At 35.3% G+C, this 72,089-nt stretch overlaps 4 protein-coding genes across 8 annotated transcripts in view; 3 read left to right on the top strand and 1 right to left on the bottom strand.

Annotated features, from left to right (window-relative positions):
• Positions 1-2,133, top strand: part of LOC135717704 (programmed cell death 1 ligand 1-like) — a 3,204-nt gene extending 1,071 nt beyond the window's left edge. The window contains exons 3-4 of the mRNA XM_065239895.1: positions 24-299; positions 1,286-2,133. Coding sequence (XP_065095967.1) covers positions 24-299; positions 1,286-1,398 — 389 coding nt within the window. The 3' untranslated portion in view covers positions 1,399-2,133. The remainder of the gene's footprint in view (positions 1-23; positions 300-1,285) is intronic.
• A 10,798-nt stretch (positions 2,134-12,931) lies between these two features.
• cd22 (cd22 molecule) lies at positions 12,932-51,612 on the top strand. Of its 4 annotated transcripts, none has more exons than XM_065298775.2 (8): positions 12,932-12,996; positions 13,655-14,026; positions 14,118-14,384; positions 14,597-14,866; positions 49,075-49,165; positions 50,304-50,343; positions 50,447-50,568; positions 51,445-51,612. In XM_065298775.2, exons 1-8 carry the CDS (start codon positions 12,957-12,959, stop codon positions 51,530-51,532), a joined length of 1,290 nt encoding a protein of 429 aa, XP_065154847.1. In that variant the 5' UTR covers positions 12,932-12,956; the 3' UTR covers positions 51,533-51,612. The 4 variants fall into 4 exon arrangements, with proteins under 4 accessions (XP_065154847.1, XP_065154848.1, XP_065154846.1 ...); XM_065298776.2 differs by lacking the exons at positions 12,932-12,996; positions 13,655-14,026; positions 14,118-14,384; positions 14,597-14,866 and adding exons at positions 26,471-26,542; positions 26,838-27,209; positions 27,303-27,569; positions 27,758-28,027; XM_065298774.2 differs by lacking the exons at positions 12,932-12,996; positions 13,655-14,026; positions 14,118-14,384; positions 14,597-14,866 and adding exons at positions 39,845-39,958; positions 40,317-40,688; positions 40,782-41,048; positions 48,604-48,873.
• LOC135717705 (junctional adhesion molecule A-like) lies at positions 32,566-37,374 on the top strand. Its single transcript, XM_065239897.1, has 5 exons — positions 32,566-32,698; positions 33,057-33,428; positions 33,522-33,788; positions 36,294-36,368; positions 37,058-37,374. Exons 1-4 carry the CDS (start codon positions 32,659-32,661, stop codon positions 36,338-36,340), a joined length of 726 nt encoding a protein of 241 aa, XP_065095969.1. The 5' UTR covers positions 32,566-32,658; the 3' UTR covers positions 36,341-36,368; positions 37,058-37,374.
• A 123-nt stretch (positions 51,613-51,735) lies between the features above and the next one.
• Positions 51,736-63,525, bottom strand: ncam3 (neural cell adhesion molecule 3). 2 transcript variants are annotated; one of them, XM_065298772.2, is made up of 16 exons: positions 63,368-63,525; positions 61,695-61,766; positions 61,246-61,443; positions 60,713-60,856; positions 59,982-60,119; positions 59,750-59,867; positions 59,502-59,656; positions 58,339-58,472; positions 57,880-57,997; positions 57,626-57,793; positions 57,422-57,541; positions 56,046-56,170; positions 55,522-55,687; positions 54,095-54,290; positions 53,488-53,601; positions 51,736-52,566 (listed from the first exon to the last, which is right to left on the bottom strand). In XM_065298772.2, exons 1-16 carry the CDS (start codon positions 63,417-63,419, stop codon positions 52,527-52,529), a joined length of 2,058 nt encoding a protein of 685 aa, XP_065154844.1. In that variant the 5' UTR covers positions 63,420-63,525; the 3' UTR covers positions 51,736-52,526. The 2 variants fall into 2 exon arrangements, with proteins under 2 accessions (XP_065154844.1, XP_065154843.1); XM_065298771.2 differs by having other exon boundaries at positions 59,982-60,125; positions 60,719-60,856.
• Positions 63,526-72,089: the final 8,564 nt, after the last annotated feature.

The following is a 72,089-nucleotide window of genomic DNA, read 5'->3' as shown; positions in this document are numbered from 1 at the left end:
TCTTTTATCACCTCTCCCCCAAGCTCCATATGATGAACCAGAAATTGCTGTCCAATATTTTTGTAAAACCATCACCGTCAGTCTTTCATCTTCGCATGGCTTCCCTGAACCTGATGTGACTTGGTTTACACCTATTGGAGATGAAGTTAAAACACTAACACTTGACAGCAGGGGTCGCTATAGACTGCAGAGTAACATAACCTTGAGTCTGAACTCTACAGTGACTGTGAGAGTAGAGATGAGTCTGGATGTACTGTCACAAAAGTTCAGCAGGGCACTTACACTTCATCCTCAACCAGGTAGTTAACAACAATATTAAGTAAAGCTGCATTACTATGTTTAGTGGCCATGCTGCAGTATTTAAACATGGATTACAATGTACAGGGTTTTCTAGTTTCTAGTAAAATAATTATTTTTAATTGAAAAAAGCAAATATATTTTTGGGTGCTATATCAATTTATAAAATGTTTTTCAGTCATCTCTTGTATGATTCATTCAATAACTATATTTATATTTAGCAGACACTTTCATCTTAAAGGAACAGTATGTAGGATTGTGGCCAGAACTGGTATTGCAATAACAAAACTTGTGGCTAAAACTGGTACTGCAATCACCCAACTGGTGGCCAATACACAACATGACAACATAAACATCAGTTGAGGGCTGCAACTCCACTTTTTAAATGACAATATCCTGGCCAGACCACTGTTGTGAGTGATATACGTATTTGAAATGAAAATGATTTCTTAATGTCTAGTGACATATCAGGGCCATTTTATGATTGATTGATATATATTTCTTACATACTGTTCCTTTAAGTGACTTGTGAATAAATGGCATAGTGATTAAAGCATAAAATTATTAATTACATTAAATCTGTTTAAATTAAATAACATTATTTTTCAACATTAGTTTATGCAATAGCTAACATAAAGTAACAAACAGTATTTTTGTAGCATTTATTAATCTGGTTAATGCTATTTTTTACATATATTAACAGATTTGTAATAGGTTATTTTTAAATAATTTTTATCAATTAGTGCTATTTTTCAATATGTTATTTTAAGAGCTGTTCTTTGCTCTAAATGCTATTGTTCAAGTTTCTATTATTTCACTGTAAATAAAAATTTACCCATATTAATAAAATGTGTGAAAATGTAATCACCCCTCATCTTTAAGGAAGTTACAGAATTAATTTTTTTGAAATGTTTGAGCTCTACTGATTATTCCAATAAATAACACTGCCAAACATGAAGCCTAATTTAACATTTGTATTTTTCTACAGAATGCTGTAAAGAAGAATCTCCCCGCTGCATGATTGGGTTTTGTATATCTTTAGTCTTGTTTATTTCTGTAGTCATAATCTTTTTGTTTACACCTTTATCTCAAGAATCATAGATAATTACATTATACAGATAAAAGATTGGTCTAACAAATATCTAACTTAACTGTGCATTAGGGCGCACTCACACTATCCAAACCAAACCGCGCTCGGGCGCGTTTGACCCCCAAAGCCTGGTTTGTTTGACTAGTGTGATCGCTCTGTTCCGTGCCCGGGCGCGGATTGGTTAATTGCGCCGCGGCCGGGTTGCAGAGGTGGGCCGGAGCGCGGTTCACTTGGGCTCAGCGCGATTCAAAAGGTGAAGAAGTCAGTTGCGCGACCAGTCACCTTCATCTGCCTCCGTAAAAACCTTTTGATGCGCGCAGCGGGGTTACGTGAATGTCCGAGCTGCACACGTGACAGATCAAAGAAGCAATATGATGACATGTGAGAGGGCTGTCTGTAATCGCGCACCAAACGACTCCGAATAAAAAACACAGACTTAACATTACGATGGGTTCCAGTGTTAAGAGAGCGCTTAACTTCATGCTTTTTCAAAACAATCGCATCTTAAAGGAATAGTCTACTCATTTTCAATATTAAAATATGTTATTACCTTAACTAAGAAGAGTTGATACATCCCTCTATCATCTGTGTGCGTGCACGTAAGCGCTGGGACACTTCGATAGCATTTAGCTTAGCCCCATTCATTCAATGGTACCACTCAGAGATAAAGTTAGAAGTGACCAAACACATCAATGTTTTTCCTATTTAAGACGAGTAGTTATACGAGCAAGTTTGGTGGTACAAAATAAAACGTAGGGCTTTTCTAAGCGAATTTAATAGAGGAACTATATTGTATGGCGGAACAGCACTTTTGGGAGTACTTCAACTCGCCTGAAAAATCCGCTCCCCTTCTCCCTCTCATAATGGGAGAGGGAGGGTGTTACTGCGCCGATTCGAAGTACTCCCAAAAGTGCTGTTCCGCCATACAATATAGATGAAACTTACAGTAGATTAGTGTCTCTTCATGGCTGGATGTCAAAGTGGTGCCCTCAGCATAACGTAGGGTTTATAGACAATTGGAAGCATTTCCGGGGAAGACCTGACCTGCTAAAGAGAGATGGCATCCATCCGTCTCCGGAAGGAAGTGCTATACTCTCTAGAAATCTGACTAATAGTCTTACTTTTGATATTGTCTGACTATCCAGGGCTCAAGTCAGGAAACAGACAGATCGGCTTACCCGTCAGTCTCTTAGCTGCCTTGACATGTCAATATCACATATATCCCAGCACATAGAGCCTTTTTTACCAGAGTACCAACACATCTCGACTGTGTCTGTTCCTCGAACAAATAAATACAGAGCACCGTTTACCTCGTCTCGTACAAATCTTATTAACATAAAATTAAAACACAATACATTAGCAGATGAAACTCAAATGTTAAAATTCGGCCTTCTTAACATTAGATCGCTTGCCAATAAAGAACCTATTATCAATGAAATAATTACTGACCAAAACTTAGATGCACTCTGTTTAACAGAGACCTGGCTTAAAGCAGACGATTACATCAGTTTAAACGAATCCACACCAGAAGACTATTATTATAAACGCATTCCTCGTCTAAAAGGGAGAGGGGGTGGTGTAGCTACAATATACAACAAAATGTTCAAAGTAAACCATAAATCAGAACTAAAATTTAATTCGTTTGAAATAATACTGTTAAACATGGAAATAACTGATCATAACAACAAACAGCTTTTGTTCATTTTAGCTACCATATATAGGCCTCCGGGCCACCACACAGATTTTCTTAAAGAAATAGCAGACTTCCTATCGGAGCTTACAGTCACTGTAGATAAAGCTCTTATCATTGGTGATTTTAATATCCATGTGGATAACTCAAAAGATGCATTAGGACGTGCGTTTATGGATGTTCTAAATTCTCTCGGTATTAAACAAAACGTGTCAGGGCCAACTCATAATCGTAAGCACACATTAGACTTAATTCTGTCACTCGGACAGTGTTAATTTCGTTGACGAAGACTATGACGAAAAATATTCGTCAACGAACCTTTTTCACGGACGAAAACTAAATAAAAACTAAATAAAATCATATATGATGACGAAGACTGTAACGAAATATAACTGACACTTTAGTCAGCGAATAAAAATAAGACGAAAATGTTAGGGAGGGACGAATGGAGAAGAGATCCAATCAGAGCTACTCATTTTGTGGGACAGTTGGGAAGAAATCCAATCAGAGCGAATCTTTGAGGGTAGGTTGATCTACACAGGCAGCAGTCGGCAGAGTCATTTTGAAAACCCGCGGCAAAGTTTGTTTTCACAACAGGTTGTTTACATTATATTTAGTTGTACAGTCTTAGTTCCCAGCTTTGGCTGATTTCAGTTGACTTCGCTCGTTAGCAACACGCTAACGTTTTGCGGTGCACCCGGTCCGAAGACATGTCTCATTAACAACAACAATGTCAGAGCTAAGTTAGCGTCTAATCTGGTCACACTACAAATATGACAAGACGACAGCCTGTAAAGACGACTCATCCAGAAATACATGCGAAGGTAAGCATACACGCTAAGGTTATTTTATAAGATAAACCACAGTGTTTTCGCTAAACTTGGTATAACATAGAAACGAAAGGAATACACATCTGAACTGTATTGATTGTATTGGGTTGTCTGAATTAATGCTGAGTATAAATATTCAGTGTCCTCAAATTGAATGAAATGTGTAACGTTACTATTATAGTAGATGTTGTGGTTTTACATGACTGGACAAAGTGCGTGCGTAAGTGCGTGCGTAAGTGCGTGTGTGTGTCTCTGTCTGTGCATAGACATCATATAGGTAGACGCCCTATCGACCGCTACTGCCTACTGGCGCGGCGAGACATGGGGCCGCCATCTTAGATCGGTCACCCGCTCCACTCAGTGGAATCTGTATGACTGGTGGATTGAGCTATCAGCGCATTTAATTAATCATATCTCAGTGAATACCGAACAGATTTTCACGCGGGTTTTTTTGCTGCAAAGGTCATTCATGGAGCTATGATACAGGACACATGGTTCGGCGTATTTTAACCCCTTATGTGCCGCAAATCCCGTTTGAGTGGAGGGTGACAATGTGATGTACATCTTTAAATGAATATTTCTCTGGGATTCTTTGGGCTAGAAACCTAATCTTGGTCTTGTTTTAAAGAAGACAATTTAGGGTTTTTCACAAATGAGTTAGAAAGTAAAAAATATTAAATATAAATATTTTTATAGCCGTTTACCTTTATTTTAATATATAAAATAATGCAGTAACATATTAATTTATAAATAAAATTACATTAAAGTTAATGTTTCACACAATAAATAATGTTAACATTAAGCAATATGTCTCAAGTAGTTGTGATCCAAATTTCAAGTTAAAATCACAAAAAATTATGTTTGTGTCACAATTTTAATGGTTTTACAAACAACTGCCACTAGATTTTGCCACATACTCTTGTACTCTTGTATACTCACAAACTAATAAATTACTGTCACCGCATTATTATTCATGCAAAAAGGTTTTGAAATATTAAAACTACATTCTGAGAGCTTTCAGATGATATATAGCTTGTCATGATTTTTTAGGTTTAGATTAGGGTTTTAGTGTTATATGCAAAAACAAATTTGGCCTACCTGTGGGCCCGTAACATTTTGGAAACTGACTCTCACTGTGTCATAATTTTCCCCAAATGGTAATGAAATATGAAAATTATACTCTTTGAGCTTTCCAACAATATATAGTTTGTCAAGATTTAGGTTTAGAATATTAGTGTTACAAACACTAATGTGGACAGGGCCACTTAATGTTCATAGTAGGAATTAATGAATATTCACTAAACAGTAATAAAATATTCTGATATAAGATATAAAGTGAGCAGACGTGAAAATATGTGATGTAGGATATAAGATATTTTATAAATCACACACTATAAATATGACAAAGATGCAGAAACAGTTAGTTGCAGTACAATAAGACTTTTTAATAAGGTGAAGAAACAATTTAAAATGATTTGTAACCCCCCCTCCCTCTCCCCCCCACTACCTCTCCCCCCACACACACGCACATACACACACACACCCCTGAAAGAGGACTGTTTTGCAGAGCTTCTTTCCCGTGCTCCCTTTCTGCAGTTCAAGAGAGGTGAGTTTGGCAACATGGTGGAGCCTTATCTTTAAAAACACAGACACAACCAATGACAACGAGTCAGACTGATAGTTGTCGATTCCAAACCGAGTCTACTCAATGTCCTCCCTACTACGAAGGAAAACATCCTCTGTTCCAGATCCTCCCGCACAATGTGCATGTCTGTTGACATCTTAGCTTTTTAAAGCTTGGCGGATCACGCAGCTCACAGCACCTTATAATAATAATACACATGTATATAGCGCCTTACTCAATACTCACAAAAAAGAAACTCTTGTAATTATTACTTTACTTTACCCCACCTCTCCTTGCAGGGTGAACAACGGCTGGTGCAGTAAACATAGCCTAGCGAACGTTAGCTGGCTGCGATTTCAGTACAGTAAAATCAATAATCTTTGCTCTTTCTCAATTTTCTGTTAATATTCTATTCACAAAATACAACCAGTAGTACCGCAATGTTAAAAAGTACTTGTGAAAATAATCCTCCGGGCTCTATTTGCGATGGTCTGCCGATTAGAACAGGAAAATGCTCCACGGTGCTCTGGCATCTTATCTGCTGCCATGCAACGAAACTAGGAGTACGACCCGTTTAAGATGGCGGCCGTATTTCTCAGTCCCCAGCAGCCAATAGGGCATCTAGTCTTCTATATGATATCTATGTGTCTGTGTGTCTGCGTGCGTCTGTGTGTGCATGTCATTTAGGGACAATGCATATCTTTTTCAGGGACCATGTATATTTTTAGGTAGAGCGGGCCTTATGCTTATTTTATGTGATATTTCTTTTGGTGAAAAAGCCACGGTCAGTTTTTTTGACATTAAGAATAAAATAAAATACGTGTTTTCTAACAACCATTAAATCTGTGTCTGTATTGCATATTCAAACAGACTAAAAAACTTAAGACTAGACTAAAACTCTTATGATATTTCGTCGACTAAAACTAGACTAAAACTAAAAGATTTCAGATGACTAAAATAAGACTAAAACTAAATGGTGTGTTATTCAAAAGACTAAGACTAAATCAGAATTTGCTGCTAAAATTAACACTGCACTCGGACTCAATATTAATGACATCGAAATATCACCCCAGAGCGATGCCGTTTCAGACCATTGCCTTGTGTCATACACAATACTTCTAGATAGGACCGCCCAGTCTACAACATGCTACAGATTAGCCAGAACAATAATTTCCACCACTAAAGATAGCTTTACTAGCACTCTTCCAGACCTGTCTCGAATGAAACATGTAGCAGATAACCATGAAGATCTGGATATTATAATAGACAACCTGAACAAAGTTTGCTCTAGCACGATGGATGCCGTTGCTCCCATTCGAAAAAAGAGAATCAAAGAAAAAACGCCAGCTCCATGGTATGACCATCATACTGCAGCCCTTAAAAAAGTAGCTAGAAAAATGGAAAGAAACTACCGAAACACAAAGTTAGAAGTATGGCGTTCAGCATGGAAAGCGAGTGTTCAAGACTACAGACAGGCTATTAAAACCGCCAGATCTCCCCATCTCAGTACGCTTATTAAAGAAAATCATAACAACCCTCGTTTCCTCTTTAGCACAGTTGCGAAACTGACTAGAAACAAAGAACAAACAGAAACCAATAGTAAACTCCAACACAATAGTAAAGACTTCATGAACTTCTTTTCTAACAAAATAATGTTTATTAGGGAAAACATAGAAACTACGCAAGCAGCCACCACTATACCCAATAGTACATTTACCACTAGTTTACCATACGAACATCTTGAGTCATTTAAACCTACTACAATAGAAGAGCTCTCTAAATTAGTAACATCATCTAAATCATCTTCCTGTATATTAGACCCCGTTCCCACAAAATTACTAAAAGAGGTATTTCATGTAGTGTCCGACACGGTACTAAATATCTAAATACCACCACGTAAACATGCGATCACAAAATTCTGGTTACTTAATTATCCCTATAATATCAAAAGTGTCTAAAGGTGGTAGATCCTTTTCCTACTTGGCCCCTAAGCTCTGGAATGACTTACCAAAAAATGTTCGAGCATCAGACACAGTCGAGCAATTTAAATCGAAACTTAAGACATTCTTCTTTAACAAAGCATTCACATAGAATGTCCAGTAAATGTACTTTTCCCGCAGTAGTTATTTTGTCTAGAACAAAGCACTCACATACCTCATATGGGTAATTTACTCTTGCCGCAATAGTTAGCCTGTCTGGAACGGAGCTGAATTAAACCACTATAATGTATGACACTTGCATTACATGCGAACGGCCCCTACGCTAATAGAATTCTGCTTTTATCTCCCCGTCTCGTCCTCAACCCCGAGGACAATGAGACAAACAGACCCAGTTCCTGTTGCTGTGAAGGTCATCGCACCACTGATCTACTGGCTGTCCTTCAACGTGATGCCCAGCCGATGCGCGACCAACGACCACCGGCTGAACCAGTTTAATCCGCTTACCCGCTTCCTATCCCTACCGTGTCTATATATATCTATATATATATATATCTATATATATCTATATATATATTTAATATATATCTCTATATATATATATATCTCTATATCTATATCTATATCTATTAATATTAATCTCTCCCTAGGGTTTTTTGTCCTTCTAAGATTTTTTCCCAGTGGGTTTTCTCCTAGGGGGTTTTTTAGTCCCAGGGAGAGTCAGCCAACTTTGGCTTAACTTAGCACTTTAATGTATACGTGACATTATTAATACGCTCGCTTACACTGTTTATCCATAGCTGCTTTATTCTACTTTCTTATACTATGTATTGATTTTCAGTGTTCTCCTCTACATCTACTCATGTAAAGCTGCTTTGCAACAATTAACAATTGTGAAAAGCGCTATATAAATAAAATTGAATTGAAAAGACAAATGCACTTGACTGCCTTTCCAGAAAGTCACAACATTTGAATTAAGTAACAAATGTTGTAATCAATAATTAATCTGTATTAAATGCCCCCACTAATTATTCTATAAACATTAAACATGTTTTGACCAATGGCGAATCTCATTTATCAAGTTTTGTATGTGGCTTGTGTGCCTTATTATTATTACAATATGCAACCAAAGATTTTACTAAAAGGGCACAAATTTGTTTACAAGAACATAAAAATCCTCATAGATGTAGTCACTTATTTGTTCTCTCAAAATGCACCACATTGATGTATTTTATGGAAAGTTTTTGCGGACAATATTAAAAAGGAATTGCAAATGGTATTTGCAATTGCGTTTCCTACTTGTGGGTGTAAAAACTGTGACTTAATTCAAACGCAAATGCAAACTGTTTGCATTTCCGTTTATGCAAATGTACAATATATGCCAACTTTCAAATGTAAAATCAAAGTCCATTTGCAATTGAATTTCCTATGTCTTTCGAGTTATGAGCCTGCCATATTTCAATATCAATTGTAATTCATAATTTGCTGTTTCACTTCCTCTAGCGTCGCGTACGGATCTTGCCAAAACTCAAATGAAATTGCAATCCTCTTTGCTTTTGCGTTTCCAATGCCTGTACTTAAACTTGTCAATGAGTGCGTTTACATGCACAGTCTTACGCCGATTATGCTGCTTAAACTGATAACACGTGGGATCATGTAAACGCGTAAAACTGTTTTCTTTAATCAGGGAAAGCCCATAAACGGCGTAAGCAAAAACCGATCGGCACAGGTAGTTTTTTGCTCATTACGCCGATTTCGCATGGCATGTAAACACCTTAACCCGCTTTCTCACGGTTTTGTCCATGTGCGCATGTCTCCACGTATGAAGATAAACGTCACACCCGGAAGTAAGTGCAAAGTAATGCATAAAAGTCTCCGCTCGATTAAAGCAGTTGGCAGAGAAACTGTTAAAATAGAAGCTTATGTTACATTAACAGGTTCTGCACACACGTGAAGAGATACAACAATATAGCTTAAGACAGATATGCCGTCGGCTTTTTGATCGACTATTGTGTACTATAGGTGGTGACGTCACTGCCTGTGAGAAAACTGATAATTCTCCAAGTCCTATGTAAACGCAGTTGACTGCATAGCCGGCTTATTGATTTGCATGTAAACGCATGAAAACAGTTTTCTATAATAAGCAGATTTTTTATAGTTATCCGCTTATTCTGAGCATGTAAACGCACTCAATCACAGTGTTGGGGGTGGGGTTATATTGTAATTTTTGTTTTATTTTTTATTGGAATGTCATATGTACATACAAAAATCTGGCCTGCAATAGAAAGAAAAAATTACAATTGTCAAAGGCAGACACATTGCACCATAAACAGTTACAGTTCAAATATGAAAATACAAAGAAGTGAAAGGAATTAAATAAATATAAATAATGAAAAAAATTGAATTAAAGAAGGTTAAATAAATAAGTAATGGTAAAAAGAAATAATACTTTTTATTAATGTTGAAGACGTTGACAATCGACTATTTTATTTATTTATTGGAATGTCAAATGTACATACAAAAACAGGCCTGCAATAAGAAAAAAACAAACTACAATTCTCAAAGGCAGACACATTGCACCATAACCAGTTACAGTTCAAATATGAAAATAAGAAAATCAATTAAATAATATAAATAATGAAAAAAAAAGAACAGAATTAAAAAACGGAAAATAATTAATGGTAAAAATAAATAAATAATACTTTTTAACAATGTTGACAAAACAAGGGGTTACAAATAATTATTGGGTACAAAGATCTTTGAAAAAATTGGCAATAACATTAGATTTTTCATTTGAAAGGGTATGCAGAGAGTTTGCAAGCATTTCGAGTTCTCTGATGAATTGAGGAAAGGATGGAGGAGTTTTAAGAATTCTACACTTGTGAATGAAAAATTTAGCAAAGTCAAAGAGGTTATTAATTAGTGTTGTGGACAAGTTTTTAGTACACCAAATTTAATTTGTTTGTATTCAAGGGAATTCATACATGCAATAATACTTGACATTTTGCTATACAAATGAGACCAGAATTCCTTTGTGTAGTTACAATAAAAAAATACATGTTGTTTCACAAAATTGACAAGTGTTTTCTTCAATATTAAAATGTGAGTGAAGGAAATCTTTAGATGGGTATATGTCATTTATTATTTTAAAGTGGAGTTCTTTCACTTTGGGAAAACTTGGAAAGATAATTCATTCTCAGCTCTTTAATTTCATTTGGGTTGAAGTCTTTAAAAATATAATGACGTCTAATTCTATTTGGATGTAGTCTCTCGATGAAAATAGTTCTAATATATTTGTTGTTGCATTTACAATCTTTTATAGAGAGTTCACCAAGACAGAGGGTTGGGAGAGTGAAAGTTACGGAGTAATGTGAAAGAATTCCTTTCATCAACAAAATCATTATAACTGTAAAAAACTCTTTAGGTTGACATACAAACTGGCACGAGTGAGAACTGGTTCCATACCTCCGACTTTCCTCCAAACTTGCTTAAAGTTAATTCTCCTGTTTTTCTTTTTTTCTTTACATCTTCAAACTCCATGTTGCACTTAAGCTACACCATACAGAATAGCAGACCCGGTGCGTGATGGGTGCCAGAGGAGACTCCGCACATGACTCGCGTTGCATTTTGTAACTTTTACAAATCATTTTGTAATTTGTGTAACTTTTTGGACACATTTGTTACTTTGGCCTAAATATAGTCTATATATAATATTTCTGATTATATGGCATAGTTTTCTCCCCACCCAATGAGGATAAGAAAGTAATGATAAAAAAATATGCTTAATCAACGGTCCGGCCCGGCCAGAGGATAGTAGCAGAAAATAACGACCCTGGCAGAGAATCTAAACTCTATGTTGCAATAGGCTATATAGTTTGTATGCACCGTCAGCTCAGCTGTACATTATGGATGGGAGGTGCGAGTGAGTTTTTAAAAGAAAACATAGGTAGAGTGGTCTGCAGAATAAAAAGCTTGTGAACAACTTTAGAATTCTATAACCCTATACATCCCCCCCCCACACACACACACCGCCGCATCCGCACCCCAGCACCCCCTACCGAAAATATCTTCCCGCGCCTCTGCGAACTTATGTTTAAGACAAAAGTCATTATAACTGAGTATATTCCCAGAGGTATCCATTACGTCCAGTATGGAAAGAATATTGTATTGAAACCAGTTCCTATAGAATAAAGATTTGTTATGGTGTATAATAAAACGATTGTTCCAAATACAAGTTTTGTGTGGGCTGATGTTGTGGGAGAATGCTAATTTCCAACACAGGAGAACTTGCTGATGGAATGCAGATAACTTAAGAGGTAATTTGGACAACTCAAAATCACATCTATCAAAAACTCTAAGCCACCTATTTTCTCAAAAATGGAAGAAGAAACAACAAACCACAAGCTGTTTGTATTACGAAGGAATGATCTTAACCATTGGGTTTTTAAAACACTATTCATTATTTCTAAATCAATAACATTTAAACCTCCTTCTTCATAACTATGAACCAAATCATTTTTGTTAATATAGTGATGTCTATTTTTCCATATAAAGTTGAAAATTGCAGTGTTATCCTGTTTCCCCACGACGTGGTTTACTGGCTCGTAATCAGAGAGGGGAACAACTTTACATTAGAAGCACCAGGGCTCATTGTATACCTAAAACTGTCAGCAGGTTAAATTTACCCACACAACTACTGTTTTAATATTTTTATAAACATTTTTCAGTGTAATATATAGTACCACTATATTCATGTAATGTGTGTAAAGTCATGAAATGAGTATGTTATTAACTATGTTTTTGTTCTGTTTTATATTGAAAGCAGGCCAGACTAATCACTTTTCTCAACAGTAAATATGGGCTAAAGTGTGAATACTAAAATACCATAAATGGACAATAAGGAACAGTAATAATTAACGTAGTGTGTGATGCAACAACAAATTCTTGCAAACAGTTTCACCTATTTAATTACTAATTGGTTTAGTTATATTATTCCTAATTTAAATAAGATAACAATAAAATAAAACATAAAAAATACCAATGTGAAAATGCCCAAGCAAGTATATACGCATTAGGTAAATTTGACTCAGCTGGCACTTGGGTATAAATGCCCTGATTTTTAATCTGGTTTTATATGAACAAATTTAAACAACATGGGATTGTAAATTATACAATTTGAGAAAGTCAACAATGGGGAGACTTGGAAACTTTATTGAAAATTATTTTTAAGTTGATCCAACTTTTTACAGTAAGCTGTAATGAGAGAGTGACTGGGTTTTCTTGTGTTTCTGATATTGAAAGGAAGTCATTATTTTCATTCTTATTCCGTTTTGTCTTTAAAATACACAGATAAGGAAGTAAATGTTAAGAGAGGTTCTGAGCATGTCACAGGATTGCCTGTTATTGTGTAATACTCAAGCATAAAAACTTGTGATGTTAAAAAACAAGTGTGCATTCTTGTAAGACAAAACTTGTGGAGTGACAGACTATGTTTTATATCAGCATATTAATGCAGCTGTCTGTGTCAGGTGAGTTTGGGTCTAATTCAAGATGTTTTTTTTTTGAATGTTTATGAATTTAAAGCAGTTGGATTATGTACTGTAGGTACTGTATCGGTCACAGCCACTGCCTTGACATTGTATCCAGTTTTTACAGTTGTATTATGTTATGTAACAATTCCAGCGTTATTGATGAGACATTTGCAGTCAAAACTTGAAATATAATTTCTCAGAATGCGTTTATTACCAATATATTGAGTCATCTGTTTATATTTTCCTAAACCCCATGATAGAGTGCAGACATAACACAGTTTTCTGTTTTAGATAAAGGGAAACTTACATGAGTTATGCATGTGACAAATTAAAGACAAAAGTTTGGAGAAGGTTCTTCAAAGAACAGTTAAAATGTATTTTAATTTTAGTATGCAAATTTACGAGGAAGAAACAACGTTATGGATGTGACATTTCTAAATTTGCACTAAATTAATTTGAAACATAATAAAAATGCTTACAAAACTTTATTAAAGACTTTGCATGAATTTTTAAAACATCTGAGATATGGTTGAAAACTTTAGTAAAAAAACTTTACTTTTCATAAGGTTGACATTTGCATGGAGTTAACCTTATGATATGCAGTTGGTATTCATCTAAACATTTAATACTAACAAAACCTGTGTGTGTTCTATAGCTGCCGTGTCTTCATTGTCAGTTTCATACAGTCCTAAATCCATATGTACATTTGAAAACTCATCTGTGGATTTCAGCTGCACCTTTGATTTTCCATATGGTCACACGCTTGTAGTTTCAAAATGGTTTAAGCCGAGAAAAGATCAAAAACAAGACGGATCACAGGAGGGAATGTTTGTCTATCACACCGATGCTGCAGAGATCCACGAGCTTTACATGAACAGAGCAACGTATGCAAACCAAGACAAAAACTGCAGCTTAAAGTTACACAATGTCTCCAGAAAAGACATCGGAAAATACTTTTTTCGTTTTGAAACAAACTATTGGTGGTTGAAATACACCGGACCTGGTGGCATTGATCTCATTGTAGCAGGTACATCTGTTCAATGACTTTCTGCAGTCTACTATAACTTTAATGAAGCCATGTTTGCATTTGATTAATCTACTGTATATCAATTTAACAGTTCTGCCTTTTAGAGTAACAGTGAATACACAAAAGACAAAGAGAGAAATTCATGAAGGAGACTCTGTGACACTGACATGCAATACCGAAAACTGCACCCCAACACAAGAGGCGTTCATCTGGTTTAAAAATGGACTTCTGCTACCAAAGGCAACCAAACAAATGCTGCGATTCTCATCCGTCTCTCATGAGGATTTTGGTAACTACTCCTGCGGTCTGAAGAACAGCGACACAACCTCAACAATTAAAACATTGCTTGATGTCAGATGTAAGTTTACTTGAAACTGGTTTGAAGTACCTACTGCTTTATCATTATAATCATTAAACTATAGTTTTTAAAGAGTGATTGTACCTCTCTTACCATTATTTGAGACATTGTTTCAAAGGAACTTACTGTCAATTCAGTCATTGTAACTGGACATGCAATGATCTCTTGCAATAAAGATCCTGTGCCTTTACAAACATTTGTTCTCCCCACAGACAGACCACAGAACGTTCAAATCATCGTCTTCCCGTCTAAAGAGATTGAGGAAGGAGATTCATTGACTCTTACCTGTAAGAGCAATGCCAACCCTGCAGTGACAAACTACACCTGGTTTAAGATCAGCGATACAAACACCTCTTATATAGGATATGGTAGTAAATACTCCCTCACAATTGTGAGTCAAAAAGATGCTGGACGATACCTCTGTGTTGCTGTGAATGATGTGGGTTCTCAAAACTCTACAGTCATTGAACTGAAAGTTAAAGGTAAATTAAATGTAGGTTATATCAGATGGCTATTTGTTACCTGCCTGTGAAAACAAAGCTAAAGTTACTTAATTTTTCTACATAAAAAAATCATAACAGGAACATTCTGTGAAAATATAAACTTATAATTTTTGATATTGACTGTAAGACTATTTTAAAGATTCAAATCAAATTTGGATGCTTCTCATCTCATTATTAGATTAAAGGGGACATATCTTGAAAATCTGACTTTTTTCATGTTTAAGTGCTATAATTGGGTCCCCAGTGCTTCTATCAACCCAGAAAATGTGAAAAATATTAACCCAGTAATTTAGTTTTCTGTGCAAGCAGAAAAAGTAGGCCATTGAAATTTGACTCCCCTTGTGATGTCAGATGGGGATAATACCGCCCCTTAATCGGCACTATCCAACCACGGCACTGCCATTTAGTGCAGAGATCCGTTCATTTGCATGTTAAAGGACACACCCCAAAACAGCACATATGTTCTTTGGGGACACCAAAGATTTATTTCACATCTGAAAAAAGTCTTGTGAAATGTCCCCTTTAAGAGACTTTAGCCTGGATTTCACAGAGAGGGACACATTTAGTGATTATTCCACAATAAATGTTTCAAACAGTATTTTTGTTGCACATTATAGTATGTGGTACAGATACCGCATAGTATTGATAGTGTGCTGTTTCAAACCACAATTGTAACAAATTTCACTGTTTTTCTCTATAGCGAATAGTGATCCCCAGTTTTTACATTTTTGTTTGGCATTGCCGTGACGCTGATCAACTTCTGTCTCATAAAAAGGTGAGTATATTAGTGGATGTGGTGATTTGAGTTACTATACTGATGAAATACAAAAGAACACAATATTGGTTTGTTCCTGAATCTGAGCTTCTTATGTAAGTTTGTACTTTCATTTAAATTAAACACATTACATAAGCCCCTAAGATTGCATCTCATGTCGACATTAAACATCTTAAGTTTTGCACTGATTCAAAGTTGAATATTTTCTTCTATTTGCCAATTATGAGGATCATAAACACGCATTTTAAATCTATTGTGCTTGTTTAAAATTAACAGTAACTTTTTACAAATCATCAATAACATTTTTCAATGCATATACGGCTTGAACATGAAATAGCAATAAGTAATACTTTTGCAACATTTATTGATATGGGTATGGCTAATTTTTAACAATACTATAATATATTTTTTACCTTTGAGTTATCTTATTATTTAACAACTCTGCAGTGGGCTATATAACATACAACATAACATTATGATATATACTAGAAGAACACAAATGTTATATTCATAAATTAACATAAACCCAGATTAATTTTTGTTTTATGCTGTAAAAATGTCATGACATCTAATGCATTGTTTAATTTTTTTAAGACTAGCTAATGTAAATTGTTTATAATGAATTTTCCTTTAACAATAAGAAACATTTAGACTTTGCATTGCACTGTGAAAAGGTAATTTAACATTTGCTTCTTATTTTCTAGCATTCTGTGAAGAACAAACTCATTGATGTATATGATTGGGTTTGATATTCGCTTTAGTGGTCCTGCACTTATGTTCCTGCTATTACAGTGAAAGCAAATAAACACATCTGCAATTTGAAACAATCTGATTACTTCTGTGTTTACAGCTGGTATTTACATGAACAGTTTGTTATAAGCCCCTCTATACAATAGTGATTCTCATTTGGTGGGTTGTGAACCACAAATGTTTTGCAGTGAAAATGTAATCTGTTTGCAAATAATCCAAAATAATAACAACTCCCTGAAACTGATAACACAGCCTCATCCAGGTACTGCTGTTTATCTTGACAGGATACTTACTTACATACACACACACACACACACACACACACACACACACACACACACACACACACACACACACACACACACACACACACACACACACACACACACACACACACACACACACACACACACACACACACACACAGTAAAGAATAAGCTGTGTTTTTGTTAAATCAACATTTATTTTTGTTACTTTAACTTAAAAAAATTAGGTTCAACTTGATTTTATAAGTTATGTCAACTTTTCACAAGCCAAAACTTAAAATAATAGGTTAAATTGACTTGCAAAACCAAATTTTTTTAACTTCATGCTGCATTTTTTTCAGTGTAAATATATATGAGATTTTGGTGGCGTAAAGTACTTGAGTAATTTTTAGGGATGCACCGATACCACTTTTTTGGAATACGAGTATGAGTACGAGTACTTGCATTTCAGTACTTGCCGATACCGATACCGAGTACTTAATAAAAAAACATGATTTAAATTTACAGGTAACAGCTTTAGTCATATAATTTAACAAAAAAAAAAACAAAGGACTAGTTTTCCAGTTTGTTGTAAACTCTGCCTCTTTGGACAACACAAGAGGCATTAACCCCTTTCACGGCGCTCAAACATAGACATTTCTCAGACCGTGGTATCGATTCCAGGTATCGGGTACTTTTAACGAGTACGAGTACTTTAGAAAATGTGGTATCGAGGCCGATACCCGATACCAGTATCGGTATCGGTGCATCCCTAGTAATTTTACTTAATTTCACTGTACTTAAAGGACAAGTTCGGTATTTTACACTTAAAGCCCTGTTTTCAGATTGTTTATGGTGAAATAGAACGGTTTTGACAGAAATTTCAACATATGCGGCTGCCCTGAGTATTTTCGGGTGTTTGTGTTTCGCCTCACACCTCTACAATGGGTTAAATGGTGCACTGGAACAATCCTTCCTAAAATGCATTAAACTTTCGTTTACAAAGACGTGAAACTCACCGAGTGGTCAGGGGTGTTCACTGATATGCTCACGCAAAAATCGCTGCAAAAGATGCTTTCCAACAGGTGTTTTAGCATTCGTTGTTAACTTGTGGACCTATTTTTCCAAACGCCTCACACCCGTACATTCTTCCGCTGAGAGCTTGAATAATAGACACTCCAGCCCAGGTGGTGGCGCTAACAGGGGCGTTGCACAAGATCTCGGGCCCCATGCATAGGCAGTCCTGATGGCCCCCCATGCCCCATCCCCATAATATATTCCAGACTTTACAAGGGCCCTCTCTTCCTTTGGGGCCCTGGTAATCAGTACTGGTTTTACCCCCAGTCCGACGCCCCTGGGCGCTAATCCGCCTTTGCCAATTGCAAGAATAGAAACAAAGTTCCCGGCGCGGAGTAATACTGTACCTCACAGGCACAGCACATATAATACAAGTCAATGGAGTTGGACAAAACTACGATAAATCCTGTTGGAATGCGTATTTTGCAGCGATTTTTGTGTGAGCATATCAGTGAACACCCCTGACCACTCGGTGAGTTCCACATCTTTGTAAACGAAAGTTTAATGCATTTTAGGAAGGATTGTTCCAGTGCACCATTAAACCCATTGTAAAGGTGGGAGGTGAAACACAAACACCCAAAAATTCTCGGGGCAGCCGCATATGTCCAAATTTCAGTCAAAACCGTTCTATTTCATAATAAACAATCTGAAAACAGGGCTTTAAGTGTAAAATACAGAACTTGTCCTTTAAGTTTTTATTATTTAGTTAATTATTTTACTTTACTTGAGTACAATTAAAAATCAATACTTAGTTAAATAATAAAAAAAAGTACTTTTTACTTCTTACAATTTTATTTACAGTCAAAAAGTACTTATTTTAAGGAGATTACTTTCTATTTACACTTGTTATTACCACACCAATTGAATTGCGTTGATGGCTTAAAATGTTATTTATTCTGCCAATGAGATTCATTTTTACATTCCATGAAATTGATCAGACATGTTCATTGGTCATCCTTTGGAAGTGACGCCATGTTGCATCAATTACCACAATGCCAAGCAAAAAAATGCGTTTCTGCTACAAGACCTGGATTACCAATAATCATGTTGAATTGTCAAAACTAATGTAGCCTAATGAAGTCAATTCACCCTGTCATGTCAGCCTTACAGTCCTTTGTTTATGTCAATATAAACAGGAAAATAAATAATGTTTGACAGTCATTAAATGCTACTCTTTTTCTAAAATTAGTAATTAGTAAAAATTTGTTTGACTTAAAGTGGATTATTTCTCCCCGCAGAAGGTTTTCATGCCTTACAAATGAGTAAATAAAATATTTCAAAGGCAATATTTCATGTCTAGTAATTGACTTATGTGGCAAAGAGTCGTTAATAATAAGCAGGATAATGTACACATCAAAGCAGTTGTTATCACTAATAAACCCCTTTAGGGAGATAGAAGACCCCTAGTCTGGGTTTATTTCACTGGTTATCTCTACATAATCCTTTAATTATTATGGCGCTCTATAATGCTTGATTCTGATTGGTCAATAGCAACATTCAGGGTTATGTTATTCCCAGATCCCCAAAAATGTTGATTGGCCAATCAAAATGAAGTGCCATGTAATAAAATATTCCTGTATCAAAACCTGTTGAGAACCACCGCTGGCATATTAGCATTTAAATTCTCAAATATAAAAGTTGTTCCCATCTTGTCAGAATCAGCAACAAAGCATCATAAAATATATTGAGAAGTTTCAAATCCCAGGGTGCATGGTCAAGGTGTGTCGCCAGTGACTGTATAGTTCTTATACGCAACATTTGTTTTTACTATTGTTGTTACTACTCATATGTGCTTTATGTTTATTATTATTTATGGAGGGAAGTTGAAAAAGTCCATTCACTTTTATATTTGGATTTATTCCTGTTTTTGGTCAAATAAGAGATGGAGGGAGAGTGAATAAGAGATTTTAGGAAGTTCATGTTTTTTTGTTTTTTAAGCCTTTCAGATTAAATTAAATGTCCTTCATAATCCTTTGTTAGTGAATGTTTTTAGTTTGTTACTTTAGGTCTTCTATTTTTATATTTCTCGAGAGATTGTTTCTTTAATGTAAAACGTGTGTAAATAAAAAATAAAGTTTGTTGTTTTAAATATGCTTTATAAATAAAAAACTAAACTAAAAACATTATTTCATTTTTAAATCGGGGGTCTTTTTTGTATATGAGAAAATTTCATTAGCTTTTTGTATTTCGTTTACACGTTTAACTTTGTTCTCTCCTATTTCTTAACTGAGTGGATGAACATAACAAGAGGGATTTATTAACTTCATGTTCATTATAAGGGGGTGTCTACAGGTTTTTGGCCAGGTCCAGTAGCTACTATAACAACAACATATTACGTTTTCTGATAAAACACTGAACTTTATCAAACAGTCATCCGTTCAGACGCCTCAGTTCTTGTGACATTATTGTATCATATAACATCAGCTCAAACAGGGAACAGACAGATGTCGATACCAAGTGTCAGAAAGCAACAATTCACACTTCACTAAAGAAATCATTCTACATAACGTAAAGAATATTAAATGAGTAAGGTAATGTCAAAGATTGAAATCAATTCTGAAATTAATGGTTAAAATAAAATTTTGATGCTTTACTCTCAGCATTAATAAAAAAGCATTATGAGACTATAGCCTGGATTTTACAGACAGGGTCACAAACAAACTTAAACAAGCCAGCATCTGCATAAGTCAATCATCAGGCATTGTTTTCCTTTTTTAGGGCTCGAGCACCGAGGAGCAGGCCAGAATGGCCTGCACCGAAAGGTGCGAAGCCCTATTGTTTTTGCTCGGATTATTAGGGCTCGAGCACCGAGGAGCAGGCCAGAATGGCCTGCACCGTAGGTGCGAAGCCCTATTGTTTTTGCTCGGATTTATTATTTTTTTTTTTTTTTTTTTTATTTTTTTTTTACGTTTCGGGCCAATTTGGGGGCCTTAACATACTCAAAAACTCTTGAAAATTGGCAGAGATGTCAGAGTCGTCGGCCATTAGGACGCGGCAAAGGCTGGAACTCGGGCGTGGCAAGGGGGCTCTGTAGCGCCCCCTGTAATGCAAAAACAAACATTGGGGCACAGATCGGGCAAAAATTTACACACATGTACGAGAGTTGGTACGCATATAGATCTCATCGACCCAAACAACTTTCGCCCTCTAACATTTAAGCTCCGCCCAACAGGAAGTCGGCTATTTTGGATTGTTTAAAAAATGCATGCGTTGAACTTTTATATACTCCTCCCAGGGGATTCATGCGATTGACACCAAACGTGGTGAACATGATGTCGAGACATTGGACTTGCTAAATTGCGAAGGGATTTTTGATATCTCGAACGGTTCTGCCATGGCGAGGCGACAAAGTTGTGGCGAAATCAGAGAAACAGGAAGTGTCTAATATCTAGGGCAAAAAATGTCTTATTGTGATTACACGCGGGGTGTTTGTTCGTCTGAAGATTCTGATCGCATCGATGTGCCTATTGTGACTTCCGGGTACAGCGCCACCACCAGGCGCCAGGAAGTGTGTCAGTCACAAAGCTGGATTTTTTTGACAGTTCCATGCAATGTTCTTTTAAATACTCCTTCTAGGATTTTCATGAGATTGACACCAGAAGTGGTCAACGTGATGCCAAGACATTGTAGATGATAAATTGCGAAGGGATTTTTGATATCTCGAACGCTGTTCCCATGGCAACGCGTCAAACTTTACTTTCATTTTAAAGGCATATTTAAGCCTTTCTGTTGCATGCAGGAAACTTTTAAATACTCCTTCTAGGATTTTCATGAGATTGACACCAGAAGTGGTCAACATGATGCCAAGACATTGTAGATGATAAATTGCGAAGGGATTTTTGATATCTCAAACGCTGTTCCCATGGCAACGCGTCAAACTTTACTTTCATTTTAAAGGCATATTTAAGCCTTTCTGTTGCATGCAGGAAACTTTTAAATACTCCTTCTAGGATTTTCATGAGATTGACACCAGAAGTGGTCAACATGATGCCAAGACATTGTAGATGATAAATTGCGAAGGGATTTTTGATATCTCGAACGCTGTTCCCATGACAATGCGTCAAATTTTACTTTCATTTTAAAGGTTTAATTAAGCCTGACAGTTGCATGCGATGTTCTTTTAAATACTCCTTCTAGGGAAATAATGTGATTGACTCCAGAAGTGGTCAACATAATGCTGAGACATTGTAGATGATAAATTGCGAAGGGATTTTTGATATCTCGAACGCTGTTACCATGGCAACGCGCCAAACTTTACTTTCATTTTAAAGGCTTATTTAAGCCTTTCAGTTGACGCCGATGTTCTTTTAAATACTCCTTCTAGAATATTCATGAGATTGACACCAAAAGTGGTCAACATGATGCCGAGACACAGTAGATGATAAATTGCGAAGGGATTTTTGATATCTCGAACGCTGTTCCCATGGCAACGCCCCAAACTTTACATTTATTTCAGGCATATTTAGGACTCTTGGCGTGCTTAGATTAACCTAAAAGTCGGCACAAACATCAGAGTTGTCGGCTGTTCAGAGTGGACAAATAGGTCAGACAAAGGCGTGTCTCTTTAGTGGCTCACTAGCGCCCCCGTTTGTCTAAAATGTGGGGTTTTTCTTTTACCTACAGTCCCCAAATGGCTCAGTAACAACATTAAATAGCCCACTGATGTTTACCCACTTGATGCCCTTGCCCGCCGTGCATCGTTTTCTCGGACGCATCGTGTAGCGGTAAAAAAACGTGCGAGGGCCCGCCATTGCTGCTTGCAGCTATATTTATTTTTATTATTATTATTATTATTATTTTTTTTTTTTTTTTTTTATTTTTTTTAACACTTTTGGACTTTTTGGGGGCCTTAACATACTCGAAAACTCTTGAAAATTGGCACAGACGTCAGAGTCGTCCGTCATCGCAGAAATCCAAAGGCTGGAACACGGGCGTGGCACAGGGGCTCTGTAGCGCCCCCTGTAATGCAAAAAAAAACATTGATGCACAGATCGGGCAAAAATTCACGCACATGTACGGGACTTGGTACGCTTATAGATCTCATCGACCCGAACAACTTTCGCCCTCTAACATTTAAGCTCCGCCCAACAGGAAGTCGGCTATTTTGGATTGTTTAAAAAATGCATGCGTTGAACTTTTATATACTCCTCCCAGGGGATTCATGCGATTGACACCAAACGTGGTGAACATGATGTCGAGACATTGGACTTGCTAAATTGCGAAGGGATTTTTGATATCTCGAACGGTTCTGCCATGGCGAGGCGACAAAGTTGTGGCGAATTCAGAGAAACAGGAAGTGTCTAATATCTAGGGCAAAAAATATCTTATTGTGATGCCATGCGGAGTGTTTGTTCGTCTGAAGATTCCGATCGCATCGATGTGCCTATTGTGACTCCCGGGTATAGCACCACCACCAGGCGCCAGGAAGTGCGTCAGTCACAAAGCTGGATTTTTTTTTACAGTTCTATGCTATGTTCTTTTAAATACTCCTTCTAGAAAAATCATGCAATTGACACCAAAAGTGGTCAACATGAAGCCGAGAGATTGTAGATGATAAATTGCGAAGGGATTTTTGATATCTCAAACGCTGTTCCCATGGCAACGCGTCAAATTTTACTTTCATTTTAAAGGCATATTTAAGCCTTTCAGTTGACGCCGATGTTCCTTTAAATACTCCTTCTAGAAAAATCATGCAATTGACACCAAAAGTGGTCAACATGATGCCGAGAGATTGTAGATGATAAATTGCGAAGGGATTTTTGATATCTCAAACGCTGTTTCCATGGCAACGCGTCAAACTTTACTTTCATTTTAAAGGCATATTTAAGCCTTTCAGTTGACGCTGATGTTCCTTTAAATACTCCTTCTAGGATATTCATGCGATTAACACCAAAAGTGGTCAACATGATGGCGAGACATTGTAGATGATAAATTGCGAAGGGATTTTTGATATCTCAAACGCTGTTTCCATGGCAACGCGTCAAACTTTACTTTCATTTTAAAGGCATTTTTAAGCCTTTCAGTTGACGCCGATGTTCCTTTAAATACTCCTTCTAGGATATTCATGCGATTGACACCAGAAGTGGTCAACATGATGGCGAGACATTGTAGATGATAAATTGCGAAGGGATTTTTGATATCTCGAACGCTGTTCCCATGGCAACGTGTCAAACTTTACTTTCATTTTTAAGGCATATTTAAACCTTACAGCTGCATGCGGTAAACTTTTAAATACTCCTCCTGAGGAAATAATGTGATTGACTCCAGAAGTGGTCAACATAATGCTGAGACATTGTAGATGATAAATTGCGAGAGAATTTTTGATATCTTGAACGCTGTTCCCATGGCAACGTGTCAAACTTTACTTTAATTTTAAAGGCATATTTAAGCCTTTCAGTAGACGCCGATGTTCTTTTAAATACTCCTTCTAGGATATTCATGCGATTGACTCCAGAAGTGGTCAACATGATGCTGAGGCATAGTAGATGATAAATTGCGAAGGAATTTTTGACATCTTGAACGCTGTTCCCATGGCAACGCGTCAAACTTTACTTTAATTTTAGGCATGTTTAAGGCTCTTGGCATGCTTAGTTGAACTTTAAATGTGGCACACACATTAGAGTTGTTGGCTGTTAAGTGTGCACAAAAAGGTCAGACATAGGCGTGTCTCTTAAGTGGCTCACTAGTGCCCCCGTTTGTCTAAAATGTGGAGTTTCTTTTACCTACAGTCCCCTAATGGCTCAGTAACAACATTAAATAGCCCACTGATATTTACCCACTTTATGCCCTTGCCCACCGTGCATCGTTTTCTCGGACGCACCGTGTAGCGGTAAAAAAAACGTGCGAGGGCCCGCCATTGCTGCTTGCAGCTATATTTATTATTTTTTTTTTTTTTTTTTTTTTTATTTTTTTTAACACTTTTGGACTTTTTGGGGGCCTTAACATACTCGAAAACTCTTGAAAATTGGCACAGACGTCAGAGTCGTCCGTCATCGCAGAAATCCAAAGGCTGGAACACGGGCGTGGCACAGGGGCTCTGTAGCGCCCCCTGTAATGCAAAAAAAAACATTGATGCACAGATCGGGCAAAAATGTACGCACATGTACGAGACTTGGTACGCTTATAGATCTCATCGACCCGAACAACTTTCGCCCTCTAACATTTAAGCTCCGCCCAACAGGAAGTCGGCTATTTTGGATTGTTTAAAAAATGCATGCGTTGAACTTTTATATACTCCTCCCAGGGGATTCATGCGATTGACACCAAACGTGGTGAACATGATGTCGAGACATTGGACTTGCTAAATTGCGAAGGGATTTTTGATATCTCGAACGGTTCTGCCATGGCGAGGCGACAAAGTTGTGGCGAAATCAGAGAAACAGGAAGTGTCTAATATCTAGGGCAAAAAATGTCTTATTGTGATGACACACGGGGTGTTTGTTCGTCTGAAGATTCCGATCGCATCGATGTGCCTATTGTGACTACCGGGTATAGCGCCACCACCAGGCGCCAGGAAGTCTGTCAGTCACAAAGGTGGATTTTTTTTGACAGTTCCATGCGATGTTCTTTTAAATACTCCTCCTAGAATGTTTATGCGATTCACACCAAAAGTGGTCAACATGATGCCAAGACATTGTAGATGATAAATTGCGAAGGGATTTTTGATATCTCTAACGCTGTTCCCATGGCAACCTGTCAAACTTTACTTTCATTTTTAAGGCATATTTAAACCTTACAGCTGCATGCGGTAAACTTTTAAATACTTCTCCTGAGGAAATAATGTGATTGACTCCAGAAGTGGTCAACATAATGCTGAGACATTGTAGATGATAAATTGCGAAGGGATTTTTGATATCTCAAACGCTGTTCCCATGGCAACGCGTCAAACTTTACTTTCATTTTAAAGGCTTATTTAAGCCTTTAAGTTGACGCCAATGTTCTTTTAAATACTCCTTCTAGAATATTCATGAGATTGACACCAGAAGTGGTCAACATGATGCCGAGACATTGTAGATGATAAATTGCGAAGGGATTTTTGATATCTCAAACGCTGTTCCCATGGCAACACGTCAAACTTTACTTTCATTTTAAAGGCTTATTTAAGCCTTTAAGTTGACGCCGATGTTCTTTTAAATACTCCTTCTAGAATATTCATGAGATTGACACCAGATGTGGTCAACATGATGCCGAGACATAGTAGATGATAAATTGCGAAGGGATTTTTGATATCTCGAACGCTGTTCCCATGGCAACGCCCCAAACTTACATTTATTTCAGGCATATTTAGGACTCTTGGCGTGCTTAGATTAACCTAAAAGTCGGCACACACATCAGAGTTGTCGGCTGTTAAGTGTGCACAAACAGGTCACACATAGGCGTGTCTCTTAAGTGGCTCACTAGCGCCCCCGTTTGTCTAAAATGTGGGGTTTCTTTTACCTACAGTCCCCAAATGGCTCAGTAACAACATTAAATAGCCCACTGATATTTACCCACTTGATGCCCTTGCCCACCGTGCATCGTTTTCTCGGACGCACCGTGTAGCGGTAAAAAAAACGTGCGAGGGCCCGCCATTGCTGCTTGCAGCTATATTATTTACTTTTCTGTTTTTAAATACACAGATAAGGAAATTGATGTTAAGAGAAGTTCTGCAGGACGTAACAGGAATGCTTGTTATTGTGTAATACTGAAGCTTAAAACCTCACTGGCACGTGCAAAAAAACAAAACAAGTGTGCATTCTTGTTAGACAAAGCTTGTGAAGTGACAGACAATGTTTTACATCGGGATATTAATTCAGCTGTCTCTGTCAGGTGGGTTTTTGATTATAATCCAAATATACTTATCAACATTTGAAGTGGATTGAAAAAGTTGATCAAAATTAGTCCTAAGACAAGAACGAGTATTCGGGATGGTTTTATGTAAACTTTTATTAAAGGTTTTGATCCACTTCCAATGTTGACTAGTGTGGTTTTTACTTTCCTTATATATTATCCAAGACAATTGGATTATGTAATTACTTATACCATCCAGATTTTACTTTTATAACTCATGCATTGTTTTATCTGTACATTCAAACATAACAAAAACGGTGTGTGTGTTTTATAGCTGCTGTGTCTTTGTGGTCAGTTTCATACAGTCCTAGATCCATATGTGCATTTGAAAACTCATCTGTGGATTTCAGCTGCACTTTTGATTATCCAAATTGGCACAAGGTTGAAGTTTCAAAATGGTTTAAGCCGAGAAAAGATCAAAAACAAGACGGATCACAGCAGGGAATGTTTGTCTATCACACCGATGCTGCAGAGATCCACGAACGTTACATAAACAGAACAACGTATGCAAACCAAGACAAAAACTGCAGCTTAAAGTTACACAATGTCTCCAGAAAAGACTTCGGAAAATACTTCTTTTGTTTTGAAACAAACTATCGGTCAGGAAAATTCACTGGATCAGGTGGCATTGATCTCAGTATAGCAAGTACATCTGTTCAATGACTTTCTGCAGTATATTATTACTTTAAAATGAAGCCATATTTGCATTTGATTAATCTACTGTATGTCAATTTAACAGTTCTGCCTTTTAGAGTAACAGTGAATACACGAAATACAAAGAGAGAAATTAATGAAGGAGACTCTGTGACACTGACATGCAATACAGAAAACTGCACCCCAACACAAGAGGCGTTCATCTGGTTTAAAAATGGACTGCTTTTACCACAGGCAACCAAACAAACGCTACGATTCTCATCCGTCTCTCATGAGGATTTTGGTAACTACTCCTGCGGTCTGAAGAACAGCGACACAACCTCAACAATTAAAACATTGCTTGATGTCAGATGTAAGTTTACTTGAAACTGGTTTGAAGTACTTACTGCTTCATTAAACTATAGTTTTTAAACAGTGATTGTATTATTTGAGACATTGTTTCAAAGGAACTTACTGTCAACGTAGTCATTGTAACTAGACATGCAATAATCTCTTGCAATAAAAATCCTGTGATTTTACAAACATTTGTTCTCCCCACAGACAGACCACAGAACGTTCAAATCATCAACTTCCCGTCTAAAGAAATTGAGGAAGGAGATTCATTGACTCTTAACTGTAAGAGCAATGCCAACCCTGCATTGACAAACTACACCTGGTTTAAGATCAGCGAAACAAACACCTCTTATATAGGATATGGTAGTAAATTCTCCCTCGAATCTGTGAGTCAGAAAGATGCTGGACGATACCTCTGTGTTGCCATAAATGATGTGGGTTCTCAAAACTCTACAGTCATTGAACTAAAAGTTAAAGGTAATTTAAATGTAGATTACATTTCACATGCTATTTCTGACCTGCCTGTGAAAACGGAGCTAAAGTTACTTATTTTTCTATATAAAATCATATCAGGAACCTTCTGTGAAAATATAAACTTGACTGTAAGACTATTTCAAAGATTCAAATCAAATTTGGATGCTTCTCATATCATTATTAGATTAAAGGGGACATATCATGAAAATCTGACTTTTTTCATGTTTAAAGGGACACAAGGCAGCATTTTTATGTTAATAAATCATCTTCGTAAGTCGGTATATGGTTAAATGACTCATTACATGATGAATGAAGACTCTCTCGCCCGCCCCTACCGTCTGTAGGAAGAATACCCCACTTGCAAGTTCGCTGTATCCGACCCGGTGTCCTTCAGTCTCGTATAGTCTTAGATATAGAACGCATTTACTCCCAGACACTAGGGGGAGCTAGTAGAGAAATAATACTCAGACTTGCCTTGTGTGCCTTTAAGTGCTATAATTGGGTCCCCAGTGCTTCTATCAACCCAGAAAATCTGAGAAAGATCAACCCAGTAATTTAGTTTTGGTAACCATTCTGTGCAAGCAGAAAAAGTAGGCCATTGAAATTTGACTCCCCTTTGTGATGTCAGATGGGGATAATACCGCCCCTTAATCGGCACTATCCAACCACAGCACTGCCATTTAGTGCAGAGATCAGCTCATTTGCATGTTAAAGGACACACCCCAAAACAGCACGTATGTACTTTGGGGACACCAAAGATTTATTTCACATCTTAAAAAAAGTCTTGTGAAATGTCCCCTTTAAGAGACGTTAGCCTTCACAGAGCGGGACACATTTAGTGATTATTCCACAATAAACTTTTCAAACAGTGTTTTTGTTGCACAGTGTAGTATGTGGTACAGATACTGCATACTAGTATTGATAGTGTGCTTATCCACAATTTAACAAATGTATACTGTTTTTCTCCATAGCAAATAGTGATCTCCATTTTTTACATTTTTGTTTGGCATTGCCGTGACGCTGATCAACTTCTGTCTCATGAAAAGGTGAGTATATTCGTGGATGTGTTGATTTGAGGAAGCTATTATGTGTTAATGGATGAAATACTGAAAGAACACAACATTGGTTTGTTCCTGCATCTGAGCTTCTTATGTAAGTTTGTACTTTCATTTAAATGAAACACATTACATAAGCCCCTAAGATTGCATCTCATGTCGACATTAAACATCTTAAGTTTTGCACTGATTCAAAGTTGAATATTTTCTTCTAATGCCAATTATGAGGATCATAAACACACATTTTGAAATCTATTGTGCTTGTTTAAAATGAACAGTAACTCTTTACAATTCATCAATAACATTTTTCAATGCAAATACAGCTTGAATTTGAAATAGCAATAAGTAATACTTTTGCAGCATTTATTAATATGGGTATTACTTATATAATTTTTACCTTTGAGTTACCTTATTATTTAACAACTATGGCTATATAACATAACTACATAACATTATTATATATAGTAGAACAACACAAATGAAATATTCATAAATGAACATAAACCCAGATTAATTTTTGTTTTATGCTGTAAAAATGTCATGACATCTAATGCATTGTTTAATTTTTTTAAGATTAGCTAATGTAAATTGTTTATAATGAATTTTCCTTTAACAATTAGAAACATTTAGGCTTTGCATTGCACTGTGAAAAGGTAATTTAACATTTGCTTCTTATTTTCTAGCATGCTGTGAAGAACAAAGTCATTGATGTATATGATTGGGTTTGATATTCGCTCTATAGTGGTCCTGCACTTCTGCTATTACAGTGAAAGCAAATAAACACATCTGCAATGTAAAACAATCTTGATTCATTCTGTGTTTACAGCTGGTATTTACATGAACAGTTTGTTATAAGCCTAAAATAGTGATTCTCATTTGGTGGGTTGTGAACCAAAAATGTCTTGCAGTGAAAATGTAATCTATTTGCAAATAATCCAAAATAATAATAACTCTCTGAAGCTGATAACACAGCCTTATCCAGGTACTGCTGTTTATCTTAACAGGAACAGGTTAATACTTACAAATAAATTTAATATAAATATGTATTAATTACACTATATATGAGATTTGTAAAGTGGTGTAAAGTACTTAAGGACAGTAATCAAGTAAAATTACTCAAGTATTATTTTACTTTACAATTAAAAATCAATATTTTTACTTAGTAACATTTTTTAAAGAAAAAAAAGTACATTTTGACTGTTAATACAATTGTAAGAAGTAAAAAGTACTTTTTTGGAGATTACTTTCTATTTTTTCTTGCTATTACCAAACCAATTGAATTGCGCTGGTGGCCAGTTTAATTTAAATGTGATTTATTCTGCCAATGAGATTCGTTTTCACATTCCATGAAATTGATCAGACATGTTCATTGGTCATCCTTTGGAAGTGACGCCATGTTGCATCAATTACCACAATGCCAAGCAAAACAAATGTGTTTCTGCAAGACCTGGATTACCAAAAATCATGTTGAATTGTCAAAACTAATGTAGCCTAATGAAGTCAATTCACCCCGTCATGTCAGCCTTACAGTCCTTTGTTTATGTCAATATAAACAGGAAAATAAATTATGTTTGATAATCATTAAATGCTACTCTTTTTCTAAAATTAGTAATTAGTAAAAATTTGTTTGACTTAAAGTGGATTATTTCTCCCCGCAGAAGGTTTTCATGCCTTACAAATGAGTAAATAAAATATTTCAAAAGCAATATTTCATGTCTAGTAATTGACTTATGTGTCAAAGAGTCGTTAATAATAAGCAGGATAATGTACACCTCAAAGCAGTTGTTATCACTAATAAACCCCTTTAGGGAGATAGAAGACCCCTAGTCTGGGTTTATTTCACTGGTTATCTCTACATAATCCTTTAATTATTATGGCGCTCTATAATGCTGGATTCTGATTGGTCAATAGCAACATTCAGGGTTATGTTATTCTCAGATCCCCAAAAATTTTGTGATTGGCCAATCAAAATGAAGTGCCATGTAATAAAATATTCCTGTATCAAAACCTGTTGAGAACCAACGCTGGCATATTAGCATTTAAATTCTCAAATATAAAACATGTTCCAATCTTGTCAGAATCAGCAACAAAGCATCATAAAATATATTAAGAAGTTTCAAATCCCAGGGTGGTCAAGGTGTGTCGCCAGTGACTGTACCCAGCAAGCAAAAACTGAGACGTTGAAATGACGGCTAACTAGACCCAATATAGTCCGGCTATGAGTAATCCACTTCTACCCTAAATAACCTTGAATTTGGTTACATGACATTTTTATTAAAATAACTTGAAGATGTATGATATTCCAACATGTTAGGAAAGTCAACAGGTGTTCAAGGTCTTTGTTTTCATTTGTTTTAAGAGTATACATGACGTCTGTTCTTGGGCTATGGTAGACGTCTTTCAACGACAGCCCAAATGTAGCCTTTTTTAGCCAAAATGGCCTGCTGGGTATAGTTCTTATACGCAACATTTGTTTTTACTATTGTTGTTTTTTACTCATATGTGCTTTGTTTATTATTATTTATGGAGGGAAGCTGAAAAGAGTAAAGTCCTTTCACTTTTATATTTGGATTTATTCCTGTTTTTGGTCAAATACGAGATGGAGGGAAAGTGAATAAGAGATTTTAGGAAGTTCATGTTTTTTGTCTTTTTAGCCTTTCAGATTAAATTAAATGTCCTTCATAATCCTTTGTTAGTGAATGTTTTTAGTTTGTTACTTTAGGTTTTTATTTTTAGATTTCTCGAGAGATTGTTTCTTTAATGTAAAACGTGTGTACAAAAAAATAAAGTTTGTTGTTTTAAATATGCTTTATAAATAAAAAACTAAACTAAAAACATTTTATTTCATTTTTAAATCGGGTGTATATATGATAAAAGATTAAATTGTGTTGTTTTATTAGCTTTTTCGATTTCATTTACACTTTTAACTTTGTTATTCTCCCATCTCGAGTGGATGAACATAACACAAGGGATTTATTTACAGCTTTTATGTTCATTATAAGATGGTGTCTACAGGTTTTTGACCAGGTCCAGTAGCTAACAACAACATGCTTTGTCCATAAAACACTAAACTTTATCAAACTGTCGTCCTTTCAGATGCCTCAGTTTTTGTTACATTATTGTGTCATATAACATCATCTGTCTGTTCCCTGTTTGTGCTGTCAGAAAGCAACAATTCACACTTTACTTAAGAAATCATCCTACATAACTTAAAAAATATTAATTGAGTAGGTCATGTTAAGATTGAAATCATACTGAAATTAATGGTTACATTTTGATGCTTTTAATCTCAACATTATAGATTATGAGACTTTAGCCTGGATTTTACAGACAGGGTCAAAAACTGACTTAAACAAACATAGCCAGCTTCTGCATAACTCAATCATTAGGCATTGTTTTTATTTTAATTTACTTCTCTGTTTTTAAATACACAGATAAGGAAATTGATGTTAAGAGAAGTTCTGCAGGACGTAATAGGAATGCCTGTTATTGCGTAATACTGAAGCTTAAAACCTCACTGACACGTGCAAAAAAACAAGTGTGCATTCTTGTTAGACAAAGCTTTTGAAGTGACAGACAATGTTTTACATCAGGATATTAATTCAGCTTTCTGTGTCAGGTGAGTTTTTGATTAATCCAAATATATTAATAAACATTTGAAGTGAATCCAAAAGGTTGATCAAAGTTAGTACTAAAACAAGAACGAGTATTAGGGATTGGTTTTATGTAAACTTTTATCAAAGGTTTTGACCCACTTTCACTTTGTTGACTAGTGTATTCTTTCCTGTAATTTAAATAGTTTCAATTTGTATCCAAGACAGTTGCATTATATATTACTTTATCAGAATCATACTGCACTGACATTATACCATCCAGATTTTACTTTTATATCTTATGCATTGTTTTATCTGTACATTCAAACATAACAAAAACTTTGTGTGTGTGTGTGTGTGTGTGTGTGTGTGTGTGTTTTATAGCTGCTGTGTCTTCATGGTCAGTTTCATACAGTCCTAAATCCATATGTGCATTTGAAAACTCATCTGTGGATTTCAGCTGCACTTTTGATTATCCATATTGGCACAAGGTTGAAGTTTCAAAATGGTTTAAGCCGAGAAAAGATCAAAAACAAGACGGATCACAGCAGGGAATGTTTGTCTATCACACCGATGCTGCAAAGATCCACGAGCGTTACATAAACAGAACAACGTATGCAAACCAAGACAAAAACTGCAGCTTAAAGTTACACAATGTCTCCAGAAAAGACATCGGAAAATACTTCTTTCATGTTGAAACAGACCATTACTGGGGGAAATACACCGGACCAGGTGGCATTGATCTCAGTGTAGCAGGTACATCTGTTCAATGACTTTCTGCAGTATATTATTACTTTAAAATGAAGCCATATTTGCATTTGATTAATCTACTGTATGTCAATTTAACAGTTCTACCTTTTAGAGTAACAGTGAATACACAAAATACAAAGAGAGAAATTAATGAAGGAGACTCTGTGACGCTGACATGCAATACAGAAAACTGCACTCCAACACAAGAGGCGTTCATCTGGTTTAAAAATGGACTTCTGCTACCAAAGGCAACCAAACAAACGCTACGATTCTCATCCGTCTCTCGTGAGGATTTTGGCAACTACTCCTGCGGTCTGAAGAACAGTAACACAACCTCAACAACTGAAACATTGCTTGATGTCAGATGTAAGTTTATTTGAAACTGGTTTGAAGTACCTACTGCTTTATCATTATAATCATTAAACTATAGTTTTTAAACTAGAGTAATTGTACCTCTCTTACCATTATTTGAGACATTGTTTCAAAGGAATATATTTGGGTCCCCAGTGCTTCTATCAACCTAGAAAATGTGAGAAAGATCAACCCAGTAACTTAGTTTTGGTAACCATTCTGTTCAAGCAGAAAAAGTAGGCCATTGAAATTTGATTCCCCTTGTGATGTCAGATGGGGATAATACCGCCCCTGGTAACACTTTATTTTACGACCCGCAAAGTACTGTGTAATTAAACCGAATTTACAGTGTACCTATTTGTAACAACAGAGTACCTCTACAGTACGTACTTGTAGTTATAAGGGGACAATATTTTAGGTTTGGGGTAATAAGGGGGTAAGAATATATGGAAAATTATTCTCTAAGTATTTCATAACTACAGGGTACCTATTGTAATATTACGTGGTATGTATGACTTACGTCTATGGGAAATATGGTCTATGTGTAATATGTTTTTTTTTTATATATTTGCTACTTACCTGATGAAGTGTTTTGTATAGCCTACAGTTGATGTCTACAAGCCACGTCGGCAAATAAAATATAACATACAATAAAAATAATAGCAACTTGTACCTCTTTGATCTGTATATGTATACATGAGTTACCAGGTAACTCACATATTTGCGGGCTGTAAATTAAAGTGGGGCTTATTCCCCGATTGTTCTGTGCATGTACCAGGTAACTCTCATATTTGCGGGCTGTAAACTAAAGTGGGGCTTATTCCCCGATTGTTCTGTGTATGTACCAAGTAACTCTTATATTTGCGGGCTGTAAATTAAAGTGGGGCTTATTCCCCGATTGTTCTGTGTATGTACCAGGTAACTCTCATATTTGCGGGCTGTAAACTAAAGTGGTGCTTTGTTCACCTCTTGTTATAAATGTTATAGGGTAAATACCATAAACATACAGAATATTTTTATTTTAAAACAACTTATTTTAAAACATCTTTAAAACACTATAATTAAGCCAACACTTAATGTTTATTATCACATAACTTTTATTTAAAATAAAAAGTCATGACAATTTTTCATTGTTTTTGCGGCTTGGCTTCCTCTGTTGGTGTTCTTGTCCACTCGGATGATGAGTTGATGTCGTCTCACAAATGCTGTTCTGCATTACATATAAAAAACATAAATGAAAGCCTTCAGTAAATGTTTCTTCACTGTGCCTTAACAGAAACAGAGTTTTCTGAGCCAGTTACGTTACTTTAGGCTAACTTATGTGCTAGCTAACCGTTAGCTGGCAACTTTCTTGAAAAACATTGTTTGAAATGCGTGAGTCATGTATTAACAAAACCAGTCACCTTATCCAGCATGCGGATCCTGCTAACATCACTCGCAGCCGTACTCCACAGTGTAGAACGTTTTTAAAACCTCTTAAAGAAATTCCACCTCACGATCGCGTTCCAGCAAACCTCCTGCAGACGGCCGCGCGCTCTACACCTGCGCAGTAGCAGCGTAGTCGTCTTTTTCTTTAGCGGGAGCTGATATCTGCTGTTGTTTCATTCTGGTTTGCCATTGCATAAATTATATTTGGCTAAAATACTTGTGTTTACAGTAAATAAATTGCAAAGCACCACTTCAAATATGTCCGCAAATGTAGGAGTTTCCTGGTAAATAGGGAATAAGTTGCTATTTTTATTGTTCTTACCTTAAAAAAAGATAACCACATTAAATCAGCTGGACTTTTCTTATTAAAAGCAAGTAATATATGCTACTAAAATAAAAGTGATGTGCTGTTATTTAATTTGCCGATGTGGCTCGTAGACATTGACTGTATACAACATTCAGTAGTCAATATGAAAAATTCACAATAAAAAATAAAATAAAAACATAAAACATAATTTCCCCATAGACTTGACTAAGTCATACATACCACGTAATATTACAATAGGTACCCTGTTGTTATAAAATACTTAGAGTATAAATAATTTATAATTCTTCATATTCTTACCCCCTTATTACCCCAAACTTAAAATATTATTCCCTTATACCTACAAGTACGTACTGTAGAGGTACCCTGTTGTTACAAATAGGTACGCTGTAAATTCGGTTTAATTACGCGGTACTGTGCGGGTCGTAAAATAAAGTGTTACCCCGCCCCTTAATCGGCACTATCCAACCACGGCACTGCCATTTAGTGCAGAGATCAGCTCATTTGCATGTTAAAGGACACACCCCAAAACAGCACGTATGTACTTTGGGGACACCAAAGATTTATTTCACATCTTAAAAAAAGTCTTGTGAAATGTCCCCTTTAAGAGACGTTAGCCTTCACAGAGCGGGACACATTTAGTGATTATTCCACAATAAACTTTTCAAACAGTGTTTTTGTTGCACATTGTAGTACAGATACTGCATACTAGTATTGATAGTGTGCTTATCCACAATTTAACAAATGTATACTGTTTTTCTCCATAGCAAATAGTGATCTCCATTTTTTACATTTTTGTTTGGCATTGCCGTGACGCTGATCAACTTCTGTCTCATGAAAAGGTGAGTATATTCGTGGATGTGGTGATTTGAGGAAGCTATGTGTTAATGGATGAAATACTGAAAGAACACAACATTGGTTTGTTCCTGCATCTGAGCTTCTTATGTAAGTTTGTACTTTCATTTAAATGAAACACATTACATAAGCCCCTAAGATTGCATCTCATGTCGACATTAAACATCTTACGTTTTGCACTGATTCAAAGTTGAATATTTTCTTCTATTTGCCAATTATGAGGATCATAAACACGCATTTTAAATCTATTGTGCTTGTTTAAAATTAACAGTAACTCTTTACAATTCATCAATAACATTATTCAATGCAAATACAGCTTGAATGTGAAATAGCAATAAGTAATACTTTTGCAGCATTTATTAATATGGGTATTACTAATATAATTTTTACCTTTGAGTTACCTTATTATTTAACAACTATGGCTATATAACATAACAACATAACATTATTATATATAGTAGAAGAACACAAATGAAATATTCATAAATGAACATAAACCCAGATTAATTTTCATTTTATGCTGTAAAAATGTCATGACATCTAATGCATTGTTTAATTTTTTTAAGATTAGCTAATGTAAATTGTTTATAATGAATTTTCCTTTAACAATTAGAAACATTTAGGCTTTGCATTGCACTGTGAAAAGGTAATTTAACATTTGCTTCTTATTTTCTAGCATGCTGTGAAGAACAAAGTCATTGATGTATATGATTGGGTTTGATATTCGCTCTATAGTGGTCCTGCACTTCTGCTATTACAGTGAAAGCAAATAAACACATCTGCAATGTAAAACAATCTTGATTCATTCTGTGTTTACAGCTGGTATTTACATGAACAGTTTGTTATAAGCCTAAAATAGTGATTCTCATTTGGTGGGTTGTGAACCAAAAATGTCTTGCAGTGAAAATGTAATCTGTTTGCAAATAATCCAAAATAATAATAACTCTCTGAAACTGATAACACAGCCTTATCCAGGTACTGCTGTTTATCTTAACAGGAACAGATTAATACTTACAAATAAATTTAATATAAATATGTATTAATTACACTATATATGAGATTTGTAAAGTGGTGTAAAGTACTTAAGGACAGTAATCAAGTAAAATTACTCAAGTATTATTTTACTTTACAATTAAAAATCAATATTTTTACTTAGTAACATTTTTTAAAGAAAAAAAAGTACATTTTGACTGTAAATACAATTGTAAGAAGTAAAAAGTACTTTTTTGGAGATTACTTTCTATTTTTTCTTGCTATTACCAAACCAATTGAATTGCACTGATGGCCAGTTTAATTTAAATGTGATATATTCTGCCAATGAGATTCGTTTTCACATTCCATGAAATTGATCAGACATGTTCATTGGTCATCCTTTGGAAGTGTCGCCATGTCACATCAATTACCACAATGCCAAGCAAGAAAATGTATTTCTGCTACAAGACCTGGATTACCAAAAATCTTGTTGTATTGTCAAAACTAATGTAACCTAATGAAATCAATTCATCCTGTCATGTCAGCCTTAAAGTCCTTTGTTTATGTCAATATAAACAGGAAAAACAATTATGTTTGATTAGCATTAAATGCTACTCTTTTTCTCAAATTAGTAATTAGTAAAAATTAGTTTGACTTAAAGTGGATTATTTCTCCTCGCAGAAGGTTTTCATGCCTTACAAATGAGTTAATAAAATATTTCAAAAGCAATATTTAATGTCTAGTAATTGACTTATGTGTCAAAGAGTCGTTAATAATAAGCAGGATAATGTACACATCAAAGCAGTTGTTATCACTAATAAACCCCTTTAGGGAGATATAAGACCCCTAGTCTGGGTTTATTTCACTGGTTATCTCTACATAATCCTTTAATTATTATGGCGCTCTATAATGCTGGATTCTGATTGGTCAATAGCAACATTCAGGGTTATGTTATTCTCAGATCCCCAAAACTGTTGATTGGCCAATCAAAATGAAGTGCCATGTAATAAAATAGTCCTGTATCAAAACCTGTTGAGAACCACCGCTGGCATATTAGCATTTAAATTCTCAAATATAAAAGATGTTCCAATTGTCAGAATCAGCAACAAAGCATCATAAAATATATTAAGAAGTTTCAAATCCCAGGGTGGTCAAGGTGTGTCGCCAGTGACTGTACCCAGCAAGCAAAAACTGAGACGTTGAAATGACGGCTAAGACCCAATATAGTCCGGCTATGAGTAATCCACTTCTACCTTATACATTTTTATTAAAATAACTTGAAGATGTATGATATTCCAACATGTTAGGAAAGTCAACAGGTGTTCAAGGTGTTTGTTTTCATTTGTTTTAAGAGTATACATGTCGTCTGTTCTTGGGCTATGGTAGACGTTTATTAGACTTTCAACGACAGCCCAAATGTAGCCTTTTTTAGCCAAAATGGCCTGCTGGGTATAGTTCTTATACGCAACATTTGTTTTTACTATTGTTGTTTTTTACTCATATGTGCTTTGTTTACTATTATTTATGGAGGGAAGCTGAAAAGAGTAAAGTCCTTTCACTTTTATATTTGGATTTATTCCTGTTTTTGGTCAAATATGAGATGGAGGGAAAGTGAATAAGAGATTTTAGGAAGTTCATGTTTTTTGTCATTTTAGCCTTTCAGATTAAATTAAATGTCCTTCATAATCCTTTGTTAGTGAATGTTTTTAGTTTGTTACTTTAGGTTTTTTATTTTTAGATTTCTCGAGAGATTGTTTCTTTAATGTAAAACGTGTGTACAAAAAAATAAAGTTTGTTCTTTATAAATAAAAAACTAAACTAAAAACATTTTATTTCATTTTTAAATCGGGTGTATATATGATAAAAGATTAAACTGTGTTGTTTTATTAGCTTTTTCGATTTCATTTACACTTTTAACTTTGTTATTCTCCCATCTGAACATAACACGAGGGATTTATTTACAGCTTTTATGTTCATCATAAGATGGTGTCTACAGGTTTTTGACCAGGTCCAGTAGCTAACAACAACATGCTTTGTCCATAAAACACTAAACTTTATCAAACTGTCGTCCTTTCAGATGCCTCAGTTTTTGTTACATTATTGTGTCATATAACATCATCTGTCTGTTCCCTGTTTGTGCTGTCAGAAAGCAACAATTCACACTTTACTAAAGAAATCATCCTACATAACATAAAAAATATTAATTGAGTAGGTCATGTTAAGATTGAAATCATACTGAAATTAATGGTTACATTTTAATGCTTTTAATCTCAGCATTATAGATTATGAGACTATAGCCTGGATTTCACAGACAGTTTCACAAACTGACTTAAACAAACATAGCCAGCTAAGCTTCTGCATAAGTCAATCATTAGGCATTGTTTTTATTTTAATTTACTTCTCTGTTTTTAAATACACAGATAAGGAAATTGATGTTAAGAGAAGTTCTGCAGGACGTAATAGGAATGCCTGTTATTGCGTAATACTGAAGCTTAAAACCTCACTGACACGTGCAAAAAAACAAGTGTGCATTCTTGTTAGACAAAGCTTTTGAAGTGACAGACAATGTTTTACATCAGGATATTAATTCAGCTTTCTGTGTCAGGTGAGTTTTTGATTAATCCAAATATATTAATAAACATTTGAAGTGAATCCAAAAGGTTGATCAAAGTTAGTACTAAAACAAGAACGAGTATTAGGGATTGGTTTTATGTAAACTTTTATCAAAGGTTTTGACCCACTTCCACTTTGTTGACTAGTGTATTCTTTCCTGTAATTTAAATAGTTTCAATTTGTATCCAAGACAGTTGCATTATATATTACTTTATCAGAATCATACAGCACTGACATTATACCATCCAGATTTTACTTTTATATCTTATGCATTGTTTTATCTGTACATTCAAACATAACAAAAACTTTGTGTGTGTGTGTGTGTGTGTGTGTGTGTGTGTGTTTTATAGCTGCTGTGTCTTCATGGTCAGTTTCATACAGTCCTAAATCCATATGTGCATTTGAAAACTCATCTGTGGATTTCAGCTGCACTTTTGATTATCCATATTGGCACAAGGTTGAAGTTTCAAAATGGTTTAAGCCGAGAAAAGATCAAAAACAAGACGGATCACAGCAGGGAATGTTTGTCTATCACACCGATGCTGCAAAGATCCACGAGCGTTACATAAACAGAACAACGTATGCAAACCAAGACAAAAACTGCAGCTTAAAGTTACACAATGTCTCCAGAAAAGACATCGGAAAATACTTCTTTCATGTTGAAACAGACCATTACTGGGGGAAATACACCGGACCAGGTGGCATTGATCTCAGTGTAGCAGGTACATCTGTTCAATGACTTTCTGCAGTATATTATTACTTTAAAATGAAGCCATATTTGCATTTGATTAATCTACTGTATGTCAATTTAACAGTTCTACCTTTTAGAGTAACAGTGAATACACAAAATACAAAGAGAGAAATTAATGAAGGAGACTCTGTGACGCTGACATGCAATACAGAAAACTGCACTCCAACACAAGAGGCGTTCATCTGGTTTAAAAATGGACTTCTGCTACCAAAGGCAACCAAACAAACGCTACGATTCTCATCCGTCTCTCGTGAGGATTTTGGCAACTACTCCTGCGGTCTGAAGAACAGTAACACAACCTCAACAACTGAAACATTGCTTGATGTCAGATGTAAGTTTATTTGAAACTGGTTTGAAGTACCTACTGCTTTATCATTATAATCATTAAACTATAGTTTTTAAACTAGAGTAATTGTACCTCTCTTACCATTATTTGAGACATTGTTTCAAAGGAATATATTTGGGTCCCCAGTGCTTCTATCAACCTAGAAAATGTGAGAAAGATCAACCCAGTAACTTAGTTTTGGTAACCATTCTGTTCAAGCAGAAAAAGTAGGCCATTGAAATTTGATTCCCCTTGTGATGTCAGATGGGGATAATACCGCCCCTGGTAACACTTTATTTTACGACCCGCAAAGTACTGTGTAATTAAACCGAATTTACAGTGTACCTATTTGTAACAACAGAGTACCTCTACAGTACGTACTTGTAGTTATAAGGGGACAATATTTTAGGTTTGGGGTAATAAGGGGGTAAGAATATATGGAAAATTATTCTCTAAGTATTTCATAACTACAGGGTACCTATTGTAATATTACGTGGTATGTATGACTTACGTCTATGGGAAATATGGTCTATGTGTAATATGTTTTTTTTTTATATATTTGCTACTTACCTGATGAAGTGTTTTGTATAGCCTACAGTTGATGTCTACAAGCCACGTCGGCAAATAAAATATAACATACAATAAAAATAATAGCAACTTGTACCTCTTTGATCTGTATATGTATACATGAGTTACCAGGTAACTCACATATTTGCGGGCTGTAAATTAAAGTGGGGCTTATTCCCCGATTGTTCTGTGCATGTACCAGGTAACTCTCATATTTGCGGGCTGTAAACTAAAGTGGGGCTTATTCCCCGATTGTTCTGTGTATGTACCAAGTAACTCTTATATTTGCGGGCTGTAAATTAAAGTGGGGCTTATTCCCCGATTGTTCTGTGTATGTACCAGGTAACTCTCATATTTGCGGGCTGTAAACTAAAGTGGTGCTTTGTTCACCTCTTGTTATAAATGTTATAGGGTAAATACCATAAACATACAGAATATTTTTATTTTAAAACAACTTATTTTAAAACATCTTTAAAACACTATAATTAAGCCAACACTTAATGTTTATTATCACATAACTTTTATTTAAAATAAAAAGTCATGACAATTTTTCATTGTTTTTGCGGCTTGGCTTCCTCTGTTGGTGTTCTTGTCCACTCGGATGATGAGTTGATGTCGTCTCACAAATGCTGTTCTGCATTACATATAAAAAACATAAATGAAAGCCTTCAGTAAATGTTTCTTCACTGTGCCTTAACAGAAACAGAGTTTTCTGAGCCAGTTACGTTACTTTAGGCTAACTTATGTGCTAGCTAACCGTTAGCTGGCAACTTTCTTGAAAAACATTGTTTGAAATGCGTGAGTCATGTATTAACAAAACCAGTCACCTTATCCAGCATGCGGATCCTGCTAACATCACTCGCAGCCGTACTCCACAGTGTAGAACGTTTTTAAAACCTCTTAAAGAAATTCCACCTCACGATCGCGTTCCAGCAAACCTCCTGCAGACGGCCGCGCGCTCTACACCTGCGCAGTAGCAGCGTAGTCGTCTTTTTCTTTAGCGGGAGCTGATATCTGCTGTTGTTTCATTCTGGTTTGCCATTGCATAAATTATATTTGGCTAAAATACTTGTGTTTACAGTAAATAAATTGCAAAGCACCACTTCAAATATGTCCGCAAATGTAGGAGTTTCCTGGTAAATAGGGAATAAGTTGCTATTTTTATTGTTCTTACCTTAAAAAAAGATAACCACATTAAATCAGCTGGACTTTTCTTATTAAAAGCAAGTAATATATGCTACTAAAATAAAAGTGATGTGCTGTTATTTAATTTGCCGATGTGGCTCGTAGACATTGACTGTATACAACATTCAGTAGTCAATATGAAAAATTCACAATAAAAAATAAAATAAAAACATAAAACATAATTTCCCCATAGACTTGACTAAGTCATACATACCACGTAATATTACAATAGGTACCCTGTTGTTATAAAATACTTAGAGTATAAATAATTTATAATTCTTCATATTCTTACCCCCTTATTACCCCAAACTTAAAATATTATTCCCTTATACCTACAAGTACGTACTGTAGAGGTACCCTGTTGTTACAAATAGGTACGCTGTAAATTCGGTTTAATTACGCGGTACTGTGCGGGTCGTAAAATAAAGTGTTACCCCGCCCCTTAATCGGCACTATCCAACCACGGCACTGCCATTTAGTGCAGAGATCAGCTCATTTGCATGTTAAAGGACACACCCCAAAACAGCACGTATGTACTTTGGGGACACCAAAGATTTATTTCACATCTTAAAAAAAGTCTTGTGAAATGTCCCCTTTAAGAGACGTTAGCCTTCACAGAGCGGGACACATTTAGTGATTATTCCACAATAAACTTTTCAAACAGTGTTTTTGTTGCACATTGTAGTACAGATACTGCATACTAGTATTGATAGTGTGCTTATCCACAATTTAACAAATGTATACTGTTTTTCTCCATAGCAAATAGTGATCTCCATTTTTTACATTTTTGTTTGGCATTGCCGTGACGCTGATCAACTTCTGTCTCATGAAAAGGTGAGTATATTCGTGGATGTGGTGATTTGAGGAAGCTATGTGTTAATGGATGAAATACTGAAAGAACACAACATTGGTTTGTTCCTGCATCTGAGCTTCTTATGTAAGTTTGTACTTTCATTTAAATGAAACACATTACATAAGCCCCTAAGATTGCATCTCATGTCGACATTAAACATCTTACGTTTTGCACTGATTCAAAGTTGAATATTTTCTTCTATTTGCCAATTATGAGGATCATAAACACGCATTTTAAATCTATTGTGCTTGTTTAAAATTAACAGTAACTCTTTACAATTCATCAATAACATTATTCAATGCAAATACAGCTTGAATGTGAAATAGCAATAAGTAATACTTTTGCAGCATTTATTAATATGGGTATTACTAATATAATTTTTACCTTTGAGTTACCTTATTATTTAACAACTATGGCTATATAACATAACAACATAACATTATTATATATAGTAGAAGAACACAAATGAAATATTCATAAATGAACATAAACCCAGATTAATTTTCATTTTATGCTGTAAAAATGTCATGACATCTAATGCATTGTTTAATTTTTTTAAGATTAGCTAATGTAAATTGTTTATAATGAATTTTCCTTTAACAATTAGAAACATTTAGGCTTTGCATTGCACTGTGAAAAGGTAATTTAACATTTGCTTCTTATTTTCTAGCATTCTGTGAAGAACAAAGTCATTGATGTATATGATTGGGTTTGATATTCGCTCTATAGTGGTCCTGCACTTCTGCTATTACAGTGAAAGCAAATAAACACATCTGCAATGTAAAACAATCTTGATTCATTCTGTGTTTACAGCTGGTATTTACATGAACAGTTTGTTATAAGCCTAAAATAGTGATTCTCATTTGGTGGGTTGTGAACCAAAAATGTCTTGCAGTGAAAATGTAATCTGTTTGCAAATAATCCAAAATAATAATAACTCTCTGAAACTGATAACACAGCCTCATCCAGGTACTGCTGTTTATCTTAACAGGAACAGGTTAATACTTACAAATAAATTTAATATAAATATGTATTAATTACACTATATATGAGATTTGTAAAGTGGTGTAAAGTACTTAAGGACAGTAATCAAGTAAAATTACTCAAGTATTATTTTACTTTACAATTAAAAATCAATATTTTTACTTAGTAACATTTTTTAAAGAAAAAAAAGTACATTTTGACTGTTAATACAATTGTAAGAAGTAAAAAGTACTTTTTTGGAGATTACTTTCTATTTTTTCTTGCTATTACCAAACCAATTGAATTGCGCTGGTGGCCAGTTTAATTTAAATGTTTTATTCTGCCAATGAGATTCGTTTTCACATTCCATGAAATTGATCAGACATGTTCATTGGTCATCCTTTGGAAGTGACGCCATGTTGCATCAATACCACAATGCCAAGCAAAACAAATGTGTTTCTGCAAGACCTGGATTACCAAAAATCATGTTGAATTGTCAAAACTAATGTAGCCTAATGAAGTCAATTCTCCCCGTCATGTCAGCCTTACAGTCCTTTGTTTATGTCAATATAAACAGGAAAATAAATTATGTTTGATAATCATTAAATACTACTCTTTTTCTAAAATTAGTAATTAGTAAAAATTTGTTTGACTTAAAGTGGATTATTTCTCCCCGCAGAAGGTTTTCATGCCTTACAAATGAGTAAATAAAATATTTCAAAAGCAATATTTCATGTCTAGTAATTGACTTATGTGTCAAAGAGTCGTTAATAATAAGCAGGATAATGTACACATCAAAGCAGTTGTTATCACTAATAAACCCCTTTAGGGAGATATAAGACCCCTAGTCTGGGTTTATTTCACTGGTTATCTCTACATAATCCTTTAATTATTATGGCGCTCTATAATGCTGGATTCTGATTGGTCAATAGCAACATTCAGGGTTATGTTATTCTCAGATCCCCAAAAATGTTGATTGGCCAATCAAAATGAAGTGCCATGTAATAAAATAGTCCTGTATCAAAACCTGTTGAGAACCACCGCTGGCATATTAGCATTTAAATTCTCAAATATAAAACATGTTCCAATCTTGTCAGAATCAGCAACAAAGCATCATAAAATATATTAAGAAGTTTCAAATCCCAGGGTGGTCAAGGTGTGTCGCCAGTGACTGTACCCAGCAAGCAAAAACTGAGACGTTGAAATGACGGCTAACTAGACCCAATATAGTCCGGCTATGAGTAATCCACTTCTACCCTAAATAACCTTGAATTTGGTTACATGACATTTTTATTAAAATAACTTGAAGATGTATGATATTCCAACATGTTAGGAAAGTCAACAGGTGTTCAAGGTCTTTGTTTTCATTTGTTTTAAGAGTATACATGACGTCTGTTCTTGGGCTATGGTAGACGTCTATTAGACTTTCAACGACAGCCCAAATGTAGCCTTTTTTAGCCAAAATGGCCTGCTGGGTATAGTTCTTATACGCAACATTTGTTTTTACTATTGTTGTTTTTTACTCATATGTGCTTTGTTTACTATTATTTATGGAGGGAAGCTGAAAAGAGTAAAGTCCTTTCACTTTTATATTTGGATTTATTCCTGTTTTTGGTCAAATATGAGATGGAGGGAAAGTGAATAAGAGATTTTAGGAAGTACATGTTTTTTGTCTTTTTAGCCTTTCAGATTAAATTAAATGTCCTTCATAATCCTTTGTTAGTGAATGTTTTTAGTTTGTTACTTTAGGTTTTTATTTTTAGATTTCTCGAGAGATTGTTTCTTTAATGTAAAACGTGTGTACAAAAAAAATAAAGTTTGTTCTTTATAAATAAAAAACTAAACTAAAAACATTTTATTTCATTTTTAAATCGGGTGTATATATGATAAAAGATTAAACTGTGTTGTTTTATTAGCTTTTTCGATTTCATTTACACTTTTAACTTTGTTATTCTCCCATCTCGAGTGGATGAACATAACACGAGGGATTTATTTACAGCTTTTATGTTCATCATAAGATGGTGTCTACAGGTTTTTGACCAGGTCCAGTAGCTAACAACAACATGCTTTGTCCATAAAACACTAAACTTTATCAAACTGTCGTCCTTTCAGATGCCTCAGTTTTTGTTACATTATTGTGTCATATAACATCATCTGTCTGTTCCCTGTTTGTGCTGTCAGAAAGCAACAATTCACACTTTACTAAAGAAATCATCCTACATAACATAAAAAATATTAATTGAGTAGGTCATGTTAAGATTGAAATCATACTGAAATTAATGGTTACATTTTAATGCTTTTAATCTCAGCATTATAGATTATGAGACTATAGCCTGGATTTCACAGACAGTTTCACAAACTGACTTAAACAAACATAGCCAGCTAAGCTTCTGCATAAGTCAATCATTAGGCATTGTTTTTATTTTAATTTACTTCTCTGTTTTTAAATACACAGATAAGGAAATTGATGTTAAGAGAAGTTCTGCAGGACGTAATAGGAATGCCTGTTATTGCGTAATACTGAAGCTTAAAACCTCACTGACACGTGCAAAAAAACAAGTGTGCATTCTTGTTAGACAAAGCTTTTGAAGTGACAGACAATGTTTTACATCAGGATATTAATTCAGCTTTCTGTGTCAGGTGAGTTTTTGATTAATCCAAATATATTAATAAACATTTGAAGTGAATCCAAAAGGTTGATCAAAGTTAGTACTAAAACAAGAACGAGTATTAGGGATTGGTTTTATGTAAACTTTTATCAAAGGTTTTGACCAACTTCCACTTTGTTGACTAGTGTATTCTTTCCTGTAATTTAAATAGTTTCAATTTGTATCCAAGACAGTTGCATTATATATTACTTTATCAGAATCATACAGCACTGACATTATACCATCCAGATTTTACTTTTATATCTTATGCATTGTTTTATCTGTACATTCAAACATAACAAAAACTGTGTGTGTGTGTGTGTGTGTGTGTGTGTGTGTGTGTTTTATAGCTGCTGTGTCTTCATTGTCAGTTTCATACAGTCCTAAATCCATATGTGCATTTGAAAACTCATCTGTGGATTTCAGCTGCACTTTTGATTATCCATATTGGCACAAGGTTGAAGTTTCAAAATGGTTTAAGCCGAGAAAAGATCAAAAACAAGACGGATCACAGCAGGGAATGTGTGTCTATCACAACGATGCTGCAGAGATCCACGAACGTTACATAAACAGAACTACATATGCAAACCAAGACAAAAACTGCAGCTTAAAGTTACACAATGTCTCCAGAAAAGACATCGGAAAATACTTCTTTCGTGTTGAAACAGACCATTACTGGGGGAAATACACCGGACCAGGTGGCATTGATCTTAATATAGCAGGTACATCTGTTCAATGACTTTCTGCAGTATATTATTACTTTAAAATTAAGCCATATTTGCATTTGATTAATCTACTGTATGTCAATTTAACAGTTCTGCCTTTTAGAGTAACATTGAATACACAAAATACAAAGAGAGAAATTCATGAAGGAGACTCTGTGACGCTGACATGCAATACAGAAAACTGCACTCCAACACAAGAGGCGTTCATCTGGTTTAAAAATGGACTGCTTTTACCACAGGCAACCAAACAAACGCTACGATTCTCATCCGTCTCTCATGATGATTTTGGCAACTACTCCTGCGGTCTGAAGAACAGCGACACAACCTCAACAATTAAAACATTGCTTGATGTCAGATGTAAGTTTACTTGAAACTGGTTTACCATAAATTCATGTACATATTCAGACCTTTAGGGTCACTTGAGTGAATCCCTGCATCTGAAATTGCATACTGTCCTGAATTAGATGAAGTAATACATTATAAAGTTTAATAATGCATAATAAAGTTTTTAAGGAAGTGATTTCACTAACTTACTGTCAATTCAGTCATTGTAACTGGACATGCAATGAGCTCTTGCAATAAAGATTCTGTGCCTTTACAAACATTTGTTCTCCCCACAGACAGACCACAGAACGTTCAAATTATCAACTTCCCGTCTAAAGAGATTGAGGAAGGAGATTCATTGACTCTTAACTGTAAGAGCAATGCCAACCCTGCATTGACAAACTACACCTGGTTTAAGATCAGCAAAACAAACACCTCTTATATAGGATATGGTAGTAAATACTCCCTCGAAACTGTGAGTCAGAAAGATGCTGGACGATACATCTGTGTTGCCATGAATGATGTGGGTTCTCAAAACTCTACAGTCATTGAACTAAAAGTTAAAGGTAATTTAAATGTAGACTACGGTATATTTCATTTGGCTATTTGTTCAGAATTGAAAAATGAATACACACAATGAATTGCTTAATTGGGATTATTTCACAATGATTGTTTCAAACTGTATTTTTGTCAAATGACCTCACTTGAGTAAAGCACAATGCTATTCCAAATATAACAAATTTACCTTTTTTTATTTTATTATATAGAGCATAGTCGTCTCGATTTCTTGTTTATTGCCACGACTGTGTTATTGTTGGGCATTGCCGTAACGCTGATCATCTTCTGTATTATGAAAAGGTGAGTGGACGAGTGGATGTGGTGATTTGAGGAAGCTGTTATGTGTTAATATACTGATGAAATACTGAAAGAACACAATGTTCCTGGACTTGACCTGCTTATGTAAATTTGTATAAAAATGCATTACACAAGGCTTTGATATTACGTCCGTGTCATTGCTTTCCTCTTCACAATGTTGGGTTATTTTCAAAAAGGAACAAACCCAAAAGCTGGGTTAAATGAACGCAGAAATTTTTTATATTTTACACAACAACGGGTATAGGTTAAATTACAACCCAACAGGTCGGATTTGTCCCTTTTTGACCCAATGCTGGGTTGAAAGAATAGTGTGTCAAATAGTCTGAACAAAAGAATAAACTTTTCTAGCCATTAACTCGATCTGCTGTTTGTAATGCATTTAATTCCACACATGTATACAGTAAGATACAGTAGTAGGCAAGTTAATACACTTTAAAAAATGCTGGGTTATTTTCAGTTCAGCTTTAGTTAAAGGTGCAGTGTGGAAATTTTAGCAGCATCTAGTGGTGAGGTTGCGAATTGCAACCAACGGCTTAGTCCACGGCTCAGCCCTCGCTTTTGAAACACATAGAGAAGCTGCGGTAGCCGCCACCGAACAAACATGTCATCATCGGAGACAACTTAGTAAAAAAGAATTGTCCTTTAAGGGCTTCTGTAGAAAAATGGCAGCACAAAATGGCACCTTTCATGTAAGGGGACCCTCGGTGTATGAAGATAAAAATTTATTTTCTAAGGTAATAAAAACATAACGGTTCATTATGAAAGGTCTTTATACACCCCTGATAAAATAGCTTTGTATATTATTTTGCATTTCTGTCAAAAGATCCTTCTAAAAATTACACATCGCACCTTTAAAAAAGGGACAAACCCAAACCATTGGGTTTCAATTTAACCTATGCTGGGTTGTTTAAACCTATTATTGGGTCAAATATAAACAGGTAACCCAGCAGTAAGGTTTGCCCCTTTTTGACCCAACGTTGTTGAAAAAGAATCCAGCATGTTTAAGAGAGTATCCTCCAAAATATAATACAGACCATCATGTGTTGGGACAGGACTTTCTGATTTAATGATCAATGGCAGACATCTGTCACAAGCTAAAATATTATTTAAATCTTAACAGGAGGAAACAGATTGCATCCAAGAAACTGCCTGCAGAAAAGGTATTTGATAATGTAAACAATTCAACTGATTTAAGAAAGTAGAAAACTTTTATGTTTTAACTATAAATATCCACTGTCTTAAAAATACATCTCCTGTGATCAGACACCTACAGTCGCACCCACAGAAGAAATCTATGAGAACCTGAGAAATACACACAAATCTGAAGAAAACTCAACCAACCTGACATATGCAGATCTGATGCTTCCTCCAGCATCTTCAGACAGGTAACAAATTAAACATCTCTACACATTTTGGATGTCTACCTAATTCAACACACCTGATTCAAGTCTTTAACTTGTTAGTGGAGACTCTAAATTAGGTGTGTTAGAAGGGAAACCACTGTTTTGCATTTGCATATAGAGTAACACAGATGACCCAGCCTGAGTGATCTCACATAAATTTCTATTTTACAAGCTGGCTAATTTGTATGAATTTGTACGTGATTTTGTTTGAAGTATTAGAACAAAAGCATTAACAAAGCCCCACCCCTAAACCCAACATCAATGGGATGAAAGCAGATCATCATAAAATGTAAGAATGAGATTTGCACAAATTTATTTCCCCTAATTGGTAATTTTGTAAAATAGTTACCAATTGCCATGAGGTTGTGTTGGATGCCTCTTAAAGGAAAACACCACAGTTTTTCAATATTTTACTATGTTCTTACCTCAACTTAGATGAATTAATACATACCTATCTTTTTTCAATGTGTGCCCTTTTAATCTTTGTACAGCACATGTGTTAGCATTTAGCCTAGCCCCATTCATTCCTATGGCTCCAAACAAAAGTTTTATTTTGTGCCACCATACTTACTGGTATAACTCCTCATGTAAGAGTCTTTAAATATGGAAAACATGTGTTTGATGGCTTCTAAATTAATTCCTGTTTAGATCCTAAGGAATGAATGGGGCTAGGCTAAATGCTAACACATTCACAAGGCACTGTAAAAAGATTTAAATGCATTTGGTGGATTTTATTACAGCGTCTTAAAGTTCCTTCCACAATTCATTTCTTGAGAAACTACATGCATGCATTTTTGTTTCTGATTCGATCACAAATGAGCGCATATAAATAATCCATAAACTGTTTTTGTTGTGTAGACCACAGTACAACAGTCAAGAAGACATGACAGTGATCTACAGCATACTGAGCGACAGAGAAAAAACAAAGACCTTTGAGCAAATCTAAGCATTGTACACTTTTAAACCCAGCTGTTGGGTTAAGTTAACCCAGATTATTTATATATTTAACCCAACAATGTGTTAAAACAACCCAGCATTTGGGAGTGAAACCTAGCAGGCTGGGTTTGTCCTTTTTTGATGCAGCACTGGGTGACATTAACCCAGCTTTTCTGAGTCTGAGTATATATAATGAGTTTTAGCAAGCATGTGTATATATGTGTTTTTTATTCAAAAAATCATGAAATGTCAATAGTTGTGTATACATTTAAGGATGAATACAAATATTAAAGATACCAACAGAAATGGATGAATATGAAAGTATAATTGGTTTTATACATTACAATAGATATAAAAGCATGAAAGAAAAAATATGTACAATATACAGTAAAAAACATCAGTGTTTAAATCTATGTACATCTTTGCTGCATGTATTTACAGTACATCTATTTGTTTTTAACAATGTAGGATTTTATAACTTGATAAGGCATGTATATAATATTTATATAAAACATAATAGTTACTTCTGTCTTAACGCAAAGACTTTATACAATTATTTCTACAAGCATATGTTAAATGCACAATAAATTAACAGTAGTGATACCCTGGAGAAACGTTTTGCTCCCATTACAGTAATAATAAAATATCAAACTCTAGTTAAAATTTAAACCGGACAATAGCTGCATTTCTGCTTGTTACTGAACTTACTGTACATTCAGATTAAGCAGCATGGATCACAAACTCGACACTGTTCAAAGTTCAACATACATTCTGTACACAAATACTATTTAACTACTACATGGTTTGCATCACACAGGATCCAAACTTCTTCCTGTGATTCACAGTCGTCTTGCTGATGTTTGTATGTTTGTTTTAGACTGACGTGCTTTAAGGTAAAGTGAGATACGAGAAAGTATTTGAACAGAAAAATAGCACGCTTTTACCTTTAAGCACAAAATCAGACATCCTGAGATGAATGTGAAGTTTCGAATGGTGCTCTTGATCTACGACTCTGTAGCTGGATCGGTAAGGCTTGGTTTTTTCCTAAAAAAAGACACGACATGTTATTTTTATGACAGGTAGTAAATACAGAAATATTAAGAGGCTGCTTTCTGTGTACATGAAGCAGTCGAGCTGTTTTGTGTTAAATTTTAGCAGGTTTTTAGTGGGAGAGTATATAATGAAATATAAAAGATCATTTTTGGATTAAAAGACAACAATGAATAACAGTTTGACTTTAGCTCACCTAAAATTTATGTTTTGGCATTGTTTTACTTCCAGATTGTCATTTTAAACCTTCATTTATATGATAATTTTTTAAGAATTGAGACTGTAGGCCAATGTTGTCCATGTTATGTCACGGTGAAATAAGGCAATACTAGGGTGAATTCCCTAGTATAAATAAATTTTTTGTATAATCAAGTATAATCAACTTCGATTTTTTATCTTGACTAGTGATGAGTTTAACTTCAATATTTGAACTTTATTTATTAAGTTACAGCAACTCATCACTAAGAAAAAAGTCAAAGTGAATTATATAGAAAGTTTTAAAAAGGTAATATTTAAAATAAATTGACAGTGTAAAACCAGGGTTAAATAGAGCAAATACTGACAAAATTGAAATTACATTTTTATCACACTGAAAAATATTATTCATTCATTTTACCCAAAATTAACTAAAAATAAATAAATAAACTAAAAATTGAAAAAATAAATAAAATAAAAAACTTTTGTTTAAATGTAGCTTAAATAATTTGACTGCAACCACTTATCTTAAAACCATTGAGTAAATTAAAATAAATAATTTTTTTCAGTGCATTGTGATCTTAGGTACAGCATGGATGACATTATGTTAAATATATTCCCAAAACTACAGTGTTATTTAAGAACACCATAAAACCCATGCCATTTTTTTCTGATGACAGATTTAATAGCTACATCCATCTTTACGAAATTGGTACCTACTCGAATTTGGTAAGAGGCGCTTTGTCAGAATGAACGCCATTCACTGTCCCATTGGATGTTTGAAGTTTGGGGATGCTGCCTCGTGGTAATTCAAGCCCACTCAACTTCATGTCTCTGTATTGAAGAACACAGCTTAGGTGAAATCACAGACAGAAAATAAGTAACCAATAATAACTTGGGATGCACCGATTAATTTGCATATAATCAGTATTGTCAGATAAAAAAAAATCCCACTATTGGATATTGGCAGATGATCAGGGCAGAACTCATGCTGTGTGATTATTTTTAATTTGGTTACAATGACATCATAAATGCAGTTTTTATAACATACTAATTTGAAACAATGAGTAAAAACAAGAAAAACTATCAGTATAGGTAGATTATTCGGAGTAATCAAATATCGGTATCAGCACAGAAATATTATATCGGTTCATAGTAATAAAATATTATTATTACTGTTTTTTACTAACAAACAGGAATAACATTTTCCAATGGCTATAGCTATGAAACTATTAAGCTTTTATAAGATAACTTTTCATGTGAAAACTAAGACAGAGAAAAATCTTTTTCTCTGTTTTGTGCTTTGTAAAGCATAAAGTTATCTTACCCATTTGCATTATTCGCCTCTTCATCCATGACTTTAGAGTCCGATTCTTTGTGTCCGAATAGTTTGCGAGCGATGAAATTAATCAGGCCACAGCGATTTGTATAGCAGCAGAAAGCATCCACAGAGGACATCACCACCAGAAAGACGAACATGACGATACCCACCACACCACCTTTACCTAAACTCGACTGACTAACTGCAAGACAAGAAAACACTCAATGAGGATTCCTTAAAAAACATGCACTCTTTAAAACACTATGCAAAGGTAAACCCAAAATTAAAGCTTTGCAATTATGCTCATATTCTTTCTGTTAAACTAAACTGTACACTTTTTGTTCATAATGATGTCCGCCAAAGTCAAATGAAAACAAACAGCACCATAAATGTCAAGCTACATAAATGTAAAAAGTAATCATGTGTACTGCATCAGTGAAAGTGACAGCATACCTGCTGATGTCTGTGATATTAATGGTAATATAAAAGGTTTTATTTTAATTATTCTTAAAAAAAAAAACTCTGGAACACAAGTTACAGTTTTCCTGGCTTATACTGGTATTGCCAACTGACTTGGTATGAGTTAAAAATTATATGCATATCGGATATTGGCAAAAATCTCTAATCAGTTGTAAGAGTTTTGGTCTTTTATTATGAAGTTTTGTGTTTCATGCTCATGTCTTTTATTTTGAAAGTATGCATTGTAATGGTTGTTTCCCTTTTCTCTTATGTGTCATGTTCTGATTGGTTTACTGTCCCTATAAAAGCCCTCTTGTGTTGCATTGTCTTTGTCAAGCTATGTTTAATGTTATAGTATTCACTGTAGGTCCCTGTTGCCATGCCATGCCATGCCATGCCATGCCATGCCATGCCATGCCATGCCATGCCATGCCATGCCATGCCATGCCATGCTGTTATAGTATTCACTGTAGGTCCCTGTTGCCATGCCATGCCATGCCATGCCTAGGGTGGCCATTCGTGCCAGTTCCGCCGGACACGTCCCGAACATGTTTTCGGGTTCGTTCTCCGAAAGTCGCGTTGCTCGACCGTATACGTCATCACATTTCAGTTAAAATACATTAGAAAATTAAGATTTATTTCTTTTAAGACATACAATCATTGTAGTTTCATTCTTACCTTGAAATGTAACGGTTGCTTTTCTGAAATTAAACCGGAAATATTAAACCTTGATGACGTATGCGGTCGACCAACACGACTTCCGGAGAACGAACCCGAAAACATGTTCGGGACGTGTCCAGCGGAACTGGCATGAATGGCCACCCTAGCCATGCCATGCCATGCCAACAAACAAGGCTCCATGTTTGTTCCTGTAGCTTTGTTTTGTTTAATAAATTGCACTTGAGTCTTTCCTTTGTCTTTGCCTTAGTGAGTATTGTGTCATGAGTCTTATAAGTAATGTTATTAAATCTTACCAGGTTGTGGGATGGTAAAGTTAACATTGGCCGGGCTGGAGGAGCCGTTATGGTTTACAGCGAAAACTTCCATCTGATAGTCAGCGTTGTACTGGAGATTACCCAGATAGATAACACTTTCATTTCCAGGTATTTGGTTTTCTGTCCATTCCTCATTCTCTTTATTCTGTGCGAAAACCGTAAAAACACTTTACACACCTCAATATTACATAACAATACAGAAAATGGTCCATAGCTGTCAACTAGTACGCCTGTGTACATTAAGAGTGCACAATAGTACCTCAAAAGTACATATTGGTACCAAATGTATACTTTAATGGTACTGTCCCAGCTTAAGACCATTTTTTTCTAACAGTGTAAATGATTTCAGACAGGAAGGTAAAGCATAGTTATTAAAATGTTTTCATTAAAAGTGGATTATGTAATGTTATTTACATCAGTGGGTTTGCAATGTTTACTTAACATAAACGGACCATCACATAAACCAAAGGATTTATTAAAGAAATAAAAGATTTCAGACTGACCACTCTGTATCGTACAACGTAGTGTAAAGTTGGTTCTCCATCATTCAGCTGGTTAATGGGGATTGAGACTGAGTTCTTCTCCAATTTCTTCTCGTTCAGAGAGAGAACAGGGGTGCTGGGTTCACCTGAAAGATAAGAAGAGGTAACATAAGACGATTTTTCGCAATACTCTCCCATTGGATAAATTCAAGAAAACCTGAATATATTCATGATGTTTAATGTAAGAACTAAACAACGGTGAAATGCAGTAAAACATAGTCACGTGTTAAAATACAAGGAAGAGTTATGTGAAAAACAATGAATCACTGAATCAATTCATTGGACAGTTTGAATAGATTCACATAAACTGAACATACTGTACCAACTCCAATGCTTTTTGCTACTACAATGTAAAGTTTATTTATTAAAATATTTTCTCTTATCAGAGCTTAATGTATATATAAGTGTAGACACTGTAACTATGTGGTGCTATCAAAACAATCCTATTTGATTTAATAATAATGTTTGATTTTATAATCTTATAATGTTGTATTTGATCAGCATCACAATATAATATCTAACAATCCAGTGGATAAGCTCCAAAATCATTCACTAAGATATAAGAGGTATAAGAATTGAATACCAATATAATTTCATACTGAAGAAAACTATATGTAGGTTTTTCTTCAAGGTCGCTTGTAAAAGTCCATCATCATTCAAAATATGACAGTGAACTCATTTCTACACCTCCATATCATAGTAAACAATTAGGCATGTGTTAGCCTATCAACTGGAGATATGCATTTAAAAAACTTTATTTACCATCTATATGTCAGAATAAGCAATGGATGACCCCGGGTACCAGGAGCAGATGGTAAAGCATGGAGGAGGATCATCATCAAACAGGAATGGACATTTAGATGACAATGAGAAGCAGCATGGGAAGTGAAAGCAAATCATGAAGACATTTGATGAACAAACATTTATGCATGATAAGAATGTCAGCATGACATGGACTTTATCATATTTGAAAAACAATGATATGCATAGATATAATCTGCAAATGTTGCTTAATTTTTTGTCAGATTTTATGCAAGCAAAATCAACTAAATGTGTTTCCTAAAATAAATAATATGGTCAGTTTAATCTTTTAAATCTATCTGCTATTTCTACTCATTTTTTCAATTTCTGTGCCATTTAAGAAGCTTTAAAAAAGCAGTATAGCATATCAGTAATGTCAACTAAAGTTAAAAAGTATTTGATGTCAACTGTACGATTTCAGATTCTGTGCATGCCTTTTATTATAATAGCTACATATGATAATATTTTATGATGTCATTATAAAGATGCAAGTGAAATGAGATGAACAGAGAGGTGAAAACTGTGCTGATACTCACGTTGTGACTCTGTAAAGATCCTCTGCTCGACAGAAAAGTTTCCCTGATAAAAAGCGTTTTTAGCTGCAAATCGAATGGCGTACTCTGTGTATGGCTCAAGCGCTTCGATCACCAGAGGACCTACAAATATAAACATTTTCATCACAAATTTGGTTTCAAAATCATTATTTAAAAAAATAAATCAACAAATGTAGTGGTAATTACTTGTGGACTTGACGGTAACTTGACTCCAGTCGTCATCTGAGGGTTTTTTCCACTCAAGGATGAAATGGGTAACTGGTGACCCTCCGTCCTGAACTTTGGCACTCTGAATGACGATAGAAGATGATGATCCCGCGGCCATAGTGAACTTGGTGGGTGTCTCAGGCGAAGCTAGAGAGAGAACGAGATAGAAAAATTTCCCTGTAAGAATGATCTGTTTTGTTTTGTTCTAGTGATCAAAGAGTTTTGGTTCTTACTTATCAGCTGGAAGTCTTTGGTGGTTGTGCCGGCTACATTGCTGGCCATGCATGAGTAAAAGCCACCATCAGAGGGCGTCACATTTTCAAGAATCAGCTCAGATCCCCTAACGCTCGTCTGACCACACGTTCATGCAAATAAGACAGGAAATACAATAAAAGACAGGAAAAAGTCATTAAGAGCGAACAGAAGACGAGTACGTGGATCAAACTTCCTGCAGATAGAGAATTTCCCCTAACCACCAAATGAAAATTGTAACCAAATTATATTTCCCCGAATCACTGCATTAGCCAAACAAAGATTTATTTGTCCGATATACAAGATGACGACAAACTTAGCTCCTCTAAAGAATACACATCATTACACTTTCATCACGATCAATCCAGTTTAAACATCGGAAGGAGGATGAAAAAAGCTGCTATGAAATAATAACTAAGCATTTATTAGATCTTTCATACCATTTTTGCTTGGCTGGTCTTTCTGACCCACTGTATAGTTGGTGCTGGATGTCCTGTGGCATTGCAAAGAACCGATCCAGTTTCGCCTGGAAGGAGAGTCAACCGGCTTTCATCCAACGCTACTGTCGGACGCTCTGAAAATATCAAGAGGAAAACCATGAAACGCTTTGCTAAGTGGAAGACAAAAAAATGAAAAACATAAATTTGCTGTATATTGACAACCAGTAGCGTGTTTACACACGATGCAAAGCATGCAATTGCATGGGGCCCCATGGCTTTGGGGGCCCCCTAATGGCCACAAGCGGTAAACTTATTTAATGATTAACTTTTGACATCACAACATGCAGCCCAGATAAATAAATAAAAAATCAACTAGACAACAAACAAAAAAGACTCTTGCTTAAGGCAGTGGTCTGTTCCCAAACTGGGGGGCGTGGAGTTATTAAAAAGCGGGGCGTGGCAAGCATAGCTTCGAATGTATGTTGCGTTTATTCAGACCCAAATCTAATATATACTCAATATTACTGTTATGCAATTCAAAGGAGAACCTTAGGCCATGTTGGGGCATTGGGGCCCCAGGTCCTTGGACTTTGCTTAGGGGCCCCAAAATAACAAACATGCAAACTTTACAAACTGCAGCTTTGAACTTTACCGTTCTTAATACTGACATGAGTAAAATGTTACCATTATTAACAATAAGCTGGTTACTGATGCAAAACACTTTCCAAACGGTCAACTTATAAAAATATATATTTATTTTTAAATAAGTAAAATCGATTATCCCATAGATTGAGTTTGGATTTGGTCAATTGAGAGCGTAAATGTAAGCCTTCTGCTTACATGGCACCAAATTCACCATATCTGTGTTTGTGATAAAGATAAACATCTAACGACAGCTAAATGTTTCCTTGGCACAAACCTTTTGCCAAACATAATTTCCTAAATACACTTATAAGATAAATAAAGAAGAAAGCAGATGCATTCAGATAATCACTGAGAAAACATTGCTCAGATTTTATTTTATTCACAGATTGTAAAAAATGGCCGGTAGATGCTAGACTTATCCAGAACGTGTAAGTGAACATTTTTTGTTTCATAATTCATATTCACAATGAAAGGGTGGCAAGTAAGTACGATTATGCAAATCAAATGTACAAACACACCTGAGACATCCAGAAAAAATGTGGCATTGTTTTCCCCAATCTTATTGGTCGCTGTACAGACATACTCTCCAAAATCACTCCTGGTTACAGCAGAGATGGTGAGCTCACTCTTATCCGAGTTGTATTGGTAACGGGATTCATCAAAAGTGGACGGGCTGAGGGGGAAATAAAGAAACATATAGTCAACTTATTCAACTATTGCTCGGTAACACAACTCAAATACGCTCAGCAAAAGTTGATGTACGTACGTTATCCATGAAATGGTTGGGGTTGGTACTCCTTTCACCAGGCAGACTATAGAGACGCTGGTATTGGGTCCGGCAATTACACTCTTTCTTACTTGACGTATTAGTACGGTTGGTGATTCTGAGGAATTAGATGTTTAAAGAAGAAGTTATTCAAACAAATATTATGAATTAAGATTCACCCTGACCACACTAAACCACCACAACAAACATGACTGTTCTTCACGATCCTCACCATTAACCACCACAGAGATATCAAGAGACTTGGTGATGGTGCGTCCTTTGATTTTGCCCTGACAGGTGTAGGTGCCACTGTCTTCCTGCTGAATTTTCATAATTTGCAGGGATCTATCCGGCAAGATTTTGAGATGACCTCTACCTGTACAACATAAGAAGCAAGTGTGAGTGATGTCAGATACATCTTGTAATTTCAGATTGATGAGATGAAATGAGATGAAATGAAGCCTTTAAAAGCCCACACGCACACTTAAAGGAACAGTTCACCCGAAAATGAAAATGTTTGTTTTGTCATTGGTAGAGCATTGCATTACAAGCACTGTAAGGATTTTTCACAAAAGGCTTTACTTTTCTTACAGTGCAGAACGTGCAACAAAAAACAAGTTTGATATAACACAACAAGAATTTATATTTGTGGATGAACTATTTCTGTAAGGTTGTCAATGGTGGCGTTTATTTGAAATGGGGCTGGGCAGAATGTGGAGTTTGGAGCGGTCTCAACACTCCATAACCAATATATTCACAGATGTTTCCCGACCTCTGGTGAAAAACATCTCTCGATTTGGTTTCAAATCGGCACTGCGATGAATGCCCCGCCCACCCCATCTCGACTCGTCCACCATCGCCATCCCTCCATTCTGCCAGCTACAGGCATCACAGAGAGCTAGGAAGGTGTGGAGACCCCCGTACCACATGAATGATCAGAAGAACCTGCTGCGTGGATACCACCCCTACCGTCATCATTAACGATGCGATCGCTCCGATACCACTGGACATCCACCTCAGGCTTCCCAGACACCAGACAGGGAATGCTCGCTGTCTGGCTCAACAGAAATTCATGATATATCTTCGTGGTGCCAAAGTCTAGGTCCTCTGTTCATAAGAACAAAAAAAGTTTATGAGAGCAGTGATAATTCTAGAAATTTAAATTTTGATTTCATTTACCCTCATGTTATTATAAACCTGAATGCTGTTATTTGTACCTAAAGGGGAAAGGTCTGTCCAGGTCTTGCTCCAAAACAGAACAAAATGCATATTAAAAATGTCTGTAGTGACCATTTTTTAATGCTATGGTGAGGTTATAGAAAACTTGGAATATAGCAAATGATTATCGGTTCTTGGACAGGCACGATCATTTTAGAAAGTTGCATTTTTATGCAAAAATAATTGCACAAAATAACAGGTACAGGTTTGTAAGATCATGAAAGTAAATAATTTTTTGCATGAGATATTCCTTTAGAGATATGACTGTAGAAACGTACGATACACATAGATCTGATACTGGTTCCTCTGTGTGCCGTGATCACTTTCGAAAACGCAGGTATAAAGCCCGCTGTCCTTCAACTGGATGTTCATCAGCTTGAGTTTACTTGAGGATTCATCCACTTTCTCGATTAAATGACGATCTTCATCAATCTCTTCATCATCCTTCAACCAGCTGAAATCTCCCTCTCCATCAGCTGAATGTTTAACCATAAAGCAGAGGAAATAAAAGCCAGACAGCAGCTTCTTAGTATTATTATATTTGCTGTGTTAAAAATGTGCCTAAATAACATATACTGTATAATTGACAAAATATCAAGCATTATTACAGATGCCACTTGGGTTTAAACAAACATAAGGTTGCTGTCCATCTAACAATCCTACAGTGAATTCATACAGTGTCATTTTAATAGTTTATTGTCCATAAAAAAAAATAAAACGTACTAACCTTTGCATAAGAGTAGAACATTACTTCCCATCTTCACATCAGGGTCACTGGCAATGATCTCCACTTTAGCATCTAAAATAATAGGAAACATATAAGCACAAATCATATATGTTTTACACTGAATACATGTGTTTTTAAGTTCATCTGTGAAACCTTAAAAAAGAAATAGACCTAAATATGATAAATATGTCACCTAATGCTTCTTTTTAAGTGTGTTTTTCCTGCATCATCCACAAATATAACTCTACTTCTAATATTGGCTGCACAAGGGAAAGACTCAATGGACTTTGGAAATGAGCAGCTTCCCTTACAAAGCAATATTTCTTCCTGTATACATCAAAGACATCCAGCAACAAAGAAAGAAATGAACAATCTAGCGGCTTTTTGTTCAGAATAAACATCCAGGTGAAAGTGATGCTTGCTGTAAAGAAATCGATCTAAATGTTTTGTTTGCACACTGCAAAAAATGATTTTCAAGAAAAAAAAATCTTAGTATTTTTTTCTTGTTTTCAGTAAAAATATCTACAAATTCTTAAACTAAGATGCTTTTTCTTGATGAGCAAAACGACCCAAGAAAATAAGTCTTGTTTTTTGGCCAAAAATATCAAATTTAAGTGATTTACAACAAGCTAAAAAATCTGCCAATGGGGTAAGCAAAAAAATCTTGAACATTTTTCTTAAACACTAAATTCAGGAAAATTTGCTTACCCCATTGGAAGATTTTTTTGCTTGTTTTATGCACAAAATCCCTTAAATGTGATATTTTTGGTCTAAAAACTAGACTTATTTTCTTGGGTCGTTTTGCTCATCAAGAAAAAGCATCTTAATTTAAGAATTTTTTGATATTTTTACTGAAAACAAGACAAAAATACTAAGACATTTTTTTTCTTGAAAATCCATTTTGCAGTGCATAAACATTGTGCAGCTTAGCCTACAGTTGTTAAAATGAATAAGAATAAATAAAATGGTACTTTCAAATTTTACATTTATGCATTTGGCAGATGCTTTTATCCAAAGTGACTTACAGAGATATACATTAAGTCTATGTATTACTAGATAATTAAACCCATGACATTGGCATTGCTGGCACCTTGCTTGACCAGTTATGCTACATGAGTACATGAAAATATCCCTTTTTTATTTAAAAAAAATTAGTAAACTTGTTTTTAGTGAATTGATTATCATTTGTATTCCTATAGTTTTACTACAGATATTATGGACTGTAATGAATAACAGTATCGTTTTACTACAAATATCATAATACCTTTGTAAAGGTACAGAATAAACCACAGTATACACATAATGGTATACCTATAAGAAAAAAAATCACATTTGAAATCCCAGATAAGTCTCCTAAACATCAATGAGAAAAATACCCAGAAATCTCACAAATGTTCCCATAGAGATCTCAACAATGTCACAATTTGAGCTCAGATTTGCCAAGTCTGCAATCAAAAGTCCAGATTATTTTACCTACAATTTACATTCATTTCAAAGCTCCATAATATATTTTTAAAATGGTCTCATTTGTTACAGTTTATATTTTTTCTGAGCAATCTGAGACTAAGAATGACACATAAATAAACACTATTCTGTGAACCCCACCAAATCTTCTGAGCCATGAAAGAGCAACCCCTGACAAATGAATAATACTTAAAGAAATCCATCCTTACCTATGAATACAGAGCACATAAGAAGAAGTCCAAAGAATGTGAGTATAGTCATGGTTGTATTCGTCTGTCATGCACCTGCACTGAACTCTGCTGCAGTCTGAGGACCACGCATGGTTTTATATGCTGTCAGAGACACAAGAGCGAGACAGACAGGAACCTCGTTATCTTCAGCATCTCACTCCTGATTCCCACCTCCCGATGCGTTCATTCAAATCATCCGTCGCGCGCGCAGGGATGCGGAGACGCGCTCCAGCCTCCGAGACGCCAGCGCGCGACCCTCCCCAATTCGCACCGGATAAAACAAACTGAATCTGTCCCATGACGCTTGATACAGGAAGATATTTTTATCTTGTGATCGTGCATTTTATTGAAGATGATAAAAGGCTTGCGCAAGAAACAATGAAACACATGCTCACATAAAACAATACTACACTCGCAGATAAAAGCTAGCTGTCACTGGGGCAGTTATACATTTTCAGAAAGTACACATTTATACCCAAAGAGTGCATACTAGTACCTAAAAAGCACATAACTGTATCCAAATGGTACATACTGTATTAGACCCTTTTTTAAAGGGTACCGTACCGATGGCACAGTTGGTAAATTTTTCTGAGAGTGTACATTTGTATTTATTTTGTAATATATATAAATTTAATTTTGTTATATTTTAAATAATGTAGTTTTTGTTAATTTAAAGGTTTTACTAGATTATTTATTACAGTTTAAATAATTTAAATTTGCTTTTGTACAGCAGCACACTGTAGGCTACAGTAACAGTACGTGGCCTACAGCAATTTACCAATAACAATGTAAAAATGCAGCTTTTTGTCAAATCAAAGTATATTTTTATTTAAATGTAACTTAAAAAAATGAGTTAAACAATTTCAACTTGTTTTCTATAAATTATGTCAACTATTTACAGGTCAATGCTTAAATTGACTTGCAAAACCAAGCTGTTTTAACTTAAAACTGCATTTTTTATGTGCTACACTCCAAAAAAGTTATTCTTAACCCAGCATTGGGTCAAAAAGGGACCTGTTGGGTTAAATTAACCCAGAAAATATATGTTTCACTTTAACAGTAGGTTAAAACAACCAAGCATTTTGGGTTGAAACAACCCAGCATGGATTACAACCTTACGGAGCTGGGTTCGTCCCCTTTTGACCCAACAATGGGTTAATAATAACTTTTTTAGAGTGTACAGTAGCAGAGTTTGAATACATTTATTTGGCTATTTTTCCCAGTTTATTTTACATTCTATGTAAATTAGATTTTTATTTATTATTTTTGTCTTACTATATTATGTTTTTTTTCTCAAATATATAACATCTACAGGAATTGCCTTTTACTTTGCACACACACCATTTACATTTATGCATTTTGTAGACACTTTTTACCTATACAGTGCATTCAGTCTATACTTTTCTTTTCATCAGTATGTGTTTACCTTTGCATTGCTAATGAGATGGTCTATTATGAAATTAATTAAGATTTTATCTGACTTTTAAAACCTGATCTTATGTTTTCACTGCAGCTTATTTTGAGATGGTATGACTTTCCATACATCTGTTTTAGCACAAAATTTACTTGTATTGTCATCTTCCATCCTGATAAGCACATAGTTTGCATTTTTAATGGATCTCAGGATACACTCTGTGTGACAAGTTGAAGTTTATTTGAAAATAAACTTTGGGTTGTTTTGTAAGTGTACATAGATCCTGCGTGTTCCTTCTCAGCTCCCATTGCTGTTTAGGGTTATATCTCTTACTTACAGCATTACTATTGACATATAAATGTCTCACAAGATAGAAACAGACAAAAGAGAACAAATCTTATATGTTTATATTAAGCAATAGGAGCTCTGGTGAACATGCTGAAATGTTGAATTTGTGCGTTTTAAAGATAATGATGTTTATGGATCACAATGCATCGCAATGGATAAATGGTATAATGGTTTGTTCATCTTAAGATGAGTGTGTCTCCTGTCTGAAGGATGTGATGATTATTCAGTCACGTATCACAGTTCTGTAATCAGCAGAAGAGATTTTTTTTATAAACAAACAAAAGGTTATTTCTGTCTTTGCTCGAACAATCCACGTCAGACCCCTGCCTTACCTGCTGTAATAAATGAGGAGTCAGCAGGCGTGCAGAAAACAATAGCTGTTGTGTTGTGTCTCTGTTGTGTTGTTGCATCCTCATGGGACATGCGTGATTTTGACTATTATAACAAAAGTTGGATTAACTTAAAGAGTGTCTTCAATTGGTAACGCCTAAATTCTTTTTTTTTATTAAGAAAAGCATACACGTATCAGAATGTTGTATAATGAAATGAGGGGAAAAAGCAAAAATTAAACAAGCATAATAAATACTCATATACAAATGAACATACAGCAGTAACATATGCATACACATATTAACAACTAAATAATCAGAGAGCGAGAGAGAGGGAAAAAAGGGGTTTTATCCAGAGCGTGTCTCCTTGAAATAATCTAAAAGATTTCAAGAAAATTTCGGGTTTCATTTCATTTAATTTTTTTTAAGTTTGAGGGCAAAAAGTAAGTAAAAAACCCACTGACGCCTACAAAATTTCAACTATAAATTTTCATACTTAAAATCTTCTTAAGTTGAAAAAGCTTAAATTTTTAAGTAGATCTAAGTGAATGTGGCAAAACATTACCACAGTTTTTATTTTACAACAATAGCAAATATTAGTTGATACAGTAAATTCTGAGGGTACAAAACATTTTGTAGAAATTACAGTATTACTGCAGCTGTTTGCCAGTAACTTACTGTAAATTTAAATGAATGTTATTTACTGGAAAGAGTTTGTTCAAAGTTAAATGAACATTAAACATAAACAAGTCTTTATCTTTACAGAATAAAACGAAAAAACAGCCTCATGCAAAGCATTCTGGGAACCAAAATCTGAAGGAAAAAAACGGAAAAAGGTGATAAACAGAAGAGGATTTCTGGTTCCCAGAATGCTTTGCATGAGGCTGTTTTTTAAGTTTTATTCTGTAAAGATAAAGACTTGTTAATGTTTAATGTTCATTTAACATTGAACAAACTGTTGGCAGTAAATAACATACACTGTAAAAAAATTCCGTAGAATTTTCAATGTTATTGCAGCTGGGTTGCCGGTAATTTACCGTGGATTTACATTTATGTTATTTACTGGCAAGAGTTTGTTCAAAGTTAAATAAATTTCAAATATTAACAAGTCTTTATCTTTACAGAATAAAACTATACAATAACAGCCTCATGCAAAGCATTCTGGGAACCAGAAATCATCATCAACCTTTTTCTGTTTTTTGGTCCAGATTTTGTTTCCCAGAATGTTTTGCTTGATGCTGTTTTTTAGTTTTACTCTGTAAAGATAAAGACTTGTAAATGTTTAATTTTTATTTAACTTTGAACAAAATGTTGCCAGTAAAAAACATAAATGTAAATCTACGGTAAATTACCGGCAACTCAGCTGCAATTTCTACGGAATTTTTTTACAGTGTAAGTTTAAATTTACAGTAAGTTACTGGCAAATTTTTTTTAGACTAAAATAAATGTAAGTGCTCTTAAAACTGAAAACAACTTGCACTGATATATCTTAAAATACATCAGTACCCTTTGTTTTGCCTCAAAATGCACACAACGAATGTTTTTACGGCCTAGTCCTGGCTTAAGCTAATCCCTGTCCGGGAAACCACCCCGTAATGTGTTTTTTTGGGCGATAATCAAGTAATATCTGAGCAATCTAAGGGTCTTTTTGTTGGTAATGGTTTATTTAACTGGGAATAAATGAAAAACATCAATCATGAAGCAGCGAAGCATGCAGAAACTTGGATGCAAGCGCTTATCTTCAAAGCCAAAGGTAGAGAAAAGATTTTATCTCACTTCTATCTGTCAAAATAAAAGATCTCATCCCCTGAGTGTGAGCATCCTGGAAATTAGGACAGTGTTTACTAAAAACTAAAAAAACATTCTGGATAACAAATTAAACTTTTACTTGAAATCACTCTGTACGTGAGGATGAATGCTGTGACATTACAATTACTAAACCGCAAGAACGTTAAAGTGCACCTATTTCATTGCTAAAAAACTACTTTATTTTGTGTATTTGGTATAATAATAAAGTTAAAAACACACATTATTTTCCACATACAATCATCATCAATCTGAAAAGCGCTGTGTCTCTGATTGGCCAACTAATCTGTACGTTACAATCAAGCGATTTGTCATAGGGAGGCAATAATACAGGAGGTGCTTAAATCAAGTTACAAGTTTTCGTTATTCTGAAACAATACCTGTTGAGAGAAAAAGGCTAGTTAATTTTTATTTTATTTCTTTACTTTTGCAAAGGTAAGAAAAGACGCCGTTCCTCTGCTGAGCGTATAAGGTCTTATCTTTGGTTTTATTATACTTCTCCCAATAGTACGCTACGATTGAAAAAATGTTTTTCCTCACCAGGACATTCAAACTGTGTCCTCAAAAAATGAGACGTTACACAGAATACCTGTTTTCCATTTAAAGCAAGGTGGGTTCGTCATTAATAATGTTTAGCTTGTAAAATAAATAAATGCATGAATTTATAACCACAAACTGTTCTTTGCATATTTAGTTAGTTGTCATGTTTCTATAAAGTTTCATAACTTTTATTCATATCTATTTGTCTTTTTGGAGCTTTTAGCATTTACTTTTGTCATATAGAAAGAGCAATAGACATTCAATACTGTTTTTTAAAACACAAGCCTTTTTGTCCAGAAATACTCAGAAGGCAACATTTAATCTGGCCACCAGCAGCGAGTAGTCCTGTGCTCTCTAAGAGACCTCCACACCTCTGACCTTATCAACAATGAGGGCAACCGGCAAGCACAACTTCCCAGCACCTCTATGCTGATAGCGGGTCAATCGGAGGCAATGCATGGTCTCATGCAATGGTCCACTGGGCCGCTGGGAATGCAGTCCACCCATTTTGGACCCCATATCAGCGTGATAATCGCCTCGCTCATTTTCTCATTATGAGGGAGCATACGCTTTAAAAGCTGGCTATTCGAAGATGAAAAGAAACCCTGCAATGAGTTATTTATTTTTCTTTCATGCTTTTCTGTTTTGGTGGGTTTTTTTAAGAAATTGTCTTTATTTTTATGGCCTTGTATTACATATTAAAGATAAAATTATGCCTTGTAGTACTTTAATGAATAATTCACCAATGAAAATTAAAATTCTGTTACTTATTCAAACTAATGTTGCTAACACTAAATATGAATTTTGTGAAGATATCCTGGATACTCTTTCTATTTGAAGGAGTACTGTTGCCGTCAATCACTAAAATTACAAAAACTCAATAGAAGTATCACAGAAGTCACATTAAAAACATTGATTCAAATCTAGATATCTACAGTAGCTCTCATTGGCACATTCATGGAAAAAGTAACTACAGTATGTCCAATCTTTGAGCAAAGATTTGTGAGCTGGATATTTTATAATTACTGTTTTGTTCACAAAACTGATTCATATGATTTGTTTATGAATCCAACAGATTCACTTCTCACATTTTATTGTTGAGACAAAACAAATTGTGACAAATTTTTTTTGATTTCTTAAATTTTTATTTAGTTCAAAAGGGACAGTGTAAATACTTACAGGATTAGTCAATTTTCTTTAAAAAAATCCCAATAATTTACTCACCACCATGTCATCCAAAATGTTGATGTGTTTCTTTGTTCATTCGAGAAGAAATTATGTTTTTTGAGGAAAACATTCCAGGATTTTTCTCATTTTAATGGACCCCAATAAAACAGTTTTAATGCAGTTTAAACTTGCAGTTTCAACAGAGTTTTAAAGCACTCTAAACGATAATGAACAATTGGCCTTAACAAAGGGTCTTATCTAGCGAAACGATTGTCATGTTTGGCAAGAAAAATAAAAAATATGCACTTTTAAACCACAACTTCTCGTCTTCCTCCGTTCCTGTGATGCGCCAGCGCGACCTCACGTAATACGTCATCACGTCAAGAGGTCACGGATGATCTATGCGAAACTACGCCCCAGTGTTTACAAGTGTGGAAACCGTTCCGATGTTGTTGTATGTGGAATGATACTAATTCATGTCTTTGTGTCCGTTTATGGTTTAAAATGGTCCGCAAATGTGTGTTTCATATATGTAACACGTGACCTTTCCACGTCATTATGCAATTACATGAGGTCGCGCTGGCGCGTCAGAGGACCGGAGGAAGACGAGAAGTTGTGGATTAAAAGTGCATATTTTTTATTTTCTTGCCAAAAATGATGATCGTTTCGCTAGATAAGACCCTTATGCCTCGTTTGAGATCGTTTAGAGTCCTTTGAAACTGCAATTTTAAACTGCATTAAAACTGTTAAGTGTTGGGGTCCATTAAAGTCCATTAAAATGAGAAAAATCCTGGGATGTTTTCCTCAAAAAAATAATTTCTTCACGACTGAACAAAGAAAGACATCAACATTTTGGATGACATGGTGGTGCAGAGCCGGCGCCAGACCATAACTAACAGGGGGGCACTCGGCTTCCAACGGGGGGCACGCAATAGCAACAATAACTTGCAAAAACAAGACATTAAAACAACAAATACAGCAAGCACACACTCATACAACTGGTACAGACTGTCAGCTCATTTCCCGTATAAAGTGCAAAAGACCACAAACTATGCGCAAAACTATTGAACTTCGACCGCGGCGTGAGCGCAAGCTGAGCTCCGCTGCGCTCGCGCTCACTCGACGCAACAACAAACCGCCCTCGCGCGGCGCAAGCCATTGAAATGAATGAGTTTCATAGTGCAGCGCGTCCTAGCTTTAAAAAAGCCGCTTTACCATAATCACGTCATAATTCAGTTAACGGTCTATAGCCACACTTCACATTATGCTTACATAATTTAAAACAACCTAACTTACCTTTGAAATAGCTAGAGACGGCGTGTAAGAACAATAGACTTCCTTAAAACAGTGTCCTGTAGATTTGTAAATTCCACCTCAACCTCTAATCTCTGAGTTTGAGCCAGTCTGTGTTTGCATGAAGATGGAGCAGGCGGTGCTGGTTCATTCTAAATGTTCTAATATCCATATTTTACACGATCCATAAAATGCCGCGAAAAAACACGTTGCTAGTGTCAAGTCACAAATATGCTAAAGACGTAAGATGGGTGAGACGCGGCAATACATCCAATCAGAGAAACTGGTCTATTTTAATTAAAGAAAACATATATCAACTATATTTTCCTCATTTGATTACATTACAAGTCATGAAACATTCAATGTTTAATTTATTTTAATTATTCTATATATATTTTAAAGTAATTAAAAACTTTGTAGGGGGGCACAACAACCTGTTCAGGGGGGCACTGCCCGCGAATGCCCCCCCATGACGCCGGCCCTGTGGTGGTGAGTAAATTATCTGGATTGTTTTTTAAGAAAATTGACTAATCCTTTAACATCAATATATGTAATGGTACCCAAATTTGTCAGAAGGCTAGTTTTCATTGGTAGCCTTGTCTGGACCATTTTAATGACTTTTACTTTTTTTTTTTTAATTTTCAAGCTACAGTACCAGACACTGTCAGATAAAAAAAAAATGGTGTCTAGCTAGCACCTTTGCAATTCATATTAGTATCTCAGAGGTACACTCTCAGAAAATAAGGTACAAGACAAAAGTTGTCACTAAAGCAGTACCTTTTTAAAAAGTACATTTGTCCCTAAAATGTGCATATTGGTACCTCAAAGGTACACATTGGTACTATAAAGGTACATACTGGTACCTTTTAGGTACATATTCCAGTGACAACCTTTGTACCTTTTTCTGTGTATACTGAAAAGAGTGCATATTAGCACCGCAAAGTTACATAATGGTGCCAGATTTATACAGATCTGTGTCTAAATATAACACATTAGGGTGTTTTGAAGGAGTACTGCCCAGTGGCTTCCAGTGACTTCTTTTTCGCGGATGTACAACGCAAATCTCTTCAAAACATGTATTTAGCCTGTCATGTGCGTGGCTCGTCATGTCAAAATATGTGTTTGGCGAGTCAAGTGAACCTATATGCATCACACGTCATTTCAAAATACGTGCCTGCTGCAGACGCTTCGAAGGGGTTTATGGTAAAAGAGACGCTCGCGTTTGCAGGATACTCACTTTACCTCATGTGTAATCAGAGTTTAGTATTTTGTGAATGTGAGCGGCCCTTTTATCATAAACCCTTTCAACGCATCTCTTATTTTGACATGACACATGATGCACATACTGTAGGTTCACATGACGCACCGAACACATATTTGAATTTGTGTCCCTTGGTACTGTCCGAGTGACAGCTTTAGAAAATTTTTGACAATTTATGTATTCTGTATTCACTTTCGACATATGGGGAAAAAATTAAGATTTTTTTCATAAAATAAATCTACGTAAGAAAAAAATACAACAAGAACGTAAGTAAATGATATCAGACTGTTTGACATTTTTAACTGACCTATTCTTTAAAGACACTTTGCCAAAATTCCATAATGAAGGAACCTTCCCTTACTAAGACCCCCAAAACAATGAGCCCACACCCTCTAAATTTGGGATGCCACACGACGCCAGATCCCAGAAGTGTAGACCACTGGCTGTTCCCGTCTTTGTGTTCTTTTCAGTCTGGTAAACAAACAATAGTAGCACAAACAATGGAGCGGAGAGCTCAGTGCTGACATGCAGTATAATAACAAC

Source organism: Paramisgurnus dabryanus, chromosome 13 (assembly GCF_030506205.2).
Source record: "Paramisgurnus dabryanus chromosome 13, PD_genome_1.1, whole genome shotgun sequence".
NCBI lineage: Eukaryota > Metazoa > Chordata > Actinopteri > Cypriniformes > Cobitidae > Paramisgurnus > Paramisgurnus dabryanus.
The sequence above is the reverse complement of the archived record's forward strand: the minus strand, read 5'-3'. Positions and strand labels throughout refer to the sequence as shown.

What these genes read in the sequence shown, in the direction of transcription:
- LOC135717705 (XM_065239897.1), top strand. Translation starts at nt 32,659, where the DNA reads ATGTTTTACATCAGGATATTAATTCAGCTTTCTGTGTCAG. An exon ending in AATTCAGCTTTCTGTGTCAG is followed by an intron (nt 32,699 to 33,056) that starts GTGAGTTTTTGA and finishes TGTGTTTTATAG; the next exon opens with CTGCTGTGTCTTCATGGTCA. An exon ending in AACATTGCTTGATGTCAGAT is followed by an intron (nt 33,789 to 36,293) that starts GTAAGTTTATTT and finishes TTTTCTCCATAG; the next exon opens with CAAATAGTGATCTCCATTTT.
- cd22 (XM_065298775.2), top strand. Translation starts at nt 12,957, where the DNA reads ATGTTTTATATCAGCATATTAATGCAGCTGTCTGTGTCAG. An exon ending in ATCTTCTGTATTATGAAAAG is followed by an intron (nt 49,166 to 50,303) that starts GTGAGTGGACGA and finishes AAATCTTAACAG; the next exon opens with GAGGAAACAGATTGCATCCA. An exon ending in CCTCCAGCATCTTCAGACAG is followed by an intron (nt 50,569 to 51,444) that starts GTAACAAATTAA and finishes TTTGTTGTGTAG; the next exon opens with ACCACAGTACAACAGTCAAG.
- ncam3 (XM_065298772.2), bottom strand. Translation starts at nt 63,419, where the DNA reads ATGACTATACTCACATTCTTTGGACTTCTTCTTATGTGCTCTGTATTC. An exon ending in GTATCAGATCTATGTGTATC is followed by an intron (nt 60,857 to 61,245) that starts GTACGTTTCTAC and finishes TCTTATGAACAG; the next exon opens with AGGACCTAGACTTTGGCACC. An exon ending in CCAACCATTTCATGGATAAC is followed by an intron (nt 59,657 to 59,749) that starts GTACGTACATCA and finishes TTTCCCCCTCAG; the next exon opens with CCCGTCCACTTTTGATGAAT.